This window comes from Carassius gibelio, chromosome A9 (genome assembly GCF_023724105.1).
Source record: "Carassius gibelio isolate Cgi1373 ecotype wild population from Czech Republic chromosome A9, carGib1.2-hapl.c, whole genome shotgun sequence".
NCBI classification, from domain to species: Eukaryota; Metazoa; Chordata; class Actinopteri; order Cypriniformes; family Cyprinidae; genus Carassius; species Carassius gibelio.
In genome coordinates this window covers 1,176,374-1,248,462 of record NC_068379.1, presented here as the reverse complement: position 1 = coordinate 1,248,462, position 72,089 = coordinate 1,176,374, and the positions used below count along the sequence as shown (strand labels likewise).

Here is a 72,089-nt window from a genome sequence, read left to right as displayed (position 1 = left end):
TATAAGTAAACAATCCCCCACGTGGGGTGCATTCTTGTGATTGGCTAAAACAAGGGAGATATCTGATTGGTTGCAGATCATTCCCTGTTTAAAAAAAGGCATTTGTGTGTCGAGCCAAGTCAGGGGAGTCTCAAAATTCACACACAAATGCAGTGAAGTTCACAGACCGCAAGCAGTTTGTAAATCAAGATATATGTGTGTGTGCATCAGAAATACATTTCTGAATCTTGTCCTGTGCATTTGTGAATCTTGAGTGCATTTGTAAATGTTGTTTGCATTTCTAAATTGTGTGTGTATTTCTGAATTTTGTGTGCATTTCTGAATTTTGTATGCATTTGTGAATCTTCTGTGCTTTTTAAATTTTGTGTGTGCATTTGTGAATTTTGTGTGCATTTGTGTATCCTGTGTGTGTATTTATGAATTATGTGTGTGCATGTATGAATCCTATGTGTGCATATGTGACTGTAGTGTGTGCATTTATCTTTATTGAGACTCTTCTGGCTCCATAGCAATGCAACTTAACATTTTCCCAGACACAGAAATGTAGTAAGGACAGTTTTAAAGCATGAATAAAGTTGTTATTTTTATTTTTTTTGTGCACAAAAAGTATTCTCACAGCTTCATAAAATTAGGATGGAACCACTGATGTTACATGGACCATTTAGAGCAATAAAACAACCATTCAGTTGAGTAGATTTGATCAATTAAAGTGAAAGTTTACACAAAATGAAAGTTAAGTTACTCATCCTTATTGAGCTTTCAAAATGGCTGAAAAACTAAATTAGATTTATTTACTTAAAAATGATCAATATTCTAATCATGTTAGAATTTCAAGAGGGCGCATAGAGTAAAATATTATTTATAATATTATAACATACGTTTCTTCAAAGCATAATAATATAACATGACTATCTTTGAAAAAAGTGAATATTGTTTACAATAATATTTATAAACCATATATAATTAATGAAGTTGCTCTGGCTCTGGCTCTCTCCTCAGTTTGCGGAGGAAGTAGAGACGCTGTTGTGATTTCTTGGCCAGTGCTGCAGTGTTTTCAGTCCAGGAGAGGTCCTCTGTGATGTGCACACCCAGGAACTTGGTGCTGCTCACTCTCTCCACAGTTGCACCATTGATGGCCAGAGGAACGTGCTGAGTGTGTGCTCTCCTGAAGTCTACAACAATCTCCTTCGTCTTCTCCACGTTCAGAGAGAGATTTTTGTCACTGCACCACCCGGCCAGGCGGCTCAACTCGCTCCTGTAGTTTGTCTCATATTTGTTGCTAATAAGACCCACCACAGTCGTGTCATCTGCAAACTTAATAAAAAGGTTGGAGTTGTGTGCAGTCATGGGTGGGAATGAAGAGGAGGGGGCTCAGCACACATCCTTGGGGGGCCCCAGTGTTCAGTGTGATGGTGCTGGATGTGTTGCTGCCGACCCGTACTGCCTGAGGTCTTCCAGTCAGAAAGTCCGACAGCCAGAAGCATAGCAAAGTGTTCAGCCCCAGTTGGATCAGTTTGTAAATAAGCTGTTGAGGGATGATTGTGTTGAATGCTGAACTGAAGTCTATGAACAGCATAATGACATATGAGTCCTTTTTGTCCAGGTGTGTGAGTGCTGAGTGGAGGGTAGTGGAGATGGCATCATCGGTCGAGCGGTTGGAGAGATATGCAAACTGGAAGGGGTTCAGGGAGGGGGCGGGCAGACTTGATGTGATGCATGACTAGCCGTTCAAAGCACTTAATAAGGATGGGGGTAAGTGCAACAGGACGGTAGTCATTGAAGCAGGATGGAGATGGCTTCTTCGGAACTGGAATGATGGTGGTAGTTTTAAAACATGTGGGAACAACAGCCTGACTCAGTGAGATGTTTAAAAAAAGGCTGTGAAGACATCAGTGAGTTATGCTGCACAGTCTCTCAGTATACGCCCAGGGATATTGTCAGAACTTGGAGCTTTGCGTGCATTGATCCTGCTGAAGGATCTCCTCACGCTGTCTGGGGTCAGCATCATCACCTGGAGGCCGGGAGGAGGTGGAGTCTTCTGTGCAGTGGTGCTGTTTTGTTGCTCAAAGCGAGCGAAGAAGGTGTTCAGCTCATTTAGCAGAGAGATGTTGTTGTCACAGGTCTGTGGTGGGGGCTTGTAGTCCGTAATGGTCTGTATCCCCTGCCACAGGCTCTGCGTGTCTCTGCTGTAACTGAATTGATGGGCTATCAATGACGAACTCCCTTTAACTATCATTTTGCATTATTGACACAATGTTTTCCTAATGAATGTTGTTCAGTTGCTTTGACGCAATGTACTTTGTTTAAAGCGCTATATAAATAAAGGTGACTTGACTTGACTTCAAAGAGGAGCATGGAACATTAAAGGGCACTACTGCTACTCCAACTACTGCTACTGCTACTGTGCCGACTGACGCTTCACCAAAGTTTTACAGACCTAGATCAGTGCCATATGCTTTAAAAAAAAAAAGTTGAGGAGGAGATAGATCGTCTGCTGCGGGACAAGATCATCTCACCTGTTAAGTATTCAGAGTGTTCTTCTCCTGTTGTTCCTATCTTGAAACCATATGGAAGTATAAGGTTGTGCATTGACTACAAACTCGTATTAAACAGAACAATACCCAATACCAAGAATGGAGGACCTCTTTGTTAGACTGGATGGCGGTAATCAGTTCACAAAACTGGACATGAGTCACGCATACCAGCAAATTATAATGGATGAGGACAAAAAATACTTGAGTGTGAATACGCACAAGGAGTAATATAATAATAAATAATCAATAATAATTAAACATGATTTTGGCACACCTTGAGGGCACAAAAACTTGTTAAACTTGTATCCAACCTCATATCCTAGCAGAAAGGTTAAAGAGTGTTCATAATATTGATTTTGAATTGATAAGTTGGCTGATGGATTTCTTAACCAATAGGTCCCAGCGTGTGAAAGTGAACAGTGTTTTGTCTGATGTACTTTTTTCCTCTACTGGGTCACCGCAAGGTTGTGTTCTTTCACCTATTTTATTTGTGCTTTATACTAATGAGTGTCATACGCAACTTGAGAGGTGCCATATCATTATGTTTGCTGATGATTCAATGATCATTTCCCTCCTTAATAATGATGATTCTGTACACGGTTCTGTATTGGTAGATTTTATTGATTGGTGTAAACTGTCCTTTTTGGACATTAATGTATTGAAAAACTAAAGAGATGATTGTGGATTTTTGCTGTTGAGATTGTACATAATTTTAAATATCTTGGTACTATAATAGATGAAAAGTTTACTTTTGGGGCTCATGTGGATGCTGTTTATAAAAAAGCCCACCAGCATATGTATTTTTTACGGAAACTCTGTGGTTTTAATGTGGATAGCACTTTTATGAAAATGTTTTATTCTTGTTTTATTGAGTCAGTTATTACTTATACATTTGTTTGTTGGTATGGATTGGTTAATCTGAAAAATACAAATAGATTTCAGGGTATTGTTAAAGTGTATGGTAAGACTGTCGGCACAAACCTGATTGATTTAAACAGTTTGCATAATGCAAGGACTCTGAGGAAGGCCGAGTTAATGTTAAGAGATTCCAGCCATCCTTTGCAGAACTTTTTATGTTGTTACCTTCTTCACGTAGATATTCTGTTACACTTTGCAGGACAAAAACACATAAACACATCCACAGCTGTAAATCCCGGTTTAGTTGGAAAGGTAAGGGTCCACTGAATGACATCTCATGGAGCACGTTTAGTCCAACGAAGCAATAACGTTGTAATATGGATCATAATTCCTTTGTTTACGTTTCAGTTCTTCAGCGACAGAACTGTTTGTGTCCATTATGGTATAACTCACGGTCGGAAGCTGCATCTTGTTAGTAAAAAAACGGCATGGTTTTGCAGCGTACAGTGTCACAAACAGAATGAGACGATCCACCGGAAAAAAGAATGAATGAAAGATAGGCGAAAGATTGTTATTTTAATTTTGGCGCTCCCTCGTGACGTGCTCTGACACACCTGTCAGCTGATGGAGGCGGAACTTATAGCGATTGCCTTTTTCTTAGTTTTTTTTTTATTTTCAACAGTTTTTATATATGTGAGAGTGTGTTTTATGTTGAATGTGAATGTATCTGCATGATTACCATCTGATTGAGTGCAAATCAGCCCAAATCAGCTTGCTATTACTTCATGATCATGGCTATCAAATTGAATGTGTCTATATGAATAGAGAGAGTGGATTATTTACTGTATGGCACATTTGTGTTATTACCATCTGTATAAGTGGCCATCAGCACATCAGAACTTATTTGCATCGTAATTCATTGTAAATGCTGCATTTCTAGCAATCTCAGCATTTTCTGTAACTGGCAAACAAAGCTAAATCTTTTTTTTCTTCTTGTTATTCTTGTTTTTCTTACTCAAATATTCTTATTGTATTTTTCTAGTGCTCAAATAAATCACTTACATGATATCTAAGCCATCAATACTGTTGATAATTTATATATATATATATATATATATATATATATATATATATATATATATATATTTGGGGGGTGTGGGAAGTAGACATAGTCTCATAAAAATATTTGCAGGAGTCTCATTTTTCATGATATCTAATTCAGATTTGAAATATAAACTCATGAGACATGTGACTTTCAACCCATTACTTTTCTAGATTGCTCCAGGTATCATTTCATGTATTTTCATATCAAATAAAAAAATATTTAAGTGTGGTAAAAAAAAAAAATTCAAGGCACTTCAATGTCTATAACTTTTAATATTTTTGAGCTTTATCAAATCTGGTTGATAAAAAGTAAAGCCCATAGGGGCTTCTTTCCAAAGACACCAAAATTATGTTTGTAACACACTGAAGTATGAAACTGTTACAATTATAAGTTTGGTACAGCACTTTCAGCTGTGAGTCCAATAATGGAGGGTGCTGGCTAACAGATTGCAAATTGCCCCTCGGGGATAATAAAGTTGACCTAACCTAACCTAATCATACAATCGTTTACCATTTGGAGTTGATTCAGTGACTGCTATCTTTCAGAGAACAATGGAGGGATTTTTGCAAGGGATTCCGGGAGTAGTTATTTATCTGGATGATATATTAATGACTAGAGTAAACCAAGACAATCAGTTGAAAACACTTGCTGAAGTATTGGCAAGGCTGAAAGAAGCAGGGTTGCAGCTCAAGCGTGGAAAGTGTATGTTTCTGGCAGATGAGGTGGAATATTTAGGTCACAGAGTAAATGCATAAGGTTTGCATCCTACAGGAACTAAATTGAAATCCATTGATGAAGCACTGGAACCACAAAATATCACAGAGCTTAAAGCGTACCTGGGGTTGCTGATCTACTATAATAAGTTCCTGCCAAATCTGACAACGCTGCTAGCCCCCTTACATCTGCTACTGAAAAAAGATGTTCAGTGGATGTGGAAAGAGCCTCAAAAAGAAGCTTCCAGGGAATCTAAAGCTCTACTGAAATCAGCAAAGGTACTAGTGCATCATTCATCAGAATCGGAACTAGTTCTGGCTTGTGATGCCTCACCCTTGGGGCAGTGCTTTCACAGCTGAAAAGGGGAGAGAGCATGGAGAAGCCTCTTGGGTTAATTTCAAGAACATTAACAGCGGCCTAAAAGCGGTATTCACATTTGGACAAGAAAGGCCTGGATGTGATTTTTGGCATTCAAAGATTTCACAAGTACCTGTATGGCCGGCCATTCACTATTTGCACTGATCATAAGCCCTTGGTTCATTTGTTCAATGAAACGAAAGCAGTTCTGCAAATGATGTCACAGAGAGTACAAAGATAGGCTGTGATGTTGCAGGCATATCAGTACAATATTTTATATAAGCCTGGGAATGCTGCTGCTCAGAGTAGACTCCCAATGCCAGGTGAGGAAAAGCTGGATGACACTAATGAGGAAGTCCTGAAGATGGATCTAATGGATGCCGCGCCTGTATATGCCATGTAAATTCTCAAAAATGGACATCCCATGACATGACTCTCTCCACAGTACATAACTTCATGTTAACAGGTTGGCCTGAAGACGTAGAGTCACCGCTGTTACCATACTATTATAGGAGAGATTCTTTAAGTGCCAAGGATGGATGTGTGATTTGGGGGGCAAGAATTATTATACCCTCACAAGGTCGAGCGGCTGTATTGAAACAATTGCATCAAACCCATTTTGGTATGTCAAGGATGAAAGGCTTGGCCTGTTCATACATGTGGTGGCCTGGTATGGATCAGGATGTGGAGAAAGTTGTGCAGAACGGTGAATTTTGTCAAAGTTTCAAAAAGGCACCTGCTCAAGCTCCTTTGCACCAGTGGGAGTGGCCAGGCTCACCCTGGGAACGACTGTATATTGATTACGCAGGGCCCTTCATGGGAAAGATGAATCTAGCACTGGTTGATTCTCATTCCAAGTTGATGTAAGTTTATCCGACTAAGCATGCTACTTCACAAGTCTCCATTGAGAAACTGAGAATGTCTTTCAGTACTCACGGATTACCTAAAATGGTAGTCTCAGACAATGGACCATGTTTTACCAGTCAGGAGTTAAAAAAATTCATGGGAAGGTATGGCATTCAACACGTGATGTCAGCTCCTTATCATCTGTCTTCAAATGGCTTAGCAGAACGTGCTGTTCAAAGTTTAAAGGAGGGGGGAAAAGAATGAAAGGTGAGACAGTGGAGACAAGAGTAGCAAGATTCTTATTTAATTATAGAATCATAACCCATGCAACAACAGGGTTGTCACCTACTCAGATGTTAATGTCACAGAAGTTGAGATCTGCATTTGACTTACTTTATCCGGACGTATAGAACAAAATTCTGAAAAAACAGCAGAAACAAAAAGAAAGCCATGACAAATGGTGTAAACTCAGAAGTTTTGAAATTGGATATTCGGTGTATGTGAGGAACTATAGTGGGGGACCAAAATGGATACCTGCAGTAGTGGAAAGTTCAACAGGACCTCTTTTGTACAAGACCACTCTGGGACAGGGGCAATCTGTGAAAAGGCATGTGGACCAAGTAAGAGCACGCAGTACAGATAGTAGTAGTAGTAGTAGTAGCCCTTTATTGTCACTAGTCACAAGTACCAGCAAAATTAGCCATCAACCTGTCCAAACATACACAACATACATAAATTGGGGTAGACAGAACAGGAAGACAGGGAATCAAGGAAGAAATACAGCATAACATTAGGGAAGTGAGGAGAAAAACAACAACACCCAGACTATCCTCCTTTTGGGAGTACAGTATGGGAGCCGAAAAAACACCTCAGCAACAAAAGCACATACACCATAAACACAAGACTTTGCAACTGGGGGGGGGGATTGGGGGGTTGAGGTAATCCAGGGCAGGCAGCAGCCGTCCTACCCTGCAGCTAATAAAGCGAGGGATGGAGGAAGGTTGGGGGTGAATGCATATCTGTATCTGTGTGTGTGTTAGAGTTTTTGTATTTGTAGGCCTGGAGAGTTGCGATTCAATCTAGGTGCCTCAGTCCGCAGATTGTGATAGCGTCAGAGCAAGTTGACATGGAGACATCCTTGTTCAGGTCCCAGTCAGAGTCAACATCAACATCGACAGGTGGAAGATGGGGGGGGGGGGGGGGGGACATGAGAGCGTCTCACTGCAGAGCTCTTCCAGGGTTGTTGTTGTTTCCAGCAGTGGCCTTGGCCGAGACCAGTGCTTGTAGAGGGAAGCCGAAAGAAGATAAGATTGCAATTGTTTGATCTTGGGGCGAGTAGCCGCATTCCAATTCCACGGCTACTCTCTTTGTCCATTTCTGGTCTCCGATCGATCCAATTGCTTTTCCAAAGCCGTGAGCTTCTCCATGATTTTATCCATGTTGCGTTTCATCTCCATGTTGTTATCCATATTGCGGTTAATAGTCTCAGTCTCAATGCTGACCACTCTGCCCACTGCTTCGATCATGACGGGCAGCCTTGTAAACCTTTGACAGCTGTCACCGTTTTCTGAATTCCTCGTTAAGCCAGGGCAATGCCTAATCCAATCAGCAGAATACCTGTTATCATGGTTCTGAATAGGTAGATATAATGTCCTCCATGGAATGAGCCACCAGACACACGACCCGCTACCTCTCCCACGCGTCCATCGTGTAGCCAGCTGCAAACGTTCCGGCAGGGCAGTCAGGTTTCCCCAAACCTGAAAGATGGTGTCAATTGCTTTGAGAGACCAGCTATCAAATCCATGATTTTTAGTTGGAGAGCAGTGCAGAGAGAGTCTCTCAGAGTATACAAGACAAGAGGAGCAAGGCAGGGAAGGTAAGGGATAGGAGAGGGAAAGAAAATGCGACCGCCTTCTTTGAGAGCCAGAGAGAGATGAGATAAGATGTTCGCAACTGTACCACCCACAGAGAATAAGCACAACAGATGCACTCCAATAGTACCGACTGCTGATGTTGTCGTTGCTCCTGCAGAGAAGGGGATGTTGGCCCTGGAGAAAGGTTGATTGCAAGAAGTGACTTCTGTTGAAAAAGAGACTAACCAACCTACAACCCTGAGAAGGTCTGCCAAAGAAAGACGTTCTCCAGCTCACTTAAAAGACTATTTTGCTTAGAACCAATTAGTAAGAGGCTTCGAGTAATGCTTCATTTAGAAGTTAAGAGTTATTTTTCAAAAAGATATAGAGATCCTAATCAGTAAGATATGATAAGTGTTGTCGATTGCTTTTTATATCTCTTATTACGTTAGAATTGAGTTGTGGGATTCATTTAAGAATAATAATTTTAAAAAGTGAATCCCAGTAATAGCTTAAGAAGGAGGTCATGTAGTATCGTGGAGTAATCACAAGGTGTTGTTGTTGTGTTATAAGTGTTGTGTTCTTACCTTAAAGTTTGTGAACGGAATCCTTGATAGAGATGGCCTGCGATGCCGATGCCTGTGCAGTTTCTGAAGATAGAAGTAAAGATTGACTTCAACTCATTTATGTAGTAGACTACTCTTTGTGAAGATACTACATTTTCAACCTACAAAGAGAAGTTATAAGAAAACTAAGTAATAAGTCAATGGGACATGCGCGATCACACACGAACATGATAAAAGTGGCCATTTGTTTGCATGCTTTGTTAAATATTAAAATTCAAAAGCATCAATGTTTTACTATAGAATAAGTGATACATTAATCATAAAGAATTAATTTATCAGAACTCTTTAATCTTTAATTTGATAATTAATCACACAGAAATGTATTTCTATTTTATTTATTTATTTTTAACACTTATGGAAATAGTCTGTTTATTCAGTTGAGTCTGTTTCTGTTTAATTGTAGCCATAGTAGCCTATATGTCACATTTAGAATGAATCTCTATTTTTATAAAAGGTCCCGAACAAAAAACATTATTATATTTTTATGATAGGCTACATGGAGCTAAACTCTCAAGACTTGTGACACATAATATAAGTTACTAAATAAATACACGATTGTGATAGAGAGTAAGAAGCTGACATCTGATTTCTCCAGAGGTCGTATTTACCATGTTTACTATGGTAACGTTAATACCTAGTGTGCATAGTCTTTTACATCCCTCAAAAATATTTCTGCCTTGTTTGGTGATTATAATCTACATCGGATAAAGTTATATCAAACACTCGCAGCTGACTGAAAGTGAGTTTTGAATCAACTTATTTTAAACAGTTCTAAATACTGTTGTTAAAGCTGTTATCTTTCTGAAATGATCCGCGGCGCTGAGCTCTCCAGACGCGGAGAAACTCCTTCTTTGATCATAACCACTCCTCTAGCCCCAGCTGGCCCGCTCTGACCCAAGTTTTTCATAGGGCCAAAAAACCCTGTCCGTTGGCCCTGAAGCACGTTCAAGCCCGGAAGTGACAGTGGAAATGCAACTGGCACTGGCACGCACTGGCACGCCGCCTTTAAACATTTCAAACATTTTTATTGTGTTTGTATTAAAGAATGAAGGACAGGTCAAAATATTTTTCGTGGGAAATTATTCCACAAATGCTGTATGTAAACTTAATTTATATTACATTTTTAATATTCTTTCTGAAGTACAGTATTGTTCAAAATAATAGCAGTACAATGTGACTAACCAGAATAATCAAGGTTTTTAGTACATTTTTTATTGCTACGTGGCAAACAAGTTACCAGTAGGTTCAGTAGATTGTCAGAAAACAAACAAGACCCAGCATTCATGATATGCACGCTCTTAAGGCTGTGCAATTGGGCAATTAGTTGAAAGGGGTGTGTTCAAAAAAATAGCAGTGTCTACCTTTGACTGTACAAACTCAAAACTATTTTGTACAAACATTTTTTTTTTCTGGGATTTAGCAATCCTGTGAATCACTAAACTAATATTTAGTTGTATGACCACAGTTTTTTAAAACTGCTTGACATCTGTGTGGCATGGAGTCAACCAACTTGTGGCACCTCTCAGCTGTTATTCCACTCCATGATTCTTTAACAACATTCCACAATTCATTCACATTTCTTGGTTTTGCTTCAGAAACAGCATTTTTGATATCACCCCACAAGTTCTCAATTGGATTAAGGTCTGGAGATTGGGCTGGCCACTCCATAACATTAATTTTGTTGGTTTGGAACCAAGACTTTGCCCGTTTACTAGTGTGTTTTGGGTCATTGTCTTGTTGAAACAACCATTTCAAGGGCATGTCCTCTTCAGCATAGGGCAACATGACCTCTTCAAGTATTTTAACATATGCAAACTGATCCATGATCCCTGGTATGCGATAAATAGGCCCAACACCATAGTAGGAGAAACATGCCCATATCATGATGCTTGCACCTCCATGCTTCACTGTCTTCACTGTGTACTGTGGCTTGAATTCAGAGTTTGGGGGTTGTCTCACAAACTGCCTGTGGCCCTTGGACCCAAAAAGAACAATTTTACTCTCATCAGTCCACAAAATGTTCCTCCATTTCTTTTTAGGCCAGTTGATGTGTTCTTTGGCAAATTGTAACCTCTTCTGCACATGCCTTTTTTTTAACAGAGGGACTTTGTGGGGGATTCTTGAAAATAGATTAGCTTCACACAGACGTCTTCTAACTGTCACAGTACTTACAGGTAACTCCAGACTGTCTTTGATCATCCTGGAGGTGATCATTGGCTGAGCCTTTGCCTTTCTGGTTATTCTTCTATCCATTTTGATGGTTGTCTTCCGTTTTCTTCCACGTCTCTCTGGTTTTGCTCTCCATTTTAAGGCATTGGAGATCATTTTAGCTGAACAGCCTATCATTTTTTGCACCTCTTTATAGGTTTTCCCCTCTCTAATCAACTTTTTAATCAAAGTACGCTGTTCTTCTGAACAATGTCTTGAACGACCCATTTTCCTCAGCTTTCAAATGCATGTTCAACAAGGCTTCATCCTTGTTGGCTTCATCCTTAAATAGGGGCCACCTGATTCACACCTGTTTCTTCACAAAATTGATGACCTCAGTGAGGTCTAAGGACCTCAGACTTCTAAGTTATTAGAAAGGTGGCCAACTACATTCATGCACAAAGTTATTCAGCAAAGCAAGAGTCTTAGCTCCTCCCAAGCTCTTCAGGATCTGACTGTGCTGAAATGACTGTGAAGGACAAACTGTTGTTTGTACAAAGTCAAAGAGTGCCCATGAGTTGCTGAACTCAGAGCTAGATTCCTGCGTTAGATTTGATTGCTGGGAAAAATGATTTGTTTTGTTTGTTTTTGTTGTCTGAAAAACACAAATGTTCTTGTTCGACATATAAAGTTAATTCATGGGCTCTTGCCTGGCAAATCACTTAGACTAAAATGTTGTGAAGCAGGTTGCTGTTTAGAATATTCAAATTTTTCAGGTATTTGCAAACACTTAAGAGTTCATGAAGGAAGTTTTGGTGTCTGCTGAAGATGATGCTGTTGTTCATAATGCAGGTGGGTTACCAAGTAATACTGATGAGGCTACATGTTTAAAGAACAGTTCTTTGCTAATTCCCAGCAAAAACACTGCCAGTTTGTGTGCATAAGCAAGAGCACAATTGCAAGCTGCAGGTGTTAGTCAGACTACTGTTAATACTTTTGTTATGTCTATGGAGGAAGTAGTTCAAGACATCCAGGATCAAGTAAAAGAGACAGCTATAAAATGCTTATTTTCAGAAAACACAGACATTAAAAGTTAAATTGAGTGGACATTTCATGAAATTGAAACCATTACTTAATTCCATATTTAAACGAAAATCATATTTTACCAGAAAATAGGGAATTGTCCAGCCTGTGGAGAAAGTAATTGGGGTTAGGTTTGACAACAGAACGTATGAGCAAGTTGTAGTGACTGACAAGTTTGCCTTTTTCCAACACTCCAAACATTGCAGAATATTTTAAAGCACCCAAACACTACACAGGTTGAAAGATGATGGAGTGTACATAAAAAGTCATCCTCTGTTTTTTTACTGAAAAAAAGCACTTCAGATTCAGTTGTATTATGATGAATTTGAGACTGCCAATCCTTTGGGCTCAAAAAATGGAATTCACAAATTAGGTGGTGTCACGGTTCATAAATGCATTATTTCCTGCTCGCCTCATGTTACGTCATGTTGATTGTTTCATGTGGGCGTTACCGCTGATCATCATGATCAGTGGCAGCTGCACCCAATTCCAACTGCCTATTTAATGCCCCTGTCTTCTGTCTCTTGTTTTCCAGATCATTGTTTAAGGTCATCCATGCTTCATGTCTGTTACCCCACTGCTCAGCAATTCTTCTCGTGAGTACGTCATCATCACCTGAACCTTTCATCATCCCTCACCAACGCACTCTACTCACCAACTCACCGATATGTGCTACCATCGAAGTCCCTGTGCCACCCACCATCAACCCAGCCTTACTCATCGTTATATCAATAAATCTTGTTACTTGCAATTTGCTTCCTGTTGTTCATACCTGACAGAATGATCTGACCAACATGGAAGCAGCGAGTAACCCCTCTATGTCGTTGGAAGAATTTCTCAGCGACAGCGTTCGAATGATGGATTCCCAGGAATGGAATCTCAATGACACAGGTCACACTGTCCAGGCGTTGGTAGCGCAGGTGTCCGAGCTCACCCAGCAATTACAACTCCTGCGAGCTCCCACTGCGCCGCTCACGCTGCCCATCCCCCCCACACCACTAAAATCCCTTCCCAGCCGGAACCATGCCTTCCTGTTCTGGAACCTTACTCTGGTGAGCCCAATTTCTGCAGAGCTTTCCTAATACAATGCTCGATGCAATTTTCTCTTCAAACCAGGAACTTCACTAACGAATGAGCCAAAGTTGCATTCGTTTTGATGCTGATCACTGGGAGAGCGGCATTATGGGGAACGGCGGTGTGGGAGAACCAAGACCCATGCTGCGCCTCAGTCCAGACACTCACCGCTGAGATGAAACAGGTGTTTGATCGGGCTGTCTCCGGGAGGGAGGCGGCTATGATGCTAGCAGTCCTGCGCCAAGGAGAACTATCGGTGTCGGATTTCTCCATCGAGTTCTGTACCTTAGTGGCGGAGTGTAAATGAACGAGGAGGCGCAGTGGGACATGTTCCTGCATGGGCTGGCTGACCGCGTCCAGAGAGAGTTCTACGCCCTGGACCTTACGACCTCTCTCAACAAACTTCTAGAGTTGTCACTAAGAGTAGATGCACGACCGTCCCAAGTAGAGCGACGTAACCTACCCAGTCATACACTGAAAGATCCTGCTGGTAACCGAGTCAGCGGCGCAGCCCCCTCTACAATCACGAGCCCATGCAGGTAGGACGAGCTTGGCTTTCCCAGGAGGACAAGGAGAGGCGGAGATCCCTGTGCCTTTGCCTCTACTGCGGGGGAGCCGGTCATCACGCCTACATCTGTCTAGTAAAAGGACAAGCCCAATAGTAAGTATGAGGCTACTATCGGGTGGGATCTCAAACGAGAAGACCTCATCATCATCTACGCTCCTCCTGGTAAGACTGAGATGTTCAGCACACTAGGGGTAGTACTTGAGTCCGGTCTTGGACTCTAGTCCAGACTCTAGACATTTTTCTATCATCTCAGACTTGTCTCGGACTCGTTGCCTTTGCACTCGGACTTGTCTCTGACTTGGCCATTGGACTCACCAAATGTTCTTGTTGGTCTCGACCGAGTCCAGCAAAAAAAACTAAATAATAATAATAATTCTCCTTCAAAACAAAACCACATTTGCATGATGTTGCGACTGAAAACGTGTGGAAAACGCTAGGCACCGCTTTCTCCTTTTTTCCAGAGCACTCTGTAGCCTGCGCTTGCGCTCCAGTGGCATTTGCTGTTGCTAGGCAACCATGACCCACTCTCCATGAAGACACAGACGTTTTAGCAAAGGATAAATGGACTTCCAGCTCTAAAAATCCCTTACAGTAGCTCTGCTAATAAATTCATTAAAAAATCCTTGTACAGCTATGATCAGCTGTTTCTCTATCTTGGCTTAGCTTTCAATTTTGTTACAGGAAAGAATGTGCTTGACCAGCAGCACATTGCTGCCTTCTGAAAAGTTTCTAATTTAATTTTCTACCTGTTAGTGTCACTTATGGTGATACAATAAGCACGGGAGAGATCCAAATGCAGTAAAACAGGTTTATTAGAGGGGCAATCCAAAAGAATAAACAGTCCAGGCCAGGTCAAAACCAGAAGATCCAAAACATAAACACAAACAAAAACACATGGGAAAAGCAGACTAAGGAAAGTAACATCCATACGACAAGGACTCCATGACAAAGACTCAAACAGACCGGGTATGAATACACAGAAGGATAATGGGGAAACAGGAGACAGGTGGGGGAACAATCAATTACACAACAAGGAGGAAGGTGACCAAATAAGGGAACAGGAAGTGATGAGATGACAGACACCATGGGAACGGAGGACACCTAGTGGACACCCAGGGAACACAACCCAGACACTGTGACAGAACCCCCCCCCCCCTCTACGGAGTGGCTTCCAGACGCTCCACGATAGACAAAACAGAGACCAGGAGGGAGGCGGACAGGTGGAGGCTCAGGGGGAGGGACGGAGGGCCATGCTAACAGAGGAGAACAGGGACAGGAGGGAAGACACAAAACAAGAAACAAACAGTAAAATGAACCCCCCCCCCCCCCAGGGCGGAGCAGAAGACCACCATATCCGTGTGGTCAGAGCGGAAGCCCCCCAGGGCGGAGCAGAAGACCACCATGTCCTCGTGGTTGCCACCAGAGTCCCCCAGGGCAGAGCGGATGACCACCACGTCCTCGCGGTCACCGCCAGAGTCCACCAGGGTGGAGCCGATGACCACCACGCCCCTGTGGTTAATGCCGGAGTCCAACAGGGCGGAGCAGAAGACCACCCAGTGACTTGACTTGTCTCTGGAAGGTCCCTGGTGACTAGCCCTGACCCTGGAAGGTCCCCGGTGACTAGCCCTGACCCTGGAAGGTCCCCGGTGACAAGCCCTGACTCTGGAAGGTCATCGGTGACTGGCCCTGACTCTGGAGGGTCATTGGTGACTGGCCCTGGCTCTGGAGGATCATCGTACTCCTGACTCGACTCCGGAGGGTCCCCCGGCACCTGACTCGACTCCTGAGAGTCCACTGGAACCTGACTCGACTCCTGAGAGTCCACCGGAACCTGACTCGACTCCTGAGAGTCCACGGGAACTTGACTCGACTCCGAAAAGTCCACCGGAATCTGACTCGACTCCGGAGAGTCCACGGGAACATGAATCGACTCCGGAGAGTCCACCGGACCCTGACTCGACTCCTGAGAGTCCACGGGAACATGACTCGACTCCGAAAAGTCCACCGGAACCCGACTCAACTCCGGAGAGTCCAAGGGAACATGACCACCTCGGCCTCTGGAACAGCCTCGGGCACCGCCTCGGTATTGGGCACCACCTCGGCCTCTGGAACAGCATCGGTGGCCCCTTGTCTGGAGACTCAGGTGTTGAATCGGCCATCTTGTGCTGTGGCGCTGGGCTGGCGGCCATCTTGTGCTGTGGCTCTGGGTTGGCGGCCATCTTGTGCTGAGGCGCTGGCTCAGCAGCCATGACGTGAGTCGTCTTGGGAACCTCTAGGATCCTAGATAGTATCTCGAAGTAGTCGAGAAGGGTTTCAGCGGCCATCTTGGGTGTTGGTGCTGAGCTGGCAGCCATCTTGCACTGTGGGGTGAGGCTGGCTTCCATCTTGCCTCGTGGTGCGAGGTTGGTGGTCATGCACCGCAGCGGCGCTGGGTCAGCGGCCATCTTGTGCTGTGCTTCCTCTCGCCCACCTCCTCCTCGGCGACCTCCCCTGGTCCCGCGAAACACGACCAGGCGGGTTCCCTCAAAGCGATCGCCTCTCTCCCGCTTGGTGGCTGGGGAAGAAGTGTGAACCGGCATACCGCTGGATCTCTGTGTAATGGAGTCCTTCCGTCACGTATGGTGATACAATAAGCATGGGAGAGATAGAGTAAAACAGGTTTATTAGAGGAGCAATCCAAAAGAATAAACAGTCCAGGCCGGGTCAAAACTAGAAGATCCAAAACATAAACACAAACAAAAACACATGGGAAAAGCAGACTAAGGAAAGTAACATCCATACGACAAGGACTCCATGACAAAGACTCAAACAGATCGGGTATAAATACACAGAAGGAAAATGGGGAAACAGGAGACAGGTGGGGGAACAATCAATTACACAAAAAGGAGGAAGGTGACCAAATAAGGGAACAGGAAGTGATGAGATGACAGACACTGTGGGAACGGAGGACACCTAGTGAACACCCAGGGAACACAACCCAGACACTGTGACAGTTAGATTGTGTTTTATTTACTTCTACACCTAGATGGCCTTAAACTTACCCTTTACAATAATGAAATACTAATTAACCCTCTGAAGTCGATTAACGCGTATACGCGTTATGAGGCATTTTCTCCTGATAACCCCGAAAATTACTGAAATTACCCTTTCAGTTTTGATCGTACAGATAAGAACAGTACATCAATCGAATTTGTAAAGGGTCTACTTTTTTGTATACAGACATAAGCAGGGCTTGAAAACAAAACCAAGAACGCTGGAACCACGCTCAAAGAACGCTAACAGTGATGATTAAAATAATGACTAGAAGCAAAGCTAAAAGCTAAAAGCTAAATGCTGGCATGACTAATAGCAAAAACTAAGAAGCAAGGCTAAAAGCTAAAAGCAGGATTTGATGGTGTCCTGAGTATTTAAACTGTCCTTTTGGCCACACCTCAAATGTTGTCTTGACAAATTAGATGTTGTCTTTGCACGGGGTATCATAAATCATATGTTGTCTTATCAATCACATCGTCTGAATTTTCGCACTCTTGCAGGGTCTAATTTTGGACTTGATTAGTATAACAAGGAGCTGCATAATGAGCTGCATAATGAGCCTTTCAGTCAGCTGTGCCACTGTGAGTGAGGAGTTACAAGAAAGAATGTGAGAAAAAAATAAATCTATATAATTTTATGTTTGTAGTTTATTTAGAATATATTTAATTATCCCACAACATAATTTAATATCCAACTGGGGGAGCAGTTAAACAGTTTATTAGGAACAATCAAAGCTGACTTTCAAACAAATTTTTGGCATCATTACTCCAGTCACACAATCCTTCAGAAATCCTTATTTTCTACAACAACAACAACAAAAAAAAAACATTTATTGTTATTATTATTATTATTAATGTTGAAAAGAGCTGAGAATATTTTTCAGGTTTTTTAGGGGGAATAAATTGAAAGAACAGCATTGTTTTTACATTTGTTAAAGTTATCTTTATTTGTTAAATTTATATTATTTACATCAAGCTTTTGAATGGTATAATATTGTATATTGTTATTGAAACTTCAAATGTTTCACTTGACTATACATTTAGTCAGGAATTACAGTTTGGAAAAATCTTTGGAAAAAGTCTAACTAGTAAAATGTTTACATGTTATGTGAAAACTAGTACAAGTATATAAATAAATAAAAAGAGACTTTCTCATGTTTATGATGTCTGCTGAATAAAGTATTTCATTCTTTTTTTTCTGACTCATAACGTGTATCCGCGTTAATCGACTCCAGAGGGTTAAAAGGTCCCTTCAGGAATTTCAGTCTGGTTCTGCTAGGTGGGGGTAAGTCAATCCAAGGATCTTGTTTATTACTCTCATGGGTTTACATGTGCTGGCTGGCATTGCATCTTAATTACTTGCCCCGAATTTGACAATCTCTTCTCCGAATTGAAATTGTCAATAATTATTCTAATGGTGTTAATGTTGAAAGCTGCTCTGTGAAAGAGTTGGTTGGTTATTTTGCTTCTGATTTGTGGCACTAGGATTCTCTCTTTTCTAGCATTTTAAATACAGTTGCTCCTTTACGCTAGAGGAAGATCAGGGAAACCAGTACGACACCATGGTATAATGAGCATACTCACATACTAAAGAAAGCAGCCCGAAAAATGGAGCACAGCTGGAGGAAAACAAAACTAGAGGTATTTCATATTGCTTGGCGGGAAAGTAACCTATCCTACAGAAAAGCATTAAAAACTGCTAGATACAATTACTTTTCTTCTATTTTAGAAGAAAACAAACATAACACCATGTATTTATTCAATACAGTGGCTAAATTAACGAAAAATAATACCTCGACAACTGTTGACATTTCCCAACATCACAGCAGTAATGACTTTATGAACTACTTTACTTCTAAAATCGATACTATTAGAGATAAAATTGTAACCATTCAGCCAACAGCTACAGTATCGCATCAGACACTGCACTATAGACCCCTGAGGAACAGTTCCACTCATTCTCTACTATAGGAGAGGAAGAATTGTATAAACTTGTTAAATCATCTAAACCAACATGTATGTTAGACCCTATACCATCTAAGCTCCTAAAAGAGATGCTTCCAGAAGTCATAGATCCTCTTCTGACTATTATTAATTCCTCATTGTCATTAGGATATGTCCCTTAAACCTTCAAACTGACTGTTATTAAGCCTCTCATCAAAAAACCACAACTTGACCCCAAGAACTAGTTAATTATAGACCATTCTCGAATCTACCTTTTCTTTCCAAGATACTAGAAAAGGTGTTATCCTCACAATTATATTCATTCTTAGAGAAAAATGGTATATGTGAGGATTTCAAGTCAGAATTTAGACCGTATTATAGTACTGAGACTGCTCTCCTTAGAGTTAAAAATGAACTGCTCTTATCATCTGATCGTGGTTGTATCTCTCTATTAGTTCTATTGGATCTTAGTGCTGCGTTTGACACTATTGACCACAAAATTATTTTGCATAGACTTGAACACTTTGTTGGCATTAATGGAAGTGTTTTAGCATGGTTCAAATCATACTTATATGACCGCCATCAATTCATAGCAGTGAATGAAGAGGTATCATATCGATCACAAGTGCAGTATGGAGTACCTCAAGGATCAGTACTAGGGCCGCTACTCTTCACGCTTTATATGTTACCCTTGGGAAATATCATCAGGAAACATGGTGCTAGCTTTCACTGTTATGCTGATTATACTTAGCTCTATATTTATTCGTGGCCCGGTGAAACACACCAATTTGAAAAACTAGTGGAATGCTTAGTCGATATAAAAAATTGGATGACGAGTAATTTCTTACTGCTAAATTCTTAAAAAACAGAGGTGTTAATTATAGGACCTAAAAACTTTGCATGTAATAACCTAGAACACTGTCTAAGACTTGATGGCTGCTCTGTCAATTCTTCGTCATCAGTTAGGAACCTAGGTGTGCTATTTAATCGCAATCTTTCCTTTAGAAAGCCATGTTTCTAGCATTTGTAGAACTGCATTTTTCCATCCCAAAAATATATCTAAATTACGGCCTATGCTGTCAATGTCAAATGCATGAGGATCACTGTTGGGGTGGCGTCAGGTGGAGGCTGCGGTTCGGCAGGTCCTGCGAGCTCACCTTCTTTAACACGTTCTGAAGAGTCGCCATTTAACAGCAATGGACCTGATGCTGAATTACAGTTGCCTTATTTGAGAAAAAGTGGGCGATTAAATATAAATCAGTATGTAGTTATCGCCTTACTATGACTTGAGGTATGTTGAGGCACTAGTATGTGCTTGCGGCGGTGTTACTGTCAACCTGGAGTGACTGGCAAGCTCTTTGCTGCCGGTCGGATTTCAACACGATGCGCCACGTACCACCTTTCAACACATGGAGCAAACATGCCATTTACGCGTCTGTTTTAAAACACGGACGCACAGTTGTGCCTTTAACGGTCAGCTCCCATTTTTTAAAGCGCTGCCGAGGATCAGCAGTTTTAACCTGGCTGTACATTTTACTCTTACTGTGCGGGGATATACATCTAAATCCCGGACCTGGCGGCGGGGAAGAACTAATAAGCGCAAATGGCGTTGCACCCATGTGTGGATCTGCATGCACGAATGCAGTGAGTTACTGTGAGCACACACAAACAAACGGACAAAATTGTTTGCCATTAACACTGTGCACGGTGGAGTATAGATCTGGAACTTCACAGGATTTTCCTGCGATAAAGTTAGAAGTGCCTTCCCCAGACGGTACAGAGACATTGTCGGGTGCTTTGGCACAGACACCACGCACAGATAAATTTTGTCCGGATACTGGGGTAAACAAACGAAATGGCGCTGTGGAGAATGTTGGAGCGGCATCTCATCTATTCATGCCGTGTTCCTCAAACGCTGTTACTAAACAACAGAGATACAGACTATTTCAGATTGTTAACCATGCCAAAGTACTCTGGGATCCAAAGGTTAAACCTAAAGGTGTATTTGGGGGACACCTAAACATAAGAAGCGCTGTATCGAAATCTGAACGACTTGAACAGTTGCTAACACATTCCAACCTTGACTTTTTGTGTCTTTCTGAGACCTGGCTAAAACCGTCCACTTCAAATAGTGCGGTTTATATTCCAGGGTACAACATCTACAGGCTTGACCGTGATCATGGCAAAGGGGGCGGAGTAATGATCTATGTCAAGGATAATTTTCAATGTGTACACATGGAATCAGTGGGAGATGTTTTGGAATGTGTGGGGATAAAAATAAGGCTGTCTCCGGAAATGTCATTTGCTGTTCTTGTTTTGTATAGGCCTCCGACATCAAATAATGTATTTTTTGATCACCTAATTGACATTCTTAAAAAATGTGATTCGAAAGAAACACTTATCATGGGTGATTTTAATATAAACTGGATTGATAAAAATGGTAGAAAAAAAGCTAAAGGAGATTACTCAAAAATACAATTTTACTCAAATGATTGAAAAAGCAATTCGGATTACGAAGACATCTCAAACACTTACTGATCTAGTCTTTACTAACAAAGCTGACCGTATCGATAAAGTTTATAATTTAATAACAGGTCTTTCTGTTCATAATTTAACTTTAGTTGCAAGGAAACTGTCAAAAGCACGCTACCGGAATTTGAATTAGGTTGATATTAATGAATCTGTAATCTATATCCCCAGGAAAGATATTGAGAGGTTTGATAATGAAATCAGAAAGGTAAACTGGTTTGAAATGGTAAATGGTAAAGACAGTAATGCAGCTTCTAGTGAGTTGATAAAGATGTTTCAACAGCTTGTTTTTAAATATTCTAAGGGAAAAAAAGGGAAAGCCTAAAGGCAAAATCCCTCTACCTTGGTTAAATAATAATATATGGAAATTTATGAGAACTCGAGACTCCGCATTAAAAAAGTCCCATAAAACGGGACTCACTACTGAATGCCTGATCTTTAATGGACTTCGAAATAAAGTTATTCAACAGCTAAGACAAGCAAAAGCAATGTTTTTTTCTGGACATAATTAAACAAGCAAAGGGCAATTCTAAACAACTTTGGCAAACTATAGACAAATTAACTGGAAAGACGCAAATTAAGAGTGGAATAATAAGCTGAAAATAGATGACTAGGATGGTCTAACAGTTTCAAACTATTTTAATAACTATTTTATTGATTCAGTGACTGAAATGATCCAAACCGCCTCTGGATTGCCTCATCCTTATTTATCAACCTCACCCCTCCACTTATGATCATGAGGTTCTGTGTTTTAAACACAATGATTATTCTAAAACAGATAAAATAATACAATCCTTATCTAACTCAAAAGCTAAAGATTTCTGGGGACTTGATAGCCCTCTCAATAAAAAACATAGGGAGATTTTAACACCAGCTATTACATATATTGTGAATAAATCTATTTCACAGCAGTTATAACCAGGCTTCTAAATTAACATCCGCCAACCCGCCAAATGCGGGATAAAATTCATTTTGGTGGGTGTTAATTAAAACTTACTAGCCAGCTTGGCTGGTGACGCATGACATGAGGCTCTGTTCTCGGTCATTTATCCCCCTGGCAGCACTTCCTACATTTCCCATGAACACTATGCTGTAATCCTAAGTGATGACGTATCATATGCCCATTGGCTGAACGCAGTTTGCAGTGAAACCAGCGCGAAAAAACATGGAAAGGAATAGAGCGTCCATCAGAAAACACAAGGAAGAAGAACGAATGGAGCCAGAGCAGGGAGCATAGACTGAAAGAGAAGGGAGTTAGCTATTAAAGAAAAAAATTAAGATTAAACTAAATGTGGCGGTGGTTGGGACAGATTTCTGGGGGCGAAAAGAGGAACGAGGAAGGGGATTGAGGATATTACGGAGCCCCGCACGACACCTGTAGGAGAAAAAAAATCAATCCGTGACGACGGTTTTGCAATCCATCCCCTCAGTTTATAAACCGTACTCACAAATTCATAAACCTTTCCCTCGGTTAAACAAACCGTACCCACGGATTAACAAACCGTGCCCACGAATTCCCAATCCGTGTGCTCAGATTTTGTAAACCGTACCCACAAATTCATAATCCGTGCGCACACTTTCACAATCCGTTCCCTCGGATTTGTAAACTGACGCGCATTTGTAGCTCCGCCCCCACCGGCAGATTAATTTCTGTTTATTAAACATTATTTTTCATAGTATACAATGAGTCTTTGAGCGTTTATTTTACATTAATCACCAATAGGATAAGACACAGCCGCCTGTGTTTTATTGCCAAAAAAAACGCTAAAAGAAGAAGAAAATAAGGGTAAAAAGCAAAACAAAACAAATAATATGCCGGTTATGTTTTGATTCCTTTTCTCTCTAACTGAATTCAATGTTATTTCTGGCCTCACTATTTAATAATAACATTAACAGTGAAACATGCATCTAACTCAGGCAGGTGGGGTGGATGGAATTAGTATAATAAAATAACAAAAATAAGTCTTCATGCATGTTAAGAAAGAATTGTACACAAGCATTTACAAAACTGTCAAAGTTTATTTAAAAGGGGGGTGAAATGCTATTTCATGCATACTGATTTTTTTACACTGTTAAAGAGTTGGATTTCCATGCTAAACATGGACAAAGTTTCAAAAATTAAGTTTGAAGTACGTTTGAAGGAGTATTTCTGTTCCAAAAATACTCCTTCCGGTTTGTCACAAGTTTCGGAAAGTTTTTTTTCGAGTATGGCTCTGTGTGACGTTAGATGGAGCGGAATTTCCTTATATGGGTCCTGAGGCACTTCTGCCGGAAGAGCGCGCTCCCGTATAGCAGAGCACTGAGAGCACAACAGACTTCACTGATGAGAGCGAGAGCGTCGCGAAATGTCACAAAAGGAGTGTGTTTTTGGTTGCCAGGGCAAGACAACCCTGCACAGATTCCCAAAAGAGAAACAGCATTAAGGGACCAGTGGATGGAGTTTATTTTTACAGAGCATCAACGGAGTTGTGCAAGTGTTTGTGTTTGTTCCCTGCATTTCAAAGATGCTTGTTTTACAAACAAGGCCCAGTTTGACGCCGGGTTTGCACATCGTTTATTTCTTAAGGATAATGCAGTCCCAACGAAAAAGGGTCACGATCATGTTGTGGGAACCGCATGCGGTGAGTAAAACTGTTTAAAATATCTCTGCCTCCTTGTTAGTGCGTCCGCCTGCCCTGCCGGAGACCCGGGTTCGAGCCCTGCTCGGAGTGAGTCATTGCTGCTGCTGCTCTCGTTCAGTTTCAGCCTCGGGATCTGATTCTGGATAATAAATAAACGGCTGAATCTGACTGTTAGCCATGGTTTGTTTTGGATGATGGTTTTGTTTCCCTCACGGTAATGTCACAGCTTCCAAACGCTCTCAACGCAAAAGCCTACTGAAAAAATAGTGCAGTTATTTTTATAATTTGCAGTAATGCGGTCGCTGTACCGGTCTGTCGTGGTGAAGAAGGAGCTGAGCTGTAAGGCAAAGCTCTCGATTTACCGGTCAATCTACGTTCCTACTCTCACCTATGGTCATGAGCTGTGGGTCATGACCGAAAGGACAAGATCCCGGATACAGGCGACCGAAATGAGCTTTCTCCGTCGGGTGGCTGGGCGCTCCCTTAGAGATAGGGTGAGAAGCTCGGTCACTCGGGAGGAGCTCAGAGTAGAGCCGTTGCTCCTCCACATCGAGAGGAGCCAGCTGAGGTGGCTCGGGCATCTATTTCGGATGCCTCCTGGACGCCTTCCCAGGGAGGTGTTCCAGGCACGTCTCACCGGGAGGAGGCCCCGGGGAAGACCTAGGACACGCTGGAGGGACTATGTCTCCCGGCTGGCCTGGGAACGTCTCGGGGTCCCCCCGGAAGAGCTGGAAGAAGTGGCTAGGGAGAGGGAAGTCTGGGCGTCTCTGCTTAGACTGTTGCCCCCGCGACCCGGCCCCGGATAAGCGGAAGATGATGGATGGATGGATGGACTATTTTTATCAATAATATATATTATTATACAGGTTATGCATAAGAATCTTTTATCCAAAACAATTTAAAACCGAGGAAAAAATTACTCCAGAGTTAGTCACAATGCCAGGTTTATTGTACAATAATAATCAAGTGCTATTATAAGATTATTCTTTTATCAATCCTCCACTAGTGTACCTCTGAACTGTGGAGTCCAACAGGGATCAATCCTCGGCCCCATATTGTTTATTCTGTATCTGTTACCTCTGGCTTCCATCTTTAATAAATATGAAGTATCCTTCCATTTGTATGCCGACGATACTCAGATTTATTTTCCTTTAAAACATAATGATAAAAATGATCTACAACTCTTGTTTGCCAGTTTAAGTGATCTTAAACTTTGGCTTTCAAGTAACTTTCTAAACCTAAATGAAAATAAAACTGAAATAATTATCTTCGGGCCCAAGGAAAACTGTGTGTTTGATGTTGAGCATGGTTCTCTTGCACCGTATGAAACTCACTGCGCAAGAAATCTTGGCTTTCTGTTTGACCACAACTTAAAATTTGAGAAACATATCAGTGCTGTTGTAAAGTCATGGTTTTTTCAGCTTCGCCAACTCTCTAAAGTGAAACCGTTTTTAACTCAGAGTAATCTTCAAATAGTGACTCACGCATTCGTAACATCACGACTAGACCACTGTAATTCACTTTACTTTGGTCTATCTCAGTCTTCTCTCTCTCGCCTACAGCTAGTGCAAAACTCAGCAGCTAGACTACTCACTGGGACATGCAAGAATGAGTCGATCACCCCTATTTTATTCAAACTCCATTGGCTACCTGTTAAATTTAGAATTGATTTAAAAATTTAAAAACTTTTTGTGTATAAAGCTCTTAACAATTTGGCCCCTCAGTACCTGTTTGATCTGCTCTGTCCGTACACTTCTTCTCGTACTTTGAGATCCAGCAATCACTGTCTTCTCATCGTGCCTAGATCCAGGCTTAAAAAACGAGGTGAACGTGCTTTTGCGAATGCAGGCCTAAACCTTTGGAACAGTCTGCCTCTCTATATCAGACTGGCTCCTTCAGTTTCCATCTTCAAATCTTCTTTAAAGACTTTTTGTTTTCTCTTGCTTTTGATGCTCATCGATTCTGATACGATTACTGCTTATTTTTTCTTTTTGTTTTATTTTTATTTTTTCAGTTGTTTCTTTTGTCTGGTACTGCTCTGCATTTTATTCTCTGCTATGTACAGCACTTTTGTAAGCCTTGCTTGTTTTTAATTGTGCTTTATAAATAAATATTGTATTGTATTGTATTATTATTAAACCTATTGCACATAATAATATTCAAAAAAACTGTGTGTTAAAAGGAGCTTGCTGCATGAATCTGTAAGTACGGTTTACAGATCGGTGGGAACGGATTGCGAAAGCGTGCGCATGGATTATGAATTTGTGGGTACGGATTCAAAAACCGAGGGTACGGTTTACAAAATCTGTGCGCATGGATTGGAAATTCGTGGGCCAATTTGTTAAACCGAGGGAACAGTTTATAAATCCGTGAGTATGGTTTATAAACTGAGGGGATGGATTGCAAAACCGTCGCCACGGATTGATTTTTTTTCTCCTACAGGTGACGTGCGGGACTCCGTATGGTATCGACAGAGAAACAAAGAAAATAAAATGTAATGCCAAATGGCGGACGGGTCATGAATGGCTTGTGTTTCATCACAAGAATGTCATAATGCTTTGTCAGGATTGTCCCATGTAAGTTAAGCGAAAGAAAAAAACAAAAAAAAACAAACAAGCAATTTCGTGGTGGGAACTAATCATTTTAAATTTGAGTCAGTGTATATTTTGTTGTATGCATTGTACTTTATATGTGTTTTTCATGCCAACAATGTTAATATAATGATCAAATTAATTCAGTGGCACTCATCATTTGTTATTTTTACCGTAAAAAGAAAATGGCTAGTGGAAAGTCTGATTGGCTGGTAACTTTAGAAAGTTACCAGCCACATTGGCTGGTGATCAAAAAAGTTAATTTAGAACCCTGGTTATAACCCCAATTTATAAATCTGGAAGCAAATATGAAATGATTAACTACAGGCCTATTAGTATATTGCCTATAGTATCCTTGAGAAAACCATCATAGAGCAGCTAACCGATCACTTAGACTGTAATAATTTGTTGCACCCCATGCAGTTCGGTTTTAGATTTAATCATTCCACCGACGCAGCCTGCTGCTATTTGATAGAAAACATAAAAGCCGACTTGGACAAGGGGGGCACGGTGGGTGCCGTTTTTCTGGACTTTCGAAAAGCCTTCGACACGGTAAACCACCATGTCCTCCTGTCTAAGCTCTCGAAGTATAATCTGTCCATGGAGACATTGTATTGGATACAATCATATCTTTTAAACTGGATGCAATGTGTGAGGGTAAAAAATTTATTGTCCTCTCTGAAGCCCTGCACAACCGGGGTCCCACAAGGATCAATTCTGGGACCCTTGTTGTTCAGTATTTACATCAATGACCTACCGGCTGTGTGCGAGGGTGTAGACATCATCATGTACGCAGATGATGCTGTCATCTACGTACATGGGAGGGATATGGAGCGAGTAGCCACTAAACTGTCCTTAGCCATGGACAAGATAAGTAAATAGCTTAAATCTTCTTGCTTAACATTAAATATTGGAAAAACTGTTGGAATGTATTTCGCTAAGTCCAATAAAGTTAAAGATATGCCATACATCTATGTTAATGGACAACAAAATTAAAATTGTGACTGAGACAAAATATTTAGTTGTCCATTTGGACCAAACTCTAAGTTTTAAAAAACATATAAAAAGAATTTGCAACTCTATAAAATATAATAACTCTATTTTTAGACACATTAGGTGTAGGAGCCATAGGAGCCAGCCATATGATATTTATGTTTAAGTTAATTTAGTGACCCCTGCTGGTGAATTATGATATTGTGGTCTTGAAAGGCCTTGGAACAGAATGAGTTAAATTGCACACCTGTGCCAATTAGTGGCAGACAAAGGAGTTTGAACTTGATGTTGGAAATGAATGGACGCCAGCAGGCATATGGTTTTCAATTTATTTACTTATGGATTATTTATCAGTTAAATCACATTTTATTGTTTACTGGAATAAACCAAGAATCTATTTAAACCCCTGAGGCGTCTGAAGTGACTTACTGGAAGGCACTACATAGTTGAAAACCTGTGCTATTGGAAAGTTTGATTCAAGGACTTCTAGGAATACTTGAAAGACTGGGAGCAGCGTTCTCTAAAGTTTGTGAGTAAACCGCTGAATTGGACCGGGCCGCTGAGCTCTTACAATGACTTTGAACATGAGCCAACTTGTTTACACCATAAACATAAATTGATCTCATTGATGTGTTGAACTTTGGAGTTGATCCTTGAAAAATGTCTGACGAAGAGACTGTAGAGCAGGATTCGTCTGAAGAAAAACAACTGTTTAAGTTAATTGCAACACGAAGGGGAAAGCTTGGTGTTTTAACACGCAAACGAAATGAAATTAACAGTCTTATTGAAGCAGGACAGGACAAAGAAACTGTCAGGAGACAAGTTAACTCGTTTGATGGATTTTTTGCTGAGTTTATTAGTTTACAAGCAACTGTACAACAATTAATAAAAGATGAATATGAAAAGGAGGCTGATGATTTAGACTGGTACCAACCCAAATATCACCTTTTCAAAAGCTTCTTAGATGATGTCACGAACTGGCTCGAGGTTGATCAAGATGATGATAATGAGAAAGACGAGCAGGACGATATTGGTACTGTTAAGCCCCAAGATAGCGCATCTCAAGTAGCGCACAGTGTCACGCATAGCTGCATAGCGACAAGCGCTCTTAGTGGCGCATCACGAGAATCTCTCACGCATCTAAAGGCTGAAGCAGAATGCGCGGCTATTAGAGCAAAGGCACAGGCTTTGAATAATAAACTTGACCTTGATATTGAAGAAGCAAATATTATTGCAAAATTAAAGGCACGAAGAGAGAAAATGGTCATAGATTCCGAACTGGCTGCCGCAGAGGCAAGGGTTAAAGTATTCAGGGAAGCTGAAGAACAACGTTCAGTGTCGGGCGAATATAAATACGGTACACCGACCGAATATAACCTCCCTGCAACAGCACAAAGACCAATGAAATCCAAGAGAGAAGGATCAGCCCCTCGAAGTGACCCTAGGCAAACTTTAGGTGCACAACAAAATGTAAACTCGAGCGTTTCAGTGCCAATAGAAAGAGCGATTCACCCAAATGGCTATGACAAAAACGTCACTGATATTTTAAAAAGTCAAACTCAAATCACTGAAATGTTAGTGAAACAACAAACACTTTCTCTTCTGCCAGATAGAGAAATTCCCATATTCGATGGTGATGTTCTTCAATATAGGACATTCATCAAAGCATTTGAGCAATGTGTTGAGAGTAAAACTACAAATATGGATGACAGGCTATATTACTTACAACAGTATACAAGAAACCAGCCCAGAAACCTTGTCAGTAGCTTCATGCATATGGATCCTACCGTTGCATATAAGGAAGCTAAAAGGCAGCTCGAATACCATTTTGGAAACTGCTATAAAATAGCATCTGCTTACATGAATAAAGCCTTAAACTGGTCAACCATCAAACCAGAGGATGGAAATGGGTTGCAATCATATGCTCTATTTTTACATAGCTGCTACAATACAATGCAAGACATTGATGGATTAAAAGAGCTTGAAAGTTCCACTAATTTAAGACTCATTGTGTCTAAACTCCCATATAAGCTGCGAGATAAATGGCGAGCAAATGTGTGTAGCATGCAAGATAACAAACACAGAGCAACATTCAAAGACTTAATAGACTTTATTGATAAACAGTCCAGAGCAATGCTTGATCCAATATTTGGTGACATCCACATCTCAATGGAGAGCAAAATAACGTCAAGACCTAAACCACAAAAACCTATCACCAAACCTAGTGGGAGGACCAGCTTTGACACTACAGTTGCTCAAGTATCTGAAATAAAAAAAGAACGAGTCACAAAATGATCACAAAAGGAATGCAAATAAGTGTTACCTTGAAAGACCTTGCTTATTTTGTGAAAGAAATCACACATTTGAAAATTGTGAAAAGTTTAAGTCCAAACCAAATAGTGAGAAAATAGAATTCCTGAAAACAAGCGGGATGTGCTTTGGTTGTCTAACAAAGGGACACGTTAGCAAAACATGCAAAAATAGAATGAAATGTGAAACATGTTCTCTGTCTCATCCAACTATCCTTCACATTCATACTGGTAAAGTAAAAGATGTAATTAAAGATGACTGCATTGTAACTGGAAACAAACCATTGAGTAGTGCCATGGTATCCGTAGAAGATGATGAACTAATGGAGGTCGGTCAATCAAAACAGTGCACTCTTGCTATTGTGCCAGTGAAAGTAAAGGTCTCAAATTCTGACAAAGTCATAAATACTCATGCATTTCTGGATCCCGGTAGCTCAGCTACATTTTGTACTGACTCACTGAAAAGAAAGTTAAACGTCTCTGGTAAAAACACCACAATACTCTTGTGTACAATGGGACAGGAGAAAAGTGTCCACAGCAGTATAGTCTCTGGCCTTGAAGTCAGCAATATGGAAGGCCTGCTGTATCATAAACTCCCAGAAGTTTATACTCAAACAATATTACCAGTTTCAAAACGACACATACCAACACAAAAATCACTAGAGAAATGGAAATACTTACATGAGGTGAAGATTCCACAATTGGATGCTGACATTGAGTTGTTAATAGGCACAAATGCTGCAAAGCTTATGGAGCCATGGAAGGTGCTAAACAGTAGAGGTAATGGGCCATATGCTGTTAACACACCCTTAGGATGGGTCGTCAACGGGCTCATGCAAGAAACAACATGTCAAATGCAAGGAAGTCACTCATGTATTGTAGTTAATCGCATATCTGTAGCAGATTTGAATGACTTGTTGATTAAACAGTATCTTCAGGATTTTCCAGAACTTGCAGCTGAGGAGAAATCAGAGATGTCAGTCGAAGACAAAAGGTTCATGTCTATGATGGAAAGTTCAAAGGAACTGAGAAATGGGCATTATTACTTACCGTTACCTTTTAAAGAAAATGACGTAATGATGCCAAACAACTACCAACAGGCACAGCAATGTGTTATGTCTCTGAAAAGAAAATTTGACAAGAATGAACGATATCATAGAGAGTATACTGCATTTCTAGAAGGAATGCTTGAAAAAGGTCACGCAGAAGCGGTGCCAGTTGATGAACTGGAAACACAAAGTGGAAAGGTGTGGTACATTCCACATCATGGAGTGCACCATCCAAAGAAGGGCTCCCTAAGAGTTGTATTCGATTGCTCTGCATCCTTCCAGGGAACATCCTTGAATAGCAAATTAATACAAGGTCCAAATCTCACCAGTAATCTGGTAGGTGTCTTGTTGCGTTTCCGCCAGGAGCCAATCGCCCTTATGGCAGATGTGGAAAGCATGTTTCACCAGGTAAGAGTTATGGAGAAGCATGTGGACTTTTTGCGCTTTCTATGGTGGCCAAATGGTGACACAGGATTACCTTTGAAAGAACACAGAATGACAGTGCATTTATTTGGGGCAACATCTTCACCAAGTTGTGCAAGTTTTGCCCTCAGACAAGCTGCCGAAGATTTCAAAGATCTCTTTTCGCCAGAAACGGTGGAAACAATTAAGCAAGATTTTTATGTAGATGATTGCTTGAAATCAGTGCCCACGGAAACTGATGCTGTGATGTTGCTAAAAGAGCTTGAAAAGGCTTGCTCAATGGGAGGCTTTCGTTTGCACAAGAGGATAAGTAACAGCAGAACAGTACTAATGTCCATCCCACAGGCAGCCAGAGCAAAGGAGGTCAAAGACCTTGACTTGGAATCCAATGATCTTCCTACAAAAAGAACTCTTGGCATACAATGGCACATAGAAAGAGACAAACTCACTTTCACAGTGAGCCTGAAACAGCAGCCATATACTCGAAGAGGAATACTGTCCATCATATCCTCAGTATACGATCCTCTTGGCTTTATCTGTCCATTCGTCCTCACTGCTAAGAACATTCTGCAAGATCTTTGCAAGCTCAATTTCGCCTGGGACAAAGACCTACCAGACCACTACATAGAGATGTGGCGTGAATGGATGGCAGGTCTAAGTTGCATTGGGGAGCTCAGTGTCAACAGATGTCTCAAGCCAAAGAGCTTTGGTCCAATAACATCTGCACAACTACACCACTTTAGTGACGCGTCTGAAAGTGGTTATGGCTGTGTCACGTACCTTCGTCTCACAAATTCAAAACTTGAAGTGCACACCTCATTTATAATGGGGAAATCACGAGTTGCACCACTGAAACATACTACAATGCCAAGAATGGAACTCACTGCAGCACTTCTTGCGGTAAGAATGGATAGAATGATCAAAGCAGAGTTACAACTTGCTCTTGAGAACTCCATTTTCTGGACAGATAGTACATCAACATTGAAGTACATTCAGAATGAGAACAAAAGATTTAAAACATTCGTGGCCAATAGAGTGAACACAATCAGAGAATTTACCAAGGTAAAACAATGGAGATACATAAACACTAAACAAAATCCAGCAGATTGTGCATCTCGTGGTCTCAAGGCCAGTGCTCTTCTGAATTCAAAGGCTTGGCTAAATGGTCCAGAATTCCTCAAATGTCATGAATCTGAATGGACAAATTCCGACATTTTCACACAAACGCATGAAGGTGATGTGGATGCTGATGTGGAAGTGAAGAAGGACGTTCTCATCATGAACTTAATTGTAAAGGAAGAACAAAATCCTACTCATACATTCATACACTATCACTCAAATTGGAACAATCTAACCAGAGCAGTAGCTTGGTTACTTAAGCTAAAGGACGTTCTCTTGCAACTAAGTCACAAACGAAAGGAAATACTTACCAACACAAGTAAGAACTCAAATGCAGAGAAAAAATGTCTGATGGAAAGAAAAATGCAAATCGTCAAAAAATGTATGAATGTACAGCAGATTACTTTAGAAGATGTCAAAAGAGCAGAAAATGCAATTGTACGTTTTACACAAATGGAGGCATTTCCAGAAGAAATCGAAACCTTGCAAAAAGGAAACACTCACGTCAGTCGTCAGAGCCACATTCGTAAGCTTGATCCTATTCTGCAAGATGGTATACTTCGTACAGGAGGGAGATTAAGCAAAATGGCTATGCCAGAGGACCAAAAACATCCTATGATTCTTCCAAAACACAATCATGTGTCCAAACTGGTGTTGAAACACATTCATGAACAACTTGGCCACTGTGGAAGGAATCACATGTTAGCCAAGCTGCGACCGCAATACTGGATTCCAGCAGCAAATTCCCTTGCTAGAAAAATACGGTCTGAGTGTGTGTTCTGCAAACGCTTACATTCAAACCTAGGAGAAAAAAAAATGGCAGACTTGCCAAAAGAAAGAATAACACCAGATTTACCACCATTTACCTTTGTTGGAGCAGACTTCTTTGGTCCAATTGTAGTAAAAAGAGGACGCAGTGAAGTGAAAAGATATGGTGTCATCTTTACCGGTTTCACAACTCGAGCAATACATTTGGAAATAGCCAATTCACTTGACACTGATTCATGCATCAATGCAATCCGCAGATTCATATGCAGACGAGGGCAAGTGCGTCAAATAAGATCTGACAATGGAACTAACCTGACATCAGCTGACTCGGAACTAAAGAAGGCCATAAAAGAGTGGAACCAAAACCACAAACTCCAAGTTGCTCTGCAACAAAAGGGCATAGAATGGATTTTCAACCCACCTGCCGCTTCACACTTTGGAGGAGTATGGGAGAGGTTAATAAAACAGGTCAAACAAACACTTCTATCACTAACAAAGGATCAAATTCTAGATGATGAATCTCTTCACACTTTCATCTGTGAGGTAGAAGCCATAATGAATAGTCGCCCACTTACCACAAATCCGGATAGTCCAAATGACCTTGAACCTTTAACGCCCAACCACCTTTTACTTCTTAAAGGGCAACCTACATTACCACCTGACTTATTTCAGAAATCAGACACGTATAGTAGACGTAGATGGAAGCAAATACAATACTTAGCTGATATATTTTGGAAAAGATGGGTTAGAGAATATCTTCCAAACCTACAAGAGAGACCGAAATGGTTTAAAAAGAAAAGAAACTATGCAAATGGTGACATTGTGTTAATTGCAGACCCTACTGCCCCTAGGGGATCTTGGATGTTAGGGAAGGTTATTGACACAAAGAAAGATTCAAAGGGAATTGTTCGTAGTTTGACTTTAAAAACAAAGACAAGTGTTATAGACAGACCAATTACAAAGGTTTGTTTATTGATGGAAAATGACATGTAGATATGAATGACCAATGTATATGTGATGATTACTTTACCTTGTAAGAACTTATATGTACTGATCTTTACAAGCGCACAATGGACCAAGGACTATTCGAGCAAGAAATTTCTTGCAACGTGCACACATGCGCGTATACACATAAATACACACTGAAATTGACCTTTGAATGCACAATGCCTCTTGTGGCATAATGGACTCATGTTTTGTTGTTTACATTATATATTGAACAAGAAGGACTCTAAAAAAGAACTATTGATGAACTTTAATTCGAACTGATATTGTTGAATGAACTGAAAATTTTGATATTTTATTTGAAACAAACATTTATGTATTGTATACGTGTGAATGATTCTGATTATTGATGATTTGACAAATTTATCTTTTCTGTGTATATTATAATGTATGGCTCCATGTGTTCTGTTTAGTTATTATTGTACCTATATAGCCGGTAGCAATAAGAGGGCCGGTGTGTAGGAGCCATAGGAGCCAGCCATATGATATATATGTTTAAGTTAATTTAGTGACCCCTGCTGGTGAATTATGATATTGTGGTCTTGAAAGGCCTTGGAACAGAATGAGTTAAATTGCACACCTGTGCCAATTAGTGGCAGACAAAGGAGTTTGAACTTGATGTTGGAAATGAATGGACGCCAGCAGGCATATGGTTTTCAATTTATTTACTTATGGATTATTTATCAGTTAAATCACATTTTATTGTTTACTGGAATAAACCAAGAATCTATTGAAACCCCTGAGGCGTCTGAAGTGACTTACTGGAAGGCACTACATTAGGAATAGTCTGACAACTGAAGCATCTTTCATGTAATTTAATGCCATGATTTCTCCACACATCACCTACTGTTTGTCCTGTTGGTCTCAGGCCAACGAGACCACACTTAAACCACTCAGATCTGGCTATATAATCAGGCATTAAAGGTGCTTGACAGGAAAGCCCCTCGCTATCATCATTGTAATATTCTTAGTAAATATAAAATATTAAGTTTGACTCTCTAATTCGATATACAAATTTAAGAAACGTTTTCAAAATTGTTAATAATATTGCTCCACCATCAATGAAAACCAGTTGTGTCAGCATTAGCAGACTTCAAGTTTACAAATGGAACATTGAGGTAAATATTTTTGACTAAGTTGTATATATTTTAGGTTGTGATAGTTTTTTTTTTTTTTCTTTTTTTAGCTTGTCATTAGACTCTCTGATTAGTTTTAAATATTCATTGTTTAACTAATATTGCATGTTGTTGTTGTTAGTTCTACTGACAGTTATTTGTAATGTAATGTTTTAATATTGTGTGCCCCTGCCCGGGACTGCAGATGGAAATTAGCATTTGCTAACTCTGGTACAAAACATTTCTTCGTAAGATTAATGTATTTTGTACATTTTCCCTGACAAATAAACTGAAACTGGGAAACTGAGAAATGTTAATCCATGCATTTATGACCTCAAGGTTAGACTATTGTAATTCTTTATTGGGTGGTTGTTCTGCACGCTTAGTAAACAAACTACAGCTAGTCCAAAATGCAGCAGCAAGAGTTCTTACTAGAACCAGGAAGTATGACCATATTAGCCCGGTCCTGTCCACACTGCACTGGCTCCCTATCAAACATCGTATAGATTTTAAAATATTGCTTATTACTTATAAAGCCCTGAAAGGTTTAGCACCTCAGTATTTGAATGAGCTCCTTTTACATTATACTCCTCTACGTCCGCTACGTTCTCAAAACTCAGGCAATTGGATAATACCTAGAATATCAAAATCAACTGCGGGCGGCAGATCCTTTTCCTATTTGGCGCCTAAACTCTGGAATAACCTACCTAACATTGTTCGGGAGGCAGACACACTCTTGCAGTTTAAATCTAGATTAAAGACCCATCTCTTTAACCTGGCTAACACATAACATAGTAATATGCTTTTAATATCCAAATCCGTTAAAGCATTTTTAGGCTGCATTAATTAGGTAAACACTTCCCTTAACACCCTTTTTTTCTCCATTCTGTCAACGATGGAGTTTCGGTTCCTTGCCGCTGTCGCCTCTGGCTTGCTTAGTTGGAGTCACTTCATCTACAGCGATATCATTGACTTGATTGCAAATAAATGCACAGACACTATTTAAACTGAACAGAGATGACATCACTGAATTCAATGATGAACTGCCTTTAACTATCATTTTGCTTTATTGAGACACTGTTTTCCAAATTAATGTTGTTCAGTGCTTTGATGCAATGTATTTTGTTTAAAGAGCTATATAAATAAAGGTGACTTGACTTGACTAGGAATGATTTACCACCTCTTGTTGCCTTTCTGAGGAATTCGGCTTGTGCTTTAATTTGTCTGGTTCGGGTCTGATACGCTACATCCCCCCTTTCCATCGGCGAGGTGTTTAGCTGAAGACATCGTTGATCGCTGGAGAAACAAAGGCAGAAGAAGCAGACAAACACCAAGACAACACCTCCATGACAGTTACTGTACTGGTGCAGGCATCAGGTTATTTAGGTACACGTGGTTAAATTCAATTAGTAAATGTAGTCTAGCATATTAAAGATAGTTTAGGTCATTATAGAAATCGTTGTTTTATTTTGATTCGTCAATCAAATTTGTGGTTAACTTTGTTTGGTTCTTCTAGGTTGTCTTAATTTAAATGTTTACCGTTAGTTCTCTAGTAACATAATTTTCAATTAAATGAATAGACCTATCATTCATGGAGCTCTCCTGCTTCCATTCAGTACAGAGTGGCTGGTGGATATTAGGTGTGGCAAGTCAATCCTAATATCAGACCTTCGACCCTTGCATGGTGTCTAGGTGTTTCACCTATTCAGGAAAGAGGGGAAGGAAAAGGATAGGTAAAAGAAAAACAAACAAAACAAAGCTGCTATGGGTTTTCCTAGCATGGCTTACAACTACTATTGAGCTAGGATGTGCAGCTAGTGTGTCATGAACCTTAACTTAGTGTCAGGTGTTCTACCTATTGTGATGATGGCTGCACGTTTCTTCATGGCAGTTTGGCATGGCTGTGTGAAGCTGGGTTGCAAAACTGTATCTCCGACAGGAATGTGTTTCTTGGAGTTAGAGATCATTTGACAGTTTGTTAGTGAGCGTTGGGTGACTGAGGTTATATTCTTTAGTACCTCAGATTTTTTTCTCAACGGTTGGCTGCTAAAGACTTGGTCGTTCCGGATGGTTGTTGAATAGGTGCTTTTCATCTCTGATGTGGTGCACCAGGTGATCACAGGCCTTCCGTTCTGTTGCTGGTCACAGCGAGCATGACTCAACTTTGTGTTCATATGCATGTAACTGATCTTGAAGGAACTCTTTCAGTTGTCTCATGACTTCTTCCATGTCTTCTGACTGTAAGTTCTCATGTTCTTGTGAGTACTCAGCACTGTGCATGTCTGAGTGGTGCTGAGGTATGTTTTGTTGTTGCTTACCCACACGAGTTGATCTTGGATGAGTCAGGTGATTTCCTTTGGATCTCTGGTTAGGTTTCCACATGTTCTTTGGTTTCTTAATAAGCGTGGCTGGTCCATTGGATTTTTCCAGCGGTTGGGCTGAAAACGGTCGTGGACATGTGTGTCACGTTCCCTGTGCTCTTGATGGAAGACTCTAGTGTTGTGATGCCACTGGGTGTCGTTCAGTGCATGGCTTGATTCTTTGTTAACAGTTCAAGAGTGTGTAGGTTCTGTTACCTTTCTTTGCGGCCATCTTCTGCCTGTTGTAGGCCTTCTGTGTAGGTCACGCAATTGTTGAATGGTCATAGAGCGTGGACAGGCCATGACGCCTAGATGGTGGCTGACTCCAGGGTGCAGATTCTTTAGGAAGAGGCTTTTGAAGTTATGCATTTCATGCTAATGATGGAGACCATTCGGTCTCAGGAAAGACGCGATATTAGAGTGAATCCACCAGTATGATTTGTTTTAGTTAAATAATGTGATTATTACAATTGTAAGTCTGTCAGGGTTCATTTAAGTGTAAAACACAGGAAGAGAAGAAAATGTCACGTGTATATTATATGTTAGAAATTAGTATTTTATGGTGTTTCATTTGTGAACACAGTAGTCAGTGAAAGACTGTATATACAGTATTGTTCAAAATAATAGCAGTACAATGTGACTAACCAGAATAATCAAGGTTTTTCGTATATTTTTTATTGCTACGTGGCAAACAAGTTACCAGTAGGTTCAGTAGATTGTCAGAAAACAAACAAGACCCAGCATTCATGATATGCACGCTCTTAAGGCTGTACAATTGGGCAATTAGTTGAAAGGGGTGTGTTCAAAAAAATAGCAGTGTCTACCTTTGACTGTACAAACTCAAAACTATTTTGTACAAACATTTTTTTTTTCTGGGATTTAGCAATCCTGTGAATCACTAAACTAATATTTAGTTGTATGACCACAGTTTTTTAAAACTGCTTGACATCTGTGTGGCATGGAGTCAACCAACTTGTGGCACCTCTCAGCTGTTATTCCACTCCATGATTCTTTAACAACATTCCACAATTCATTCACATTTCTTGGTTTTGCTTCAGAAACAGCATTTTTGATATCACCCCACAAGTTCTCAATTGGATTAAGGTCTGGAGATTGGGCTGGCCACTCCATAACATTAATTTTGTTGGTTTGGAACCAAGACTTTGCCCGTTTACTAGTGTGTTTTGGGTCATTGTCTTGTTGAAACAACCATTTCAAGGGCATGTCCTCTTCAGCATAGGGCAACATGACCTCTTCAAGTATTTTAACATATGCAAACTGATCCATGATCCCTGGTATGCGATAAATAGGCCCAACACCATAGTAGGAGAAACATGCCCATATCATGATGCTTGCACCTCCATGCTTCACTGTCTTCACTGTGTACTGTGGCTTGAATTCAGAGTTTGGGGGTCGTCTCACAAACTGCCTGTGGCCCTTGGACCCAAAAAGAACAATTTTACTCTCATCAGTCCACAAAATGTTCCTCCATTTCTCTTTAGGCCAGTTGATGTGTTCTTTGGCAAATTGTAACCTCTTCTGCACATGCCTTTTTTTTAACAGAGGGACTTTGCGGGGGATTCTTGAAAATAGATTAGCTTCACACAGACGTCTTCTAACTGTCACAGTACTTACAGGTAACTCCAGACTGTCTTTGATCATCCTGGAGGTGATCATTGGCTGAGCCTTTGCCATTCTGGTTATTCTTCTATCCATTTTGATGGTTGTCTTCCGTTTTCTTCCACGTCTCTCTGGTTTTGCTCTCCATTTTAAGGCATTGGAGATCATTTTAGCTGAACAGCCTATCATTTTTTGCACCTCTTTATAGGTTTTCCCCTCTCTAATCAACTTTTTAATCAAAGTACGCTGTTCTTCTGAACAATGTCTTGAACGACCCATTTTCCTCAGCTTTCAAATGCATGTTCAACAAGTGTTGGCTTCATCCTTAAATAGGGGCCACCTGATTCACACCTGTTTCTTCACAAAATTGATGACCTCAGTGATTGAATGCCACACTGCAATTTTTTTGAACACACCCCTTTCAACTAATTCAACTAATTGCCCAATTGCACAGCCTTAAGAGCGTGCATATCATGAATGCTGGGTCTTGTTTGTTTTCTGAGAATCTACTGAACCTACTGGTAACTTGTTTGCCACGTAGCAATAAAAAAATATACGAAAAACCTTGATTATTCTGGTTAGTCACATTGTACTGCTATTATTTTGAACAATACTGTATGTACTTATGTTTTTCTATATTGTGACTTCTCTTGAAGTGATGCTCTGTCATTTATTGACATATAAATCTATTTGAACTGTTTTGAATGGTTAAAAAACAATACACAGACTCTGATGATTGAAGCAGCAGCAGCGCCGTGTCCTGTGTATTATTTATACTTTTATCTCCCCTCATCAGGCGGTGAGGGTACTACACCTGCAGTACCTTTAATATATCAGAAAACCTTTCTGTAGACATAATTCATGATATTTTAGAAGGGGTTACTCAGTTTAAATTAAAACTTGCTTAAAATATGTTCAAGCTAATTTTTAGACAGCGAAAGAGTAGGATGGCAAATTAAATTTAATGAATTAAGGGTACATGGAGAGGAGAAATCGGCCCAAACACAATTTCTTCAAGACTCAAACTAAATGTTTCAAGAACATAACTAAGATGGTTGCCAAAAAACATCAGAATTTCACGGCATATAACTGGGAAGCCTTTAACCATGACAGAATTATATTGACATGACCAGGAAAGAATGTCTGCTAGTGACTTGAATGAAAGTGTTCAGATTGCCTCGGAGTTGAACATTCTTCCAGAAACAAATGTTCTCTCAGTGGAATGGGTGAAGTATATATTTCTTTTGTTTTGTTGTACCCTACTGTTATCTTCTTCAAATGTAGCTGTCACTTGTTCATGCCTCGTAAAGTTAATGAGTTTGTTTTATCCATTTTGTATTTCTGTGCAACCCTCATGAATTTGACTTAACTGTTGTTTTAAAGTAGCCACGTTTTTTTTACCAGTTTTTAAATAAAAATGAGTTATTATATCTGTCTGAAGACTCTTGAGTTCAGATTTGATAATGTACATTGACACCACAGAACAAAATACAAATAAATTATGCACTAAAATTAACACTTTCTTGATAACACTTTTAGAGAAATCCGTAAGAATAACAACACCACCAAAAGGTGCTAAATGACCACAGTGTAAAACTTTAATAACAATAGTAAATATAACGATCTACACTCTCCATGTCATTTTTCAGCACTTTAAGGTGTCATTTTAACACCATAAATTCAACACCACAATGATTCAACTGTACCAGGGAACTACGCGATGAATTCACCACTAGAGTGCACACAGACAGCAGTGAACACACACCCGGAGCAGTGGCATCCGGGAGCAGTTAGGGGTTTGGTTCTTGCTCAAGGGTCTCTCCTCAGTCGTGGTATTGAGAGTGCTGGATATTCATAAGATATAACATACTACTTAAAGTGTGCATGATTTGCACTTTACTATCCCATGAGGCCACGGGAGAGGATTTATGAACGCCAGTGATGCGATGCAACTGATGCTGATAGGTGATGTGACAGACAACATGGAAAATGTATAAAAACAGGTTACATTCATACTATACAGAACATACATACCTATTTTGTTGTTGTTGATGCAGCCACAGTCCCATTCCTCATTTCTAAATGAATCAGATTTAATGAACAAATCATTTGAATGAATGATTCAATAAATCACTTTTTAATTCTGGTTATTTGTTTAATCTATGTTGTGAGGACCAAATGTCTCCACAGAGAAAACTTTTTTAAATTGTGGGGCCATTTCGTCAGTTCATTTAATAATTTTTCATTATTAATTCTTTCAATAAATAAAATAAAATAAAAAATGTAATAAAAAAAATAGACAATTTTTTAAATTATCATTGTGGTAAGGATAGCTGGGCCAGATCATCCCCCTTGAGAGAGAGACAGAGGGGTGGAGGAGAGGGGGAGGGGAGAGAGACAGATAGACAGAGAGAGAGAGAGAGAGAGAGAGAGAGAGAGAGGGAGGGAGGAGGGGGGAGTGAGAGCGATATAAAACAGTTGTTGAGGAAGTTCATCCTCTCCAGTCCTCAGCCTCCTCCTGTCTTCATTCTGCTCGCTCAGGATTCACTGTCTCCAGAGGTAGCTAACAATACCTTTCTTTTTTATTTTTTCTGCTTTATTGATTTCATTTTTACTATGTACTGTACTATGAGTCGACTTGTTGCTTTTAGTCATACCATTGTTTAATTTGAAATGAAAAAAAATGCTATTCAAATAAAATAAAGAAGGTTGCATTCAAATGGAAAGCTTGTATGTATGCAACAAAAAGTATTGTGAAAGATAAAAGAAAAACAGTGCATAAATAAAAAGTAATGATAATAATTAAGCTATACATATTATTTAGCATAATTTCCTTTTCCCATACCATAATGTGAATGTGTTATTCCTAAATGATTCCAGCGACAGAACAAAGTGCTGCTCTGATTTGTGTGGGTCAGTGTAAGATGGCCATTCATGTGGAAGGACTGCTGGCCATCATCATCTTCTACGTGCTGATTTTAGTGGTGGGGATCTGGGCAGCGTGGAAGAACAAGAACTCTGGGATCTCGGAGGGAATGGACCGCAGTGAGTCCATCATGATCGGTGGCCGAGACATCGGTCTGTTTGTAGGTGGATTCACCATGACAGGTGATGCTCTCGTCTCACTCGCAGACACTCATTACTGCATCTGTGATGGAAATACTGGAAGAGTTAGTGTAGAATACACTTGTATTTATGTGTCTATTTATTATTAAATGCGTGTTGGTTGATAAGAAGGACATTTCCTGAGTTAGGGACTTGTTTTGAAGGGAGTAATACTTCTACAAATGTCTTTTTATTTAAATCTTGTTTTTGGAAGGAAAGGTTTTTTGATTTAAGATGTTTTGTTTTTTCTTCTGATAAATTATTTTTCTACTTAATTAGAAATGAAGGTATTTCCGAAAGCCAGTCACTTGTTCTGTTTAGTTAATGGGAATATTGAAACTAAATGGAATAATCAAGGAATGAATATAGTGTGTGTCTAAAGAATACACACTCGCCTACATCACAGTGAACTCACACACTCACACACACACACACACACACACACACACATCACACACACACACACACACACACACACACCGTGAGCTCAGTGGTTCTCGTCTGTCTTCACGGTTGTTTCTCTGATCGCAGCCACCTGGGTCGGCGGAGGTTACATCAATGGCACCGCTGAGTCCGTGTATCTGCCCGGATCCGGTCTGGCCTGGGCTCAGGCGCCGTTCGGTTACGCACTCAGTCTGGTAGTAGGTGAGATGATAGTACACTAATGATCCATGGATTGGAAATCAGTGTATTAGCTCATTAAATGAAAACGAGAGGTTTGTGGCTTTCTGTCCATACCTGTCATCTGTGAATGTCTCTCAACACAATCTCAGAATGCCAAGTGATGACTGTTACAAATACTAAAGACTGTAAAATAAAAAGACCTGATGGCCAGGGTCTGTAAAGAGAACTCATCTTTGAGAGCTATTCTTCAGCACACATATCTTCATATCCCTCAGTATGTGGTCAGGCTGACAGTGTGCTTCATCTGGTCCAGGTGGGTTGTTCTTCGCCAAGCCCATGCGCTCTCAAGGCTACGTGACGATGCTCGACCCGTTCCAGCAGCTCTATGGGAAGAGAATGGGAGGCCTGCTCTTCATACCTGCTCTGCTGGGAGAGATCTTCTGGTCAGCCGCCATTTTGTCAGCCTTAGGTATGAAATACACTACATTTACCAGACGTTAAGCTCCATAGACACGTATTATGATCAGTAGATCAGGAATAAAACCCTGGCTGTCGTGTGCACAGGAGCAACCCTGAGCGTGATCGTGGACATCAACATCAACATGTCAGTGGTGATTTCAGCCTTGATTGCCATCTTCTACACGCTGGTGGGGGGACTGTACTCGGTGGCGTACACAGATGTCGTCCAGCTCTTCTGCATTTTCATAGGTTTGGTGAGTCTCCTCTACAAACATGTGCATGTCTGCAGAGAGTCTTATTTCCAGGTGTTCGGGTTGTCCCTGCATGCACGTGTTGTAATGCAGCTAAATAAACATTAAAACCCTGAAGTGTTCCAGAGGAGCCACACATTTGACTAAATAATGAAAGTGGATAGAGTTGAACTGCTGAGCCTAAGCTTTTATCTGCGTCACTAAAATCAGGCGGAAGTGTGATCTGTTTTGTAATTTCCACCCCATCTTTAACATGTCCCAGTACTGTTTATTTTTGCCTGGCTTGTGTTGTTAATGAGCTGACATTGAGTTAAAAGCAGCTGGATGTCATTGGAAATGTCAGCACATATCCGTGTGTCTTTATTTAGTGGATAAGCGTGCCGTTTGCCCTGTCCAATCCCGCTGTGTCAGACATCGGCGTCACCGCAGTGAGCACAGTGTTCCAGTCGCCGTGGCTGGGCCAGATCGATCCTTCTGATGGCTGGATGTGGGCTGATAACTTCTGTCTTCTTGTGAGTCTGTGCAGAAACACTCACGCCACAGCAAAGCCCACGCTGACATCAGTCATATTCTATTTCAATACATCGAAACATCAATGCGACTGTGTGTGTGTGTGTGTGTGTGTGTGCAGATGCTGGGTGGGATCCCGTGGCAGGTGTATTTCCAGCGGGTGCTCTCCGCCTCCTCGGCCAGCTACGCTCAAGTCCTGTCCTTCCTGGCTGCGTTCGGCTGTCTGGTCATGGCCGTGCCGTCCGTCCTGATCGGAGCTATAGGAGCTTCCACAGGTAACACGCGTGTTTCCCTCTTCTCTGTAGTGAGAGAGGATCTGAGAGCACACTGAGACTCCAGATGGCTGCTGTCATTCATGTCTGAGGAGTCGTGCGTTTAGCCGAATACAGCCGAATCCACAGGGGCTTCATTAAAGCTGTTGATCGCAGGCTCGTGAAGCAGAGTCTCAGCTAATCAGCAGATGTTTACTGCTCAGCCCAAATGAATAAAGACAGTAAATCAGCTATTACATACTTCACATTTCAATCAGGCACATTATTTCAAGAATGTTTGTTTGCCATTACAGACCATTTTACGAAATAACATGCATTTCCTATTTTCTATAATATTTCTGCTTCACACATTACCACCTGATGAAAACGGTGTGTGTGTGTGTGTGTGTGTGTGTGTGTGTTGAGACTGGAACCAGACGTCGTACGGTCCGGTTCCTCCGGTGGAGAAGGACGAGTCGGACATGATCCTGCCCATCGTCCTGCAGCATCTCTGCCCTCCGTTCGTCTCTTTCTTTGGTTTGGGGGCGGTGTCAGCCGCTGTGATGTCATCCGCAGACTCCTCCATCCTCTCAGCCAGCTCCATGTTCGCACGCAATATTTACCAGCTTGCTTTTCGCCAGTCGGTAAGTTCTTGATACCATCGCTCCACATGAGACCAGTCGATGAATGTGTGTGACCACATGTGAAACACTGATGAACTCGTGTAAAACCTGTTTAAACACAACTGAAGCAACCTTAAAAACACACAGACTGCTTCCATTAGAAACAATGTTTTTTAACATTATTACAAATTCTCCTCCACCACCGGAGACCCGACTCAAATTCATTTCTCCATTTTCTTTTGGATCATAGCAGAAAATAAACTCGGTGACCTATAAAAGTTTATGATTCTTACATGTTTTGTTCATCCTGATAATCTTAAATAAAAAGATGATGAAGTCAAAAGGCAGTCAGCAGAAGTAAAAAACCAAATGTAGGATATAACTGAACTACATCATGGTCATGTGACCTCAAAACGTATTCAAAACCAGGAAGAAGTATATTTGGCACAGAAATAGTCCGCCATGCGTCCAACTCGTTTTTTGAAATACTGGCCATGTTTAGCATGAGATTCTTACTCTTTAACAGTGTAAATAATTCAGAATGCATGAAATAGAATTAGACCCCCCTTTAAGCTTCAGCTACTCTTTCAGTCTGTATTTCAAAGCATTTTCTCTGAACGTCTGAGTTACTGTATTTAGCAGAAGTGTGATTATTACCTGTCGATGTGATGATGTCCTGTAGTGCCATTTAGATAACTGCTAGCAACTGCCTTTTTCTAGAGAGAAAAACAACAAGGGGGTATTACTAATATATAATATAAAACTGGAAAATAGTTTAAGACCTTATTTTAGGCATAATAAAAAACCTCAAGCCACCACTGACTTCAGGACGATGGAACCAGAGACAGAGCCTGTTTCCAGGTTTAGTTTCCCGCATCGATTCTTCATCTCTGCAGCGCTGTCATACTGTAGTGTTATAATGTCTTTACTGAACAGTTTCATCAAACACTGGATCTGAGGCTGTGTAAATAGTTTGTCTGTAATCGTTTATTATTGTACGGCCCAGACAACATCAGTAGACTTACATTTAACTGTTTATATTTTGAAGAAAGATAACTAACTTTCTTTTAAATTCATAATAATGTGCACTGATGGAAGAAAATAAGCAAGTCCATTGTGATTTGATGTTTTGAGTAATTAGAGTTACTCTGAATGCTGTGTAACGTGTGTCTCCGCAGGCGTCGGACCGGGAGATCGTGTGGGTGATGAGGATCACCATCTTTGTGTTTGGAGCGCTAGCGACCGCCATGGCCCTCCTGACGGGCTCTGTGTACGGCCTGTGGTACCTGAGCTCAGACCTGGTGTACGTCATCATCTTCCCTCAGCTCCTCTGTGTGCTGTTCATCAAGGGCACCAACACCTACGGCTCAGTGGCTGGTTACGTGTTCGGGCTGCTGCTGCGGGTCGGCGGGGGCGAGCCCTACCTCAGGCTTCCCCCGTTCATCTACTACCCCGGCTGGACCACGCGTCAGAAGGAGCACCGTCTCACGCGGGAGGTGGAGCACTTCGTGGAGCAGAGGTTCCCCTATAAGACCGTCTCCATGCTGGCTTCTCTTCTGAGCAACGCTGCCTTCTCATACATGGCCAAGTATCTGTTTGAGAGCGGCAGGCTCTCGCCCAAGTATGACTTCCTGGACGCAGTGGTTACCAGACACAGCAAAGAGACGATGGACAAGGCCACGCTCGTCGCCCATGATAACATCATCCTGTCAGAGCTGGCTCCTGTTCAGCCGCGGCACGGAGGATCTGTGGCAGGAACGTTCCTGAACACCGATGTCCTGACTGACGAGGGCCACATGAGCCCGGACTCCAGCGCTGAGTGATTACATACTGAAGACAAGCTGCACCCTGACAGCAGGCCAAAACTGTGCAATACTCATGGAGGGGAACAAGTAGTGCAATGACTGTTGACCTGACCTGACATGATTGATGGTATGTATGAAACAAGCTTTAGTCTGCTTAGAATACTACTGTTATAGTGCAATAGGTTTTTAAAAGCATCTGTTACTGTCTGTAATCTATTTCACGTTTGAATGCAATGGTTCACCCAGAAACGATCATGCTGTCTTTACTTACACAGCCTCAAGTCTGGTATCTGAAAGCGAACAGACCGTTAAGATCCAAAGATGATAAAAAAAGTACTCCTTGTGGCACATGCACTATACCCGGCTTAATATTAGTATTAGTATTTATATTTGATCCAGTCTGGTTTTGGTGTACATGCATGCCCAGATTTGCAGCTATTGAGTTTGGGATACAGATGGAATCGGCTGTGGGTTTAGGGTCCAGTCAACTGTGTAGTTCATTACAGGCAGGTACTTAAATTAAAGTATTATGTAAATCACATGTTTAAACAGTAAGTATATTGTGTGTTGTATATTTTTATGTAACTTGATGTAGACACGTAATATAAAGTGGGTTCTCCATGTCTCCTGAAGCCTCATGATAGCTTTGTTTGGTGAATTTAAGTCACTGTTCAGTCTAATGCCATTCATATTCAGACTGCAGATATCTCAAGACCCTGCTATACTTGTGTGGTTTTTATCATTATAGTGAGTTACATGATTTTAATGCAAAAGGTGGAGACAAACAGTCTGGATGGCTCTATGGAGTATATTAACATTGTGTGCACACCTACCCATGGATTATACCGCTTATATTATGGTCACATGACAGCACAATTTGACCAGAAAGATAAAAATGAAAATGATCCATGTCAGAAGAATGATTTATTATGGTCACGTTTGAATGCCCTGAATAAGTGCTGCGTCTCTGTAGTACAGCGGTGAGAGTTAGGTGAGGTTTCCACCTTACTGCGGAGAATGTCCTGTAAGATTCAGTTGCAAAACTTGGTAGTGCTGATGTTGTGTATATCAATAAAACTAATGAAAGAGTTGATTGATGTGCAGTAATCTGCCTCGTGTTCTGATTGGTGCTCTGCCTGTGATCCATCTGTGACCTGCTTCAGGGTTTTCTCTCTGATGTGCTGAGAATACTAGCGACTCATGCATTAGCCATGTTTTATGAAGCTTGGACCTACACTGAACTAGGAAATCTCTAGCCAAACCAGCTCAGATGTTCACAGTAGATGATTCGTGTGAATAAACCTGTCTGAACGTCAGGCCAGTAACACATCACTGGGTTACACAGAATTATATGTAATATATATCTAGAGTTCAGTTAGTGATCCCAGTGTGCAGCAGACACGCCGATCTTAACGATGTCTAGATATCACTTATCCTGCACAAATTGACCATAAAGATTATAAACCTCCTCAGTGCAGACACATCTCCAAAAACCAAATCCCGTGTGAGTGATGCGCTCCTCACCGGCTCGTTTCAGGTCATTATACAGGCTATCGGTCAATGGTGCCTGTGGTTGTTTGGGATATTAATACGGCCGCTGGGACGCTTGCAGTGGAGTCCATCATCAGTCCGGTCGTACAGAGATCAGAGGTCAGGATAGATCCCGAGCTGGACCGAGCTCATATACAGCTGGTGAGCCTGAGCAGCGAGTGGTTGGTGTTTGTGGAGTGGATTTCTGTGTTTGTGTGACCACAGCAGCAGCCAGGCTCTGTCCTAGTCCAGTCTAGATACACCAGGTCTACTAACATCACAGACATTCACACCAAGAGATGTCACGACTGAGCTGTGTGTGCACTAAATATATAGTACATATTAAAGCCATTTACATGAAACATGATCAGCATGTGACGGTTTCTGCAGTTTCTCATTTTCTGACTCATTTCAAGCGCCCAGATTTCTGTCTAATCAGATGCTCTCTTGAATATCTCTTCTCTATACTTCATTCATTTAATAAAGCGGACTAGCCCTTCAGTGCAGTATATACCGCTCAAACACACATAAGGATTCAATACACATCACATGTGGAACAAACCGTATATTGACACTATCTGTGATGTCTGATCAGTTTCATCTGCACAGTAATGTCTTTGAATCTTCATGAACTTTAGTGAAGTCACAGAAATGACGACTCTAGAAACGAGAAACAGAACCGTATTGTTCATTGGATGGTGATGTGGGATATGTTTTAATGTGTTAAATTGGCTTGATTTCTTTGTTTGACGGCCTCAGCTGCTGTCATGTTCTGTCTCTGTGTCTGGAGATCTGTTGACTTGAATGTGAGTGTATATATATATATATATATAGATATAATGATGATGATGTCATACAATGTGCAGCCCTGGTCAACATGAGCAAAACAGTCTGTGGAAAAGTGTTTTATAATCAATCCAACAAATATAACCCTCAATCTGAGTCAAACTACTGAAAGAACCTTGCAGTTTAAAGAATCCTTTTCTTGAATTATATAATAATGTAATTAATTCAATCAAGTGTTATATTTTTAACAGCATATTTTGCTCATATTTACCAAGGGTGCCAATACTATTGTCTGTGTGTGTGTGTGTGTGTGTGTGTGTGTGTGTGTGTGAGAGTGATATATATTTCCAGTTCAACTGTGTATGAAGGACATATTTGTGTGACCTAGAAGTGATTTGTTGTATTTATACATGTACCTGTTTATCTGTTGTTGTAAACAAATATATATTTTGTGTGTTATAGTTGCTATATCTAACATAGCTGCGTCAGAAGATTCAGAGATGTCATTTTGACAACCAGTTCTGGATGAAATATTTATCTATTTATTGATTTAATAATAATGTGAAGAATATGATATTAAATGATGTTGTTTGGTATTACTGGCTGTGTGTGTTTTCTATAATGCATAATACTAATATATTTTATAGTAGTATCCTTAAAATGTCAATTGTTCACCATTGTTCAGTTAAAGTGGTTTAGGTAGTGCCTGCACCCAATGTGATTATAAAGTACAAACCTGCCAGATCCACCTCTCTTTTCCACACGCGGGATGACTTCACCAGGATCTAGTGTTGATGAAAGTGTGCTGCTCACACTAGAGCGTCTTCAGCTGAACGAGAGAAAACTGCCTAGCTGTCAGTGTAGTCTACATGTTTGAAGGGGTTACACCATGCTATATTGTAAGAGATGTTTCTTCCACTCACAGCATGTAGTATTGAGAGCTTCCGCACTGTTAAACTGGTAACATCATCACAATACTGAGTTTGAGCTCACTGTGCACTTTATATGCAACCAGGTCTCATCCTCGGAGCAAAAGACTTTAAAAGCAGAACGCTTTAATACACAACCACTGACCCAGAAACGCTGTCTTGTTTTAAAGCAGAGGTGGACGTGAAAGGCAGATTCTGATGAGAAATACATTAGCAGTAAAGCTTCAGATGTCCTGGATTAGGTGGTGCTTCAGTGTAAGTGCTCCTCTAGGCCTGCAGCGTCCACTTGTGAGTGAACCAGGACTGCTGCATGGGTCGACACAGACCGCTGGAGGATCCTTTCTATCATTATGTTTAAATTGTACACATTTTCTTTGATCTGCAGACATAAACCACACGAATCTCATTCTTTCCCAGAGTTTTGTGATTTCAGGTGATTTCAAGCAGAAATAGTGTGATGGAAAAATGGTTGAACACATTTGTGATTCAGCCTGGACTCATAAATCACCCTGGGTTCGTTTTTCAGGCCGGAGGAGATGTTTTCTCCATGTCTTCCACCTTTAATGTCTCATATTTGATGAAGTTTGTATTGATGATGCTATTTTTTCTGTTTATGACTGTGAGGCAATTTAGAAACAATTTATTTTGTACAAAGAACAATAAAATAATTAAATAAAGGTCATTTGACTTGTTTTAACAAGAGTTCTTGTGAACGTGGAATGAAATGAGGCTTCTCCCCGTCATGTAAATGTGATTGTAATCTTCAGATTGGGGCTGGCCGAACACGACAGAGCTGTTAGCGCAGGTGTGAGGTCCAGTGAAGACCAGCTCGTCCACATCTCTGCCTGTCTTTAATTAAACACCCTGCTGTCTTAGCACAACTCAGCACACCACAGATTGATCACTTGCTGATGTGACGAGTTTCAACATAATAACAGCACTTTTAAACATTCACTATCCTGCAATGTTTCACTGAAACAATACGATGAGTAATGTGATGAATAGTCAGGGCTAAAGTGTGTCGTTTCGAGTCTATTCATCATATCCACAGTACAACATGACCTCTCTGCTATTGGTCACTGCATGATAAAACAGCACACGTTTGTTCTCCTAGCAGTTTTTATAAAGCAAAGCAGAATCTGTCTGCAATAATATATAGTTAGTGGCATTTAAAATACTATTATTGACTAGTATCTGTTAGTGCAGTGATAGACACACACACACACACACACACACACACACAGATGATTTATGTCACAGTTGTTACTATATCATGTGTAATTGGACTCCTGTCAGTTTATACAAAATTGCTGTGACAAATATGCCTAGACCAAATTTATACTGACTTCTGGCAATTTCTCTGTTCAGTTTCGCTGGTATCAGTTCATATTTGATTCTGTTCTAAATAAATGCTGTCCATCAAGACTTGACCTCATTTGGCTGAGAGGCTCTGACAGAAGCAGTGTGTCTGACAAGTTGCTGGACTTTATAACAAAATGTGAGCACTCACAGAGAGAACAGTTCATTCCAGTGTGAATCCCGTTTGCAGAGGTCATGAGGATGATGAAGTTTAGTTGTAGGTGTTTGTTGGCGTTCTGCTTCATCTCCTGATCCTCACTGACACTGGCTGTTTTTTCCTGAATGAACTGGATAAATGAAATCAGTGTCATTCTGTATGTGTTTGGAAGTGTACACCGAGGAAGGAAACAGTGACTGACGTCTCAAGTGATGCCGTGCAGGTTTCTATCATGATGGACAGGACTGCAGGCTGGCGTCTGATATTGATGGTCGTTCCCTTCATATGTCACTCTGTAAGTGAATGCCACTCACTCACAGCTAACATACATTCAACACTTAAAACCACTGAGGATTAAATATATATCTACAGAACATATGCACAATTAAATATATATACATATATACACACGCACTGTATATATTCCATGCATGAATATACTTGTCATTGACTGGATTCAAGTGACTGGCCTGTGGTCACGTGATTAATTGAATCATGAGGTTAAATAAAGCTCAATCTGATTGTGTTGTACTAGTGTTAGTGTGTGAGCGGAAGAGAGAAGAGCATCTGCTCCCCACCTGCAGTCGCAACCATCTCCTGTCTCTCTCAAGGCCATTCATATTGTGTGCCTTTAATCAACTCAGTGGCTCTTTATAGATGCAGAGGACCCTCGGACGTCCCCTCACTTGACTTGACTCACATGGCTTACACAAGAAACCTCAAAGTGCTGCCATCAAACTAACACTTTATTCCCAATAGGAATGAAGAACTGGGGCTAAAAAGAACATTATTTTGTGTATTTGGTGTAATGAAATGTGTTTATGTGAATTAAGGTTCAAAACACATTATTTTCCACATACTGTACATTATAGTTTCTCCTCTATGCTTGTCTTTCTGAAACGCATACATTTTTAAAAGCTCATCGTTGTGTAAAGTGATCTGTGCTCTGATTGGCCAGCTCTCCAGTGTGTTGTGATTGGATGAATGGAAATGTTTCGCCCCTCACTACTGTGATGCGTGTGTCCTTGGCATGACAGGACAAAAACAATAAAACCCATTACAAAGAGGCATTTGTAGCATCCAGTTTGGACATAATTACTGATATAATGACTTGTGCTGTCTTTTTACACATTGCATTGCATATCTGTCACGGTTCATGAAGGCACCGTCTCCAGCTGTATTCATGTTATGTCATGTTGATTGTTTCATGTAGGTGCTACTCATTCCAACTGCCTATTTAACACCCTGTCTTTCGTCTCTTGTTTGTCAGATCATTGTTTGAGGTCCTCTGTGTTAGATGTCTGATTCTCGTGTTCCTGTCTTGCTTTGTCTCCTGTTTCAATTCGCTCTGGATTGTTCCCTTCGCAGACGGATTATCGTCACCTCACTCAGATCTACCAACACCATCATATTTAACAGCGCACTCAACTCACCTACTCACCAGTAGGGATGGGTACCGTTAAGGTTTTAATGACATTACTACTCTTACCGATACTTCTTAACGGTCCGGTACTTTAACGGTATTCTTATCGGTACTTTGAAATTGTGTTAGGCAGTTGAAAACTTAGCATTTCTCTGTCTGCACATAATGCACTTTTGAAAGATGCTTTGATAGATTGCTAGTGTTTCCGCCCTTACATGCAAAAATTTTGTTGCACTTATGACAGCCAGCGTTGTCTGCATCAACTCTAGTGAAGTATAACCACACTTTGCTCTCTCCGCCATCGCCACTCTTTGTATTAAGCAGGAGTTTTCGTACTGTAAGGGGCCGTTCACATATCACGTCTAAAAACGTGGGGGAAACGCTAGGTGGGCTGCTTTCTGATTTTTTCCCCCAAGACTTCAGGCACTTGTGCTCCTGAGGCTTTTGCCGTTGCTAAGCAACCATGACCTGCTCTCTCCATGAAGACGTGGAAATTTCAGCAATGGATTTACAACACTAAAAACTGCTTGCAGTAGCTCTGCTACTAAATTAATAAAAAAATCCACATACAGCTATCAGCCGTTCCTTCATCTTGGCTGAGCTTTCAACATTTTCACGGAAAAGGTGAGGAAGTTACATGACCTGCTGTGGGCTTGCGGCATTATGAAAAGTTGAGATGTTTTTAACTCGATGCGGTGCGGACGCTCCAGGAAAAAACTAGCTCGTCGCATGACATGCGCGTGGCGACCACGTCGCTTCAATTATGAGCAAGCATACATTTGAAATGACAAACTTGAGCGCGCATAATATGTGAACGGCCCCTTATGCGGGTGTGTGCGCCGCACTCGTTATTGTTGTGTGTGTCTGACTGACAGACATGAGAGATCTCGCAGGGCATGAGAGATCTCGCAGATTTCACAGACAAACGTCTTAATATGATCGCACATTAGAAATGTTTGATGAGATAAAATGTGCACGATAACATTATTAAGCAAAAATACATAGTACATTATTTTTTTCCCCTCCAGTACCGAAAGCAGAACCGGTACCATCAGATCTTACTGATACATTTACATTTACATTTGATCATTTAGCAGACGCTTTTATCCAAAGCGACTTACAAATGAGAACAATAGAAGCAGTCAGGTCAACAAGAGAACAACAACAGTATACAAGTGCCATGACAAGTCTCAGTTAGTCTAGTATAGAATGCATAGCCAGGTATATATATATATATATATATATATATATATATATATATATATATATATATATATATAGTTTTTTTTATTAAATGAAAAAGACAAGAAAAGGAAAAGTACTGGTGTTAGTAGGTTAAGTGCAGGGGAAAAAGATGATTCTTTAGATGTTTCTTGAAAATGAGTAAAGACTCAGCTGTATGAATTGAGATTGGGAGGTCATTCCACCAGCTGGGCACAGTCCAGGAAAAGGTCCGTGAGAGTGATTTTGAACTTCTTTGGGATGGCACCACAAGGCGTTGTTCACCTGCAGAGCGCAAACTTCTGGAGGGCACATAGGATTTAACCAGTGAGTTTAGGTAAGTTGGTGCCGTGCCAGTGGTCGTCTTGTAGGCAAGCATCAGTACCTTGAATTTGATGCGAGCAGCTACTGGTAGCCAGTGTAACCTGATGAGGAGAGGAGTAACATGAGCTTTTTTTGGCTCATTGAAGACAACCCTCGCTGCTGCATTCTGGATCATTTGCAGAGGCTTGACAGTACATGCAGGAAGAGCCAGGAGAGCATTACAATAGTCCAGTCTGGAGAGAACAAGAGCTTGGACAAGAAGTTGGGTGGCTTGCTCTGACAGGAAGGGTCTAATCTTCCTAATGTTGTATAAGGCAAACCTGCAGGACCGGGTCGTTGTAGTCAGTGAAGCTTAATTGATGATCCATCACAACTCCTAGGTTTCTGGCTGTCCTCGAAGGAGTTATGGTTGACAAGCCCAGCTGTATAGAGAAGTTGTGATGAATCAATTGGTTAGCTGGAATCACCAGTAGTTCAGTCTTTGTAAGGTTAAGCTGAAGGTGATGGTCATTCATCCAGCTAGAGATGTCACTCAGACAGGCTGAAATGCGAGCAGCTACCGTCGGGTCATCAGGCTGGAATGAGAAGTAGAGTTGGGTGTCATCAGCATAGCAGTGATAAGAAAAGCCATGCTTCTGAATGACAGATCCTAAAGATGTCATGTAGATGGAGAAGAGAAGTGGTCCAAGTACTGAGCCTTGAGGAACCCCAGTAGCAAGGTGGTGTGACTTTGAAACATCACCCCTCCAAGACACACTGAAGGATCTGTCAGAGAGGTAGGACTTAACCCACAGGAGAACAGTTCCAGAGATGCCCATCTTTCTGAGGGTAGACAGGAGAATCTGGTGATTAACAGTGTCAAAAGCAGCAGACAGGTCCAGTAAGATGAGCACAGAGGATTTTGAAGCTGCTCTTGCTAGTCGCAGGGCTTCAGTAACCGAGAGCACATTAGTCTCAGTTGAGTGGCCACTTTTGAAGCCAGATTGGTTGCTGTCCAGGAGATTGTTCTGTACAAGGAACATAGAGAGCTGGTTGAACACAGCTCGCTCAAGTGTCTTTGCAATGAATGGAAGAAGGGATACCGGTCTGTAGTTTTCAAGAATCGCTGGATTTAGAGATGGTTTCTTGAGCAGTGGGTTTACCCGAGCCTCCTTGAATGCTAAGGGAAATGTTCCAGATTGAAGAGAGGAGTTGATAATGTGAGTAAGTGAAGGAATGACTGAAGAAGAGATCGCTTGAAGGAGGTGAGTGGGGATAGGATCAAGTGGACGATCAAGTAGTAGTATGATTGGACAGGAGAATTTTGGAGACGTCCATCTCTGAGAGTGGGGAGAAGGAGGATAAAGAGTGGGCATCGGTCATTGTGAAGTTGTCCTCAGTCTGCGGTGTGGAGAATTGGTCACTGATCGATCTTGTCTTATTTGTGAAGAAAGCTGCAAAGTCGTCCGCTGTAAGAGTCGATGGAGAAGGTGGAGGCTGCGGATTAAGAAGAGAAGAGAAAGTCTTGAAGAGTGTCCGAGCGTCACAGCAGCTGTTCATTTTGTTGTGGTAGTAGGATGTTTTAGCTGTGAAGACATTTGCAGAGAAGGAAGAGAGGAGAGACTGATACACACTGAGGTCCGTAGAGTTTTTTGATATCTACCATTTCCTCTCTGCAGCCCTGAGTTTAGAGCGATGTTCACGGAGAACCTCGGACAGACAGGGGGCATATGGGGCAGTGTGTGCTGGTCTAGACAACAGTGGGCAAAAATTGTCCAAGCAAGATGTTAAAGTGGAGCAAAGAGTGTCCGTAGCACTGTTCGTGTCCAGAGCAGAAAACTGAGAGAATGGTGGAAGAGAAGATGAAACCACAGCAGATAGGCGAGATGGAGAGAGTGAGTGAGGTTGTGTCGAAAGGTGACCTGTGTTGGAGTGTGTGCCACTTCAGGAGTAAGTCCTAGGTTAGCAGTAATGAGGAAGTGATCAGAGGTGTGCAGTGGAGCAACTGAAGAGGTGTCCACAGAGCAACCGCGCGTGTAGATGAGGTTAAGTTGGTTGCCCGATTTGTGAGTCGCTGTAGTGGACACTAGCTTGAGATCAAATGAGGTGAGCAGAGTTTTGAAGTCAGCAGCCTGGGGTTTATCTAGGTGGATGTTGAAGTCACCAAGCAGTACCAGAGGAGTACCATCTTCAGGAAAGTTTGATAGCAGCACATCCAACTCCTCCAAGAAGTTTCCCAGTTGACCTGGAGGACGATAAATGACCACAAAGTGGATTTTAACAGGGTGGGTTACAGTAATGGCATGTGATTCAAATGAACCAGTACCTGTAGGTGATGGCTGAAGATCAAATTTTAATACTGGGTTTTAATACCCATTTTAATACCGGGTTTCGGTACCCATCCCTACTCACCAGTCTGTGCTGCCATCGAGGTTCCTGCGTCACTCTCCAACCTTCCATCATCACATCATTTACAATAAACTCTGTTTACTTGCTTTTGCCTCCTGTCTCACTTACCTAGCGTTACAATATCACACCACATAAACATAAAACCATGTCTGCATTTGTGATCTGAGAAAGGACAAACAACAAGCCTACGCTACACTGCTCAAAACTCATTTTATATAAAACTTAACCACTGATTTCTAGTTGTGTCCTTTTTTATTTTCGCTTTCACAACGAAACACACCGCATCTCCACAACATGCCAGCGGCAGAAACAGAGAGAATAAAGTTACTACTCCTTTCTTTGCATGAACCTTTGGGCAGCGTTATTCAAATCTTCCCACTATATGGGGGTGTTTTTTAAACGAAGCATTTTAGGGGGGTGTGGACTCTTAACTTTGATAAAGAATATATATTTGGGTTTGAGACTTTAGTCTTTGCAGCTTTACAGATCTTCTTTATGCACCAAGAGACGGTAACACTCCAAAGAGAAAGCAAAACTTGAAATCGCCTCATACGACCCCTTTAATGTCATGAGTCTTTTAATGAACATAAACACTTTAAAGATTCAAGTAACCTTAATCAAGGACAAGGGAGAACAGAAGGGGTTTGAACTCAAATAGGGCAGATAACGAGGGGCAGACAGGTGATCTAAATGAAGAAGATTAACTAAACAGGAGCAAACTGGAACTAAACAGAAACCAACACATGACGATAGCTCAATAACAAATATTTAAACTGCAGAAAATAACTATACAGATTCTACATTCTTCAATGACTGACTTCAGTAGTTGATGAATTAGCATCTTGTAAGGGTTTTGGGAGCACAGATGCAGGCCCGTAGCCAGCTATGAGGTCACCGAGGCCAGGACCTCTGTACATTTTTCATGTTCGAAAATAAAACGTGTTTGTCTGATTGAATAATTTACTGCTAAACTCCTCAAATGAATGTCTGCATGTATAATTAGTGTGGTGAAGTTAGTGTGACACTCTGATCAAAAAAATAATTATTATTCGGTAAGGAATTTTTTTTTATTACCTTTCAGAAACTTTATCAACGCTATCAAAACGCTGTCTAACACTAGTGCAGAGATCTGTAGAAGAAGTAACTTAGGGTACAGGATGAAATGAAATACACAAACACTGGCCATTAAGAAGTCTATGCTAAGTCATTCAGCATAGTAATTAAACTTTCACAAATCATGCTTAAAACCTTCCACCCCATAAATATAGTAAAGTATTAACAAACTTTGATGCAATAAATATGGTATGTTTTCAAAATGAGCATCCCTCCAAAAACATCTACATTTCAAATTGCACAGATGTGATCATGTATGCAGCTCTTGGCCGTTAAAGGATTTTTAGGCTGCATTAATTAGGTAAACCGGAACCGGAAACACTTCCCATCACACCCGATGTACTTGCTGCATCATTAGAAAAATGGCATCTACGCTAATATTAGTCTGTTTCTCTCTTGTTCCGAGGTCACCGTAGCCACCAGATCCAGTCTGTGTCCAGATCAGAGGGTCACTGCAGTCACCCAGATCCAGTACGTATCCAGACCAGATGGTGGATCAGCACCTAGAAAGGACCTCTACTGCCCTGAAAGACAGCGGAGACCAGGACAACTAGAGCCCAGATACAGATCCCCTGTAAAGACCTTGTCTCAGAGGAGCACCAGGACAAGACCACAGGAAACAGATGATTCTTCTGCACAATCTGAGTTTGCTGCAGCCTGGAATTGAACTACTGGTTTCGTCTGGTCAGAGGAGAACTGACCCCAACTGAGCCTGGTTTCTCCCAAGGTTTTTTTCTCCATTCTGTCACCGATGGAGTTTCGGTTCCTTGCTGCTGTCACCTCTGGCTTGCTTAGTTGGGGTCACTTCATCTACAGCGATATCATTGACTTGATTGCAAATAAATGCACAGACACCAGGGGCGGAGCCAGAGGGGTGGCTTGGGGTGGCCCAAGGCAACCCATGAGATTCATTTGGCCACCCCAGGTGCCACCCCAAAATCCTACTCTACGATTGGCCATTAACGTGGTCAAAGGCGGAACCTTTGTTGATGCACTTTGCTGCCTTTAAATCAGCGCGGGAGCTTGTACAGTCAGAAACCAGAACTCAGAAATGTAAGTAGCAAGTGTTTGATATAAGCTAACCATCGATACATGGCTTATTGTTTTTTAGCATGTGAGTTTACAGCACTACTACTTGTGCTAGCACGCAAAGATATCTACCTATCACATCTGCCTTGATATTGCACACACATTCCAGTATCACGTCTGTTGAATCACGTCATGTAGGCTAATTTATATACTGTAAGTTACCTGCCTATTCTGCCTAACGTTACTCAGTCGACATTTGCTAGGTCATTAACTGTTTACTGTAGGCTACTTTTGTAAAAAGCATACAAAGATTTATCATTAGCAGATTAGCAGACGCAATTTTGTGCAAAAAAACGTAGCCTGCATTATATTTTCACCAAATTAAACACCCCATAGTTCGCCCCTACCTTCAGTAAGTTAGGCTTAGGCTATATTCCCAGATAAATTCCACGCAGGGTTTCGTTTTTGTTTGTTCTATAGGCTATACAGTCAATGTTTTCAAGCCCTGTGTTGCTAACATACCTATGCTGTGAAATTAAGGTCTAGCCTACTGGTGGGTTTAGTAAATAGGATATGCAACCATTTATATCTGAAGATAGTTATTTGTGCTCGCCAAAATCATAGAAATTATCATTACAAAACACTTACAGTATCTCCTGTAATCCAAGACAGATTGCTTTAGGCTTTAGAGCATTTAATTTAACAAATGACATGGAAAACATAATTCATTTCATCCACATATCCTTATGCACAATGCACAACAACAATTTAGCCTAAACCGTGAGAATCAAGCAAACCTCACGGCTGTCACGGCCTTAAAGTGACAGGCACTGAATTCGACTTGCACATCACCAATGCAGTAATGACATGAAAGAGTAGTCTATATCGTTTAAACTTTATAAATAGTAATAGTTTAGCACACAGGTCAGATGTGGCCTTTTATTAAGCTTTAATTTTGTGTAAAAAAAATTCTTTTGTTGTGCATTGTGCCATTTCATGTTTGTTTCATTTCAATTTCTAATAATAATGCAAGTAATGATTACTAATAATGTGAATCAGAAAAAAAGTATTTAATTGGTGTTTATGTAGCCTAAGGGTTGGTTTGACTGAAGGAAATCTGACTTCATTGCAGTATGAAAAGGAACCAGAATATCCAACAGTTCTTCATTGGCAAGAGAAGCAAACCTATGAATGCACCTTTAAATATGGATGACTTTATCAAGGTTTTCGCCAGCTCACACAAAAATCGGCGCATTCAGTTGTTTTAACACCAATATATAGATGGGCAAACAAATTGTAATTCATTGTTCCATGAATAAATAGTATTTAGCTGATAACTTGGATTTTGGATGTTAACAGCTATAGAAATAGATGGCCAAAGATATTATGTTTGAGTTGTTATTGTGAAAAACAAAAAGTCTTGAAGGTGTATTTTCATGTTTGAGATGTTTGTTTATTTATATTTGATTTTATTAAAATAAAAAGAATTTTTATGTAAGAGTACGGCCTTTGTCCTTCAGTTTATGAGTATGGTGTTAGATGCATGATTTTATGATGCCACCCTTGAATTAATCAGTGCTCCACTAAGGCCACCCCTGTTAAAAAAAGTCTAGAATCGCCACTGACAGAAACTATTTAAACTGAACAGAGATGATGTGACGAGTGGGGCGGGGCCGAGAGGCGTGGGAACGAGGAGTGAGGCCAGGTGTAGTGATTGGAGATGAGCTACACCTGCGCCCCACCGCCAGTATCGAGTCCCACGTAGGAGATAGAAGGATATAAAACTGGGGTGACGACCGTGAAGGACGAGAGAGGACCAGGCCTGGGACATTATTTTATGTTTTGCTTTTAATTTATGCGCGTCAGTCGCCGTGAGGGGCTGACGCGCCGTTTTGTATTTATTTTGGATTATTAAAATATTTTGATTGTGCGCCGGTTCCCGCCTCCTTCTTCCCGATGAATAGGAAGTCTTTATCGTTACAGATGACATCACTGAATTCAATGATGAACTGCATTTTTGCTTTATTGACACACAGTTTTCATATTTAATGCTGTTCAGTTGCTTTGTTACAATCTGTACTGTTAAAAGTGCTTTATAAATAAAGGTGACCTGACTTGGCAGGACCCTGCTGACCTCCTTCACACAAATTACACACCAAAATGTTGGGGGAAGAGTGACAGCGTTCATAGTGTCTTTGAGCACCCATTCCCCATTACATGACAGCCTCACTACCCTGTTTGTAGAAAAGAAATCTAAATTGCCATTGTAAATATGTAAAGCACCTGTAAAAGAGCTCAAGCAGAAAATCAAGCAAAATAAGGGATCTAACAATTTCCCAGTGCTAAAGAATCTCTCCTGAAACAGCAGCAGCAAACCTGATGAACCCATGTTTCGAGTGTTTATGTGACAGTTGCTATTACCTTTACGCCATCAGGCTCGTTTACGGACAAGAAAACACAGTGTGCTGCTCATCTATCCTGCTAACAAACTGCTGTCAAAGCACTCGCACACAGCCCTCAGCTAATGTTTTAGAGGACTGTCGTTTAAAAATGATCCAGGGCACAGCGAGATTTAGCGAAGCAATATTAATGGTGGCAGCGAGCGCAGCTGGAGCCGGTGCGGAGGCGGACATAGGCCGGTGATAGATGTGCTGTCACTGACCACTGGCAGTTATTTATTTGATTATTTTCTTCCCGGTTCAGCTCCAGTATGAATCAGAGGCTGGAAAGGAGCTGACGGGGGGAAAAAATCCATTGTCATTTTTTCTGACTCGGTCAAGACTTAAAACCACTAAAGTCTATCTGTATCAACTGTGTGCATCACAAAACAGTACTGACCAAAGCCAAGCATGGGCATAGTCATACTTCATATCAATAGTTAGCTTTTTTTTGTTTGATCTTCCAACCACCAGGACATTTCAATGAAGGGGAATCTACTATAATTACGATCAAAGCAATCCTCATGAACAGAGCAGCACTGTCCACCTCAAAAACATCCTGAGCCATTGACTGTGTTGACTGGAGGCTGACCTCAGCTTTTACTGTGATGTTAAATTAAAACTCTCTGAACTGACTGTGCATTTCACTTTAACAGAGATGCCATCTAATGCTTTCAAAGCACTGGAGATGTTATAGCTCTGTATAACAGTTAAAGGGATTACCATTACCAAAATACTACAAGAATTGTACAAATGTATCTACAGACCAGAGATTTATTTATAGCACCTCCTAGTGGAGTTTCTTGTGCTTTTGTAACAGTACAAAGACACAAAACATAATTAATTCTATGTGCTCACTGATAGATGCTATTCTAAACCTTTGGAATGAAAATGCATACAATGCACACAATTTACATGCATATTTGTGTGTCTAAAAAGAGCACAGCTGTGGGTAGCAGCTCATTTGCACGTTATGTCAACAGAAAGAAACCAAAACAGCCCTGTAGTTGTTGAAATCAGTGAAGAAAAATGACCACTCACTTGAGTTAATAAGAGATATACACAGGATGAGTGGCTCTCATGTGGTGGGATGTAGGTCTGCTATGATCAGGGAAGGGAGAGACAAAACTAAATTGTGTAGTTAGGATAGAATGCTTCGGCAAAAATGAAAACATGGTCAGTTTACATCACTATCGAATGACATTTCTGAAATGCAGATTAACACACACCATTCTGTATTAATCTAAATAGCCCAGTCAATGTAATGGATTATAAAAGCAATGCTTGCGTACCTGCAATCAAATCACTGTAACGCATGTATGTATTGCTTTATTTCCTATTCAGCCTATGCCATGCTAATATTTTAGCATATTGTTGGGCTAGTTCATCTTCTCAGGAAGTGGGTTTGTGTAAATAATATAGTGTATCATGTATTCCATTTTCCTGCAAATACATTTAAAGGAATTTGCAGTTACATTAGGTTATTTGTGTTTGCGTTATGTTGTGCACTGAATGCATGATGCTCTTCAGAACTAATCAAATGAAGGCTTCATTAAATGAGAGAGAATCTATGTCTAAGGAAACAGTAATTATATTGACCTACTGACACAAAACATCATAGATATTATGAACAGTCCGAGACATAATTATATGTTCCACAGTAATTCCAGATTTAGCTTCTCAAACCTGGTTCTGGAATGCCCCATCCAGAACTCACTGTATATAGTATCTGTAGCATCCTTTCATACTTTTCATTTTCATTCCAAAGACTTTTTGCATGCACTTGACAAACAACATCCAGTTAAAATTTCTCTGAATAAATGTGCTGCAAAAAATATTTAAATGGAAGTTTTTTATTTATCTGTTTTGTTTTGATGCAACAGACACATTCTATGATTATCCATATAACAGTTTACAAAGACTCTTATTTATTCATCCATTATCATAAGAGTCGAAGGACACACATTCATACCTACCAGCAATTCAGTTGCCGAATTTGGAATTGTGTACTTGCAAACATGCTGCAGCACCCCCTAGTGACGAGACGGAGATAAAAAAATGTAGGCCTATTAAAATATTTTGCACAATTTATAAATTCCTTATGAATATTTTAGAAAATGATTTTGAAAAACGTAGGCTATTACGTATATTTTGGATTTTAATTTAATATTTTGAGGCCTAATCAACACAGGTTCGGAAGTTACGTTTGGTCGCCGAGTAACGAGGTTTCCCGCTCGTTCCATGCAGAATACATCCATCTTTATATAATACAGCGCACCTCGACATTTGGACACCTGTAACCAGGGCACCCCCCCTGCATGTAGCTCAGGTAAGAGCATGGTGCTGCCGCGCTTGTAACATTTATTTTTTTGGCAACAAGTGTGGGATCAGCTTTGACTAGCCAAGCAATTGTAAGTAGTACACTATAGTATTTTTGTAAGGTGGTGGGGATGGAGAGTATTATTTCGTTCATGTGTTCTTTGCGTAATGGTTGTGGAGAACTGTTAAATAACGTTTAAATAGTTGGAGATTATTTCCTTGTGGTTTGTGTAAAAAGGTTGGAGATGGAGACAGAAAGCTTTATACTGTGTGTGTGTTCTTTGCGTAATGGATGTGGAGAACTGTTCAATAAACAAATTGCATAAATAGTCAGTGATTATTTCCTTGTGGTGTGCGTAAAAAAGATTTTGGAGTTAATAGAGTTGCGTGTGACAAACGTGACATAAACGTGCAGTGACTCAAGCCAGCTGACCAAATCGATTGCATTGTTTTAGCGTTATTGTGAAGTTTGATTAATATTATATTTTGTTGTAATATTATTTGTTGTATCTAAATATGTTGCATGTATGTATAGGCTATCTGAAATTGTAATGAAAGTAATTATTTCGTTTTCTTTCGATTATTAAACTATTATTTCTGAGAACTGATGTCTGTATGTTTCAGACCATGGCTGGCTGTGCACTGAAGTGTATATGACAATAAAGTAGTAAATCTCAATGTATTTATTTTTAAAATGTATTTTAAATAGGCCTATAGGCTCATAGGTTTTTTGTCAAAAAAAAAAAAAATTCACAGCACCCCCTGTTCAAAATTACTTCCCGCGGCCCAGCTTGCAAACTACACGTACTATTTGTTTGTGTAAGATGCAATAAACAAGCATGAGCTGAATCAATATGCAAATGTATTAACAGGCCTCAGCGCAAACTGCGCGTAAACCCACTCAACAACGCCACCGCAGGATACAGGCCATATATGGCATTACAACATCTAACACTATTTATTCTACATTGTTATATGACATTAATAGTATTTGAGGGGAAACAGAAGCTCCTGGAGGAAACCCACATCAATATGCTGAAAGTCTCTAACTGATACTATGTAAAAAACATAGATATACATGTAAAATATTTACAGTTTATTAAGCTGAAATTGTATTTGTATCCTATCTTTCAATAAAATGAAACCAATTGTGTTGTAATTTTTTCATAATTTTCAACTAAGACTGCTTACTTATATGACTATGAATGCAAGTGGGCATGGGTTTGAACCGGGAACACATGGGTCCTGCATGGCAGAGGTGCAACGTATCTATGTAGGCCTATTGAGTTATGCAATTACTTACTGTACAAGTTTTATTAACTTGTACAGTATACAATGATATCTCAGATCATTATTTAGTACTGTGCAAACTTCATATAGCCAAAATTGTAAATTCTACTTCTTGTTACAAGTATGGAGGAACCATCACTTCTACCACAAAAGACTGCTTTTTAAGTTATCTTCCTGATGTATCCAAATTCCTTAGCATATCCAAAACCTAATTTTTAGAGTTAAACTCCACATGCCAGGAAATGCTTTGAGACCTCGGTCTGCTCCGGAGGCCTACACCATCACCGAGCCCCACTACTGCATCTTGCCACAGCGGAGGTGCCACAAGCGGTGTGAGAGGAAGCAGAAGAATCAGAATCAGAATCAGAATCAGAATGAGCTTTATTGCCAGGTATGTTCACACATACGAGGAATTTGTTTCCGTGACAGAAGCTCCGCAGTACAACAGAATGACAGCGACAGAACATAAAACACATAATAAAAGAATAAAAAATACAAATAAGTAGATAGTGAATGACAATATACAAATGACAATTGTAGGCAGGTATATTAGAAAATGCAGTTATGTATGTACATATATATTATGTGCAAAATTTAAGTGTATACTGAGTTTGTGTGTTAGATAAATAAAGTGTATCTGTATATAAATATAAAGTGTAGTGTGTTCGCCGTTATTATCAAGTGTTCATAAGATGGATTGCCTGAGGGAAGAAACTGGTCCTGTGTCTGGTCGTTCTGGTGCTCAGTGCTCTGTAGCGTCGACCAGATGGACACAGTTCAAAGAGGGAGTGTGCTGGATGTGAGGGGTCCAGAGTGATTTTGACAGCCTCGCTGATCTGAATTGCAGGTGTGGGGGAGAGGGGGGATGCAGGAGGTGTGAGAGTGCTTGATTGGAGAGGTGTTCAGGATGGGTTGCAGGAGTTGTGAAGGGTGTGAATGGTTGTGTGGGGAGGCGTTCAGGGCAGGTGATGGGTGTTCTTTCAAACCTGCAGTAGAACTCGTTCAGATCGTCTGCCAGTCGTTGATTCTCTACTGTGCTGGGGGGTGGTGTCTTGTAGTTGGTGATCTTCTTTAGACTTTTCCACACTGATACGGAGTCGTTGGAAGTGAACTGAGTCCTTATTTTTCCAGAATAATTCCTCTTTGCCACTTTGATCTCTTTTTCCAGTGTGTATTTACCCTGTTTATACAAGACATTGTCCCCCTTCACGTAAGCATCTTCTTTGGCCTGACGGAGCTGTCTGAGTTTTGCAGTGAACCACGGTTTGTCATTATTGTAAATTAGTTGAGTCTTTGTAGGAATACACATATCCTCACAGAAACTGATATATGAGGTTACGGTCTCTGTGAGTTCATCCAGATCGGTGGCAGCAGCTTCAAAAACACTCCAATCAGTGAGGTCAAAACAAGATTGTAAATCCTGCTCTGCTTCATTAGTCCATCTTTTTACAGTCCTTGATACAGGTTTAGCTGATTTTAGTTTCTGCCTGTAGGACGGTATAAGATGAACCAGAAGGTGATCAGAACGTCCCAAAGCTGCTCATGGAACAGAGTGAAATGCATCCTTTATTGTGGTGTAACAGTGATCCAATATATTACTGTCTCTTGTGGGACAAGTAACATGCTGTCTGTATTTTGGCAGTTCACGGGAGAGATTGGCTTTATTAAAGTCCCTGAGAATTATTAAAACAGAGTCCGGGTGATGTTGTTCTGTGTCTGTGATCTGATCAGCGAGTTTCTGTAAAGCTGAGCTCACATGCGCTTGCGGAGGGATGTAAACACTGACCAGAATGAAGGAGTGAAACTCCCGCGGCGAATAGAACGGCTTGCAGTTAATGAAGAGTGTTTCGAGATTTGAGCAGCACGTCTTCTTTAACACAGTTACATCTGTAGAGGTGTAAGCGCGGAGGTATCTGGGCTAGGCTAACCCACACAAGCCAGCTACGCTCTTTGGACAATAAACTGGACTACATCAGACTACAACGGACTGTTAGAGACTGTTTTGTTTTTGTTTTCACAGAAACATGGCTTAGCAACAGCATTCCAGACTGTGCTATTCAGCTCGACCCGCTGACATGCTATCGAGCGGACAGAGCTCTCGTCGCACGAGGAAAAAACCTGCTGCAGTGGGCTTTGTGTTTACATCAATGATGAGTGGTGCCACGATACTGTTGTGGTCTGCAAACACTGATCACCCCTGGTGGAGTTTATGATTATTAAGTGCCAGCCGTTCTATCTGCCGAGGGAATATACAGCCATACTGCTCGTTGATGTTTACATTCCCCGAACAACAGCAACAGGAACGATGCACTAAATGAACTGTACCAGCACATCAGTGAGCAGCAGACAGTCCACCCTGATGCTTTTCTCATCATAGCTGGGGATTTCAACCATACAGGCTTAAAGAGTGTGTTTCCAAAAATACACCAACATATTAACTTTCCGACATGAGGTAATAACATCTTAGACTTTGTTTACACCACACAGAGAGGAGCCTACAAAGCCCTCCCATCCCGGAGCCTCAGACCACATCACTCTCATGCTAATGTCTGCATACATACCGCTCATTAAAATTACCAAACCAGTTCACAAACAAATTCAGGTGTGGCGGGAAGGTTTGACAGAGGCTCTTCAAGACTGCTTTGACACCACTGACTGGAATACTGTTGCACTTACTCCTATTATCATGAAGTGCTTTGAATGGTTAGTCATTGTGATGAGTTGGGAGGGGCCGAGAGCCGTAGGAACGTAGAGAGGACGACTGCCATGTACAAACAAAACCAAACACAAAATAAAGCCCAGGTTTGGTCCTCTCTCGTCCTTCACTGTCGTCGCTCCTCTTTTGTATCCTTCCAATCTCCTTCGTGGGACTCGAAACCGGTGAGTGGACCAGGTGTTGCTCATTTCCTAATAACTCCACTGGCCTCGCTCCGTGCCCATGGCTCTTGGCCCGCCCCACTCGTCACAGTCATGCACCATATCAAGTCTGCCCCCCCCCCCTCCCTAGACCCCTTCCAGTTTGCATATCAGTCCAACCACTTGATTGATGATGCCGTCACACCTACCGTCCACTCAGCACTCACATATCTAGATAAAGAATACTTGTACAATAGAATGTTGTTCATAGACTTCAGTTCAGCATTCAACACTATCATCACTCAACAGCTTATTCACAAACTGGACCAGATGGGGCTCAACACTTCGCTGTGCAACTGGCTGTTGGACTTTCTGACTGGAAGACCTCAGGCTATCAGGGACTGTAACAGATGAAGACTCAAGTGCAGGCAGATGAGGATATTTATTTATAAATTATCAAAATAAACAAAAACACAACTGAAACCACCCCGAAGGGGGAAAAAACAGAATAGCATTCATTCTTACAACTAGACATAGACAACTAGACTGAACACAGGACAGCTAGACATCAATGACATGAACCAGTACATACGTGAGACAAACGAGGCCAGAACAGAAAACACAGGGAAGCTTTTATAGGAAAGGCAATCAGGTAAACAGCAGGGACAAATTAAATCAAGGAACAAGGTAATGAGAGAACAGGTGAGTGGAGTTTAGGGGAAATGGAGTCCAGAAGAAAGGGAGAACACAGTTGGAACCACTAAAACAATAATGAGATAACAAGATGGGGCGGGGTGAGAAAAAGACAGGAGAGAGCACATGCCACCAAACAAACACAACACCGACAGAACCCTCTTTAGGAGTGGATTCCAGACACTCCAAAGTTAGAAATCACGGAGGGAGGCGGAACAGAGGTGGATCAGAGGGAGGGATGGAGGGCCAGGACCGTCTAGTAGAAGAGGGCCTGGAGAAAGCTGTATAAAAGGTTCGCCCCAGGGGAACCGAGAGCTGATGGTGCCGCCTCGGGGCAACTGAGAGCATACGGCACCACTGCTGCCACTGCTGCCACCGCTGCCACCTCGGGTGAACTGAGAGCAGACACCGCCGCCAACTTGGGGGAACTGAAAACGGAAACCGCCGGTGTCTTGGGGGAATTGTCAGCGGACGCCGCCGCCGCCTCGGGGGAGCTGAGAGCGGTCTCTGCCGCCACCTCGTGGAGACTGTGAGCCGACGCCTCTGCCGCCTTGAGGGAACTGTGAGCGGACGCCACCATTGCCTCGGGGTAACTGAGAGACACTGAACTGAATGCAACTTATATGGGGAATGTTAAAGAGGGTAATTGACAAGAAACACCTGAACAGAATGACAATTAACACAAGACAGAAACTAGTTCACACAGAGAACATGAGGATTGTAAAAGCAACATAATGAGTCCGTGGGTGACATTTCTCCCCCCTCCCAGATGGTGTGAGCTCGTACCATGGAACAGAGTGGTGGGGACTGGTTGGGAATCAAGGAGGAGGTTCCATTGAAGGACGGACCCCCAGGAGGGGGTCAGCAGACAGAGCCCACGAAGGGAGGATCCACGAAAAACCAGGAGGAGGAGGAGCCAAGTGGGACCCAGGCCACAGCCATGATGGCGGACCAAGAGGGACGAGGGAACCCAGCGGAGTTGCTGGACTGGCAGGCCACAGTGGAGAGGAGGGAGCTAGGAGCCATGGGCCGAGGTGGAGTCTGGGACTCAAAGGCTGCAACATTGTATATGGTGGTCTGGGCTCTGGGTCCAGAGTGGGGCTGGTGTCATCCGTGATGTCCACAGTCAGAGGTGATGTACAAGACCCACTCAACAAAAGGCAGCAAAATTCCCCCGAGGACCATCTCCAGACAAACGTGCTCTTCGCTCATCATTCAGGGTGGTTTTGTAGAAAGTGCAGAGGCAGAAGTGGGTATGTGGGTAGTGGGTATGGTTGGTGATTTCCACAAATAGTGTCATATGATCCTCAGGGGAAAGGTTCCTCTGCTCCAGCAGTGGGAGCAAGACAGTAGGATCATCCATAAAATAAAACAAAAACTGACAAAGGCTAAAACAAAAGTCTCTGCTTTACTTTTTCAGGGTCATACACATCAACAAGACCGGACAACCAAACAGTGAAAAGAATGCAACTTGTGAAGAGGGTGATTGACAAGACACACCTGAAAATAATGACACAATTAAAGCTGCAGTTGGTAACTTTTGACGCTCTAGCGGTTAATATACCGAACTGCTTGCGTCTTGCGGAAGAACATCGTAGCCGAAACTACTTCTCTCTGTTTATGTCTATGAAGAATCACAAAGGTACTGGGTTACTCCGCCGCGGTACCCCCGAAGCAATCTAAAATAGTCTGAATATAAACACTTATTATAGGTGCACCCTAGTGATTCAGGACAAGCTAAAAACATGGTTTGGAAAGTGGATTCATGGTGTACTCGCTTATTATATAAATTTTTCTACATTTTGAACACAAACAAAGTAACGGACCGCAGCTCTGATTGGTTGTTTCTTAACGGGAGCGATGGAGTTTCTGCAAATGGCAATAGGACACTGGGAGGAGCCAGAGGAGCTTGATTTTTTTCACAGATTATCTGTCTCATATTCTACTGTCAGGACATAATGACAGGTTTAACAAATATGTAAAAAATACATTTTTACAAAAGTTACCTACTGCAGCTTTAACACTTGACAGAAACTAGGTTACACCTAGTGAGGAATGAAAAAGCAACATAATGAGTCCAGGGCCGCAACAACTAGGATGTAACAGTCTAGTCCACATGGCTTTTTGCCATGGCAACACAAAACACAACACACAGGAATGACAGATCACATGACCAGGAAACCAGTACCAAAGCCATGTCCTCACAACAGAGACACAAGACATGGAGCATGAGTGTCAGAATCTTTAAACCGAAACCAAACTAGGACAAAGTGTAAGGATACAGATAAAACCACAAGAACTATAGACAAGCAAGCGCCAAAGAAGCCATACCTAAAGCCATGCTCTCTCACAAGAACAGCACTACAGAGAGGATAACACACAGCCAGAGAACAAACCTAAAGCCATACACGTACAGAAAGATGAAAACCAGACAAACACAAAACATGGTGTCAGGATCCTACTACCAAAGATACCTGACCAAGCTCGCCAGATCCTGATTCATAATGCTACAGTTCATGTTATTCACAATAACATGGTGCAGTTTCAAAGGATGGACGGATATAGTCTATTAAAAAAAAAAAAAAGGGGAGTTATTTGAGTGCTAGATCCTTTGTAATAAGTAATTTGCTAAGCCATTTTAAAAATGACATATATAGATTGCTAGATTTTAGAATGGAATAACTAAATTACTTTTCTATTATTTTTTATTTTTATTTTTCTGACCGGAAGAGAGATGACTTGCTACAGAAAGCCTTTATATAGAGATATTGTGGGCAAGGTTTATGCACTTAATAGCCACCAGGTCTCTAAACTAGTCCTTTGTTGCATGTTCATGTGTCTTTTTGAAGCAACTTTTACTTATCCTAAACTAGCTGAAAGACATTCTCTACATCCAACTGCTTTATTTATTATCTTTTTTAATTATTGTAATAATTTTTAGCTTTAGTATTAAAGGAACACTCCGACTTTTTGGGACTTTAGCTTATTCACAGTATCCCCCAGAGTTAGATAAGTCCATACATACCTTTTTCATTTCTGTGCGTTGTGTAAGTGTTATTTGACACACCCACCGCTAGCCTAGCTTAGCACAAAGACTGGATGTAAATGGATACTGTTAGCATAGTTATCCCAATAAGTGACAAAATAATGCAAACATTTTCCTATTAACATGTTGTTATACAGATCACAAGGTTATATGAGACAGAGCTCATTTTTAATTGTATAAATACTGGGAACTATATTCTCACTAGGCGTAGGAGCACAGCTAACGTTACTTGGGCGGAGTGATTAGCGAAGCACACGAGAAGCCCTGTTGATGGTTCCATAAACAAAACAAGTGACTTGTGTTCCTTTAACTTTTT

The 72,089-nt window shown here is 41.0% G+C and overlaps 1 protein-coding gene across 1 annotated transcript; it reads left to right on the top strand.

Moving 5' to 3' along the window:
* Positions 1-41,701: 41,701 nt before the first annotated feature.
* On the top strand, positions 41,702-49,751 carry LOC128019411 (high-affinity choline transporter 1). The gene is made up of 8 exons (XM_052605376.1): positions 41,702-42,352; positions 42,881-42,994; positions 43,287-43,442; positions 43,538-43,686; positions 44,052-44,195; positions 44,315-44,468; positions 44,871-45,088; positions 46,246-49,751. Exons 1-8 carry the CDS (start codon positions 42,115-42,117, stop codon positions 46,888-46,890), a joined length of 1,818 nt encoding a protein of 605 aa, XP_052461336.1. The 5' UTR covers positions 41,702-42,114; the 3' UTR covers positions 46,891-49,751.
* The last annotated feature ends 22,338 nt before the right edge of the window (positions 49,752-72,089 follow it).

Coding starts and splice junctions, on each gene's coding strand:
- LOC128019411 (XM_052605376.1), top strand. CDS start 42,115: ATGATTCCAGCGACAGAACAAAGTGCTGCTCTGATTTGTGTGGGTCAG. Junction 42,353..42,880: donor AGGTGGATTCACCATGACAG/GTGATGCTCTCG, acceptor CTCTGATCGCAG/CCACCTGGGTCGGCGGAGGT. Junction 44,469..44,870: donor AGCTATAGGAGCTTCCACAG/GTAACACGCGTG, acceptor GTGTGTGTTGAG/ACTGGAACCAGACGTCGTAC.